Source organism: Lytechinus pictus, chromosome 2 (genome assembly GCF_037042905.1).
Source record: "Lytechinus pictus isolate F3 Inbred chromosome 2, Lp3.0, whole genome shotgun sequence".
Lineage (NCBI taxonomy): Eukaryota > Metazoa > Echinodermata > Echinoidea > Temnopleuroida > Toxopneustidae > Lytechinus > Lytechinus pictus.
Window position 1 is genome coordinate 63,929,114 of NC_087246.1, and position 60,948 is coordinate 63,990,061.

Sequence of the window (60,948 nt, forward strand, 5' to 3'; positions counted from 1 at the left end):
GGATTTTTACACCGTGCAGGTATAGGAGATTGAAGGTTACTAATTCTCATCAGGTATTGAACAAAAAATGTTTGTCAAATCGATCGTATATACACTCGGCAAAAAAAGTTTTTGGACACTTATAAAAGTTAAAATATTCAATATAGATATTTGATTAAAGGCAAATTATTGTATGTCAACATGACCAGACAATATTCCTCTTCCAGTATGACATGACATTTTCATGTGAACAGTCATGCATGGGTGGTTAAATGCTTTAAACAATAGCAATGTCAGTAAAAGAAAATTGCAAGAAATGATCAGTCAGTGCATGGCTGGTTACAGGCATTAAACAATAGCAATGTCAGTAAAAGAAAATTGCAAGAAAACGATCAGTTATTCTTTCAGTTGTGAAAGTTTGTGTGGCATAAATATCCATTAAACGATAAAAGCAAACTTTAAGTCAAATACCACTCTAAAAGTGAAGAGAAAGTTATCCACCTTGGATGCATCACTATTCCACTGGAATTTTAAGTCAAAGTTAGTCGATGAAAAAAATGTCAAATTTTAGTATCTTGGCATAAGCAAAAGAAAATTATCCTTATCCTCCTATCATCTGCAGGGGTGGTGGCCCTAGGTCGACCACTCCAAGGGCGGTCTCTAACTTCATCAGTAGCCAAATACTGCTGGTTCAAATTTGAAATAGTTGTTGGTGAAACTTGGAAATATCGAGCCACTTGTCTAAATGACTGCCAAGACTGCAACATTCCTATTGCTCTTGTACGCTCTTGGTTGGAAAGCTTCATCTTGAAAGTGAATGTCCAAATGATCCATCTCATTATGCATCTCATGATGCATCCCTAAACATTCAATTCAAATGATAACTACCTGTTGAAATTGTTGAATGTATGCCTACAGGATGGCCATGATCATTAGCATTTGAATGGTCCGTTTCTTGCAATTTTCTTTTACTGACATTGCTATTGCTTAAAGCATTTAACCACCCATGCATGACTGTTCACATGAAAATGTCATGTCATACTGGAAGAGGAATATTGTCTGGTCATGTTGACATACAATAATTTGCCTTTAATCAAATATCTATATGGAATATTTTAACTTTTATAAGTGTCCAAGGACTTTTTTTGCCGAGTGTACATCGAAACATTTATTCACATTATCATTATCACGGAATCACTATCGTCCTTATTTTTTGCAATCACTTCGTTTAAACGTGTTAATAATCATCTTTTTTTTTTCTTCAGAAAGTAAATTAGAACATCTGTCTAATCTACAAAGTCAAACTATGAATGCTCTTTATCTTTTTCTTAGATACCATTAGATTGAAAAATTAAGATGATGAAGCGATCGAGCGTCATGTGCGCGGATTGAAATTGGTTGGCTTACCTATCATAGCAATGAGACCACAGAGGAACCATACTAAGAGACTAGCGCCAAAGCTTCCGGTGTAGCTCAGGACACCTCGGGGTGCCACAAAGATTCCCGTACCGATCATTATACCAATGAGAAGGGATACAGTGCTACCAAGTCCCAATCTCCTAGACAACGTTACTTGGCCACTGTGCTTCCTCCTTAATTTGCCCGATATTACACTGAGAATCGTACCAGTCCGATGACGGTTCTTGGTGTCTCCGACCTCCATCTTCCTACCAGCTTTGCGAGACCAATAGACCTCAATAGATTTCAGACTTCAATAGACCTGATTGACTGGTCTCACTTCGGAATATTTGGATTTCACAAGGAGTTGCTACCGTTACAGGATTAATAATTCACACTCCGTACGATAAGATGTGATTTTCTGATTGAAGCATTGTGTATACAAAGCAAGGTATACGCGAACTATCAGCACCTATCACTACCAGTCAATGTTTATGAAGTGAGTGAATATCTTGAAGGTAGACCTTGTCCTTGCCGTCTTAGCCTATCCAGTCACCGTGTCCTATCTCGTTTGATATATTCCCCATATGCATGAATTTAGAATTTTCTTTTGGCAAAGATCAATGTCAGTCATTGATTCTACTGGTCATGACAAATGCTGCCACCTCTGGGGCCCTTGCAAAGACTTATCCTCACTCATGAAAGTATGGACTCATGCTTGCTTCCAACAAGACCCCCCGCTATTAACTAAAATCAACTACACATTTGATGATAATTAATCATTTGAATTTTCCCTTATCATATTCACATATGTATTTATGAATATGAATAATTATACATTGTTATACATCAGTGGATACTAAGTGAAAAATTACTCATGAACTGTTATAATAAATTCATAATTATATCATCAGTTATTAGTGAGTCCGTTAGATATCGTGCTTGAATATATAGGCTTTAGAGATAACGAGATAAATTTTTATCATCGCTGTTAACGTTGGCTATAAATAAAATTAACAATTATAGATCAAAATGCAGGGTCTTTATATTCTTGTCCTTAATAAACTATCTACGAATATTTACATACCTAAAAATTGAATTTCTCTGAAATATAAACAAATAGATAACAGAGAAGATACGTGTATATTATCATGGTATTTATGTAGAATGCAATAATAAAAAGAATAGTTGGGCTTAATAATGGGACCACTTGCAGGCAATAATAGTGAAGTTGCGATGGGTATCGTGAAAGGTCTTTAACTCAAATCTATCTTCTTCCAGTCATGATGGTGTTTATACAAATCGGGCCTTTAATTCATGTTATTATCTTCACTTTTATCAACCTCTCTGATCGACTCATATTATTATGTCGTTATACAGTGGAGTATTTGCCCGAGTATTTGCCAAATGAAAACGTGTGCGCGAGTTCCAATCTTTTAATAGTATTTATGTATTCAAACAATAACACTGCAATATCGATCGTATACATACATCGAATCATTTATCACATACATCATTATCACATAATCAATACTTTCCTTATTTTTTTTGCAATCACTTTAAACATGTTGAATAGTAACCTTTTTTTTTTGAGAAAGTGAATTAGAACATCTGTCTAATCTTCTAAGTCAAACTATGAATGCCCTTTTCCCCGGGGCGGGAGGGGGGAGGGGGGCATTTACATTGACAAGTAGATACCATGCGCGACCCCCAAAACACGTAAAAGGATGTCTTTTTCAAGATAGGGCACGTTACGTAGGTAACGTTCTAAGGGTGTCAAAAACACTAAAATAATGAAAAAATTGTATCTATTTCGCTAGGAAAGCTACGTGTTTAGGGTCAAATTTGCGAGGGTGTAAAAAATTAAGACTAAATGTTTTTAAAAGGATGTACTTTTGCCCCAAGAGTCAATACTACGTGTTTAGAGTACGATTTACGCGAGATGTGGGAGGTGGGGCTGTACTAAACCCAATGATGTAGGTGAAGGTAAAACCGACGACCGACGTCCGTGACATAACAATAAAAATATCGCTGCCTTTTTAGGGGGTCAATTCAGGGAACTTGCCAAGAGTATCGTTTTGGTTCCAATACTTGTTAAGGGGTGCATTTTCAGAAAATGGAAAATACGTGTTTAGGGTGCTTTTCGAGACCCCATGGTCGCGCATGGTATCCACTCGTCAATGGAAGTGGCCCCCCGGGCCTTTTTCTTTTTCTTAGATACCATTAGATGAAAGATCAAGATGACTAAGCGATCGAGCGTCATGTGCGTGGATTGAATATGAAATTACTTTGCTAATACCCCCTTTACACCAACGCTACGTCCATACAGTTCTCGCTACGTCAACCGACACTGACGCAGAAGGAACTTCTACAGCGTACCGTGGGCGTAGCGAGAACTGTTATTAACGTGGCATAGTCTGTATGATCTCCGGAGACCCATTTTGAACATTTTGATTTTGAACAAGTCCACGTAGCGGGAGCGCCGTCTGAACAGTGCGTAGTGATGACGCAGTGAGGACTTCATTAGGACCTACTTACAGCTACAATGACGTAGCACAGACGTGGTGGAACGGAAAGAATGTAGTAACAATTCTGTCCATGACTACCGCACGGCCGCCACGCTTACTAAGTTGTCGCTACGTCGGAGTACGTCCTGTAAACCAAATGAAGTTCCCGCTACGTTGTTGGAATTTGGAAGAAAACCTAGGACGCGGCGCCAACTTCATATGATTTCTCAAAAAATGTGACATTTTCGAGTGCATGCTACGTCCGCGCCACGTCCTTGCGAAGTTCCCATTAGGTTTATTATGAACGTTCTGCCCTAAATCCAGCGCAGCGAGAACTGCCTGGACGTGGCGTCGGTGTAACGGGGATATCAGTTGGCGCTACTCCAAATAGACGAGGTACAGCAAGTCGCGTAAGCTGCTGGATGTAGTTTAGAACGTAGCGGGAACCGTTTCGACGCGACGTAGCACGGGCCGCTTCTGCGCGCAGAATAAACTGAGTGGGCATGGTGGGCACACCCACAACACACACGCAGCATAAACTTCACAATAACGTGGCGCGGACGTAGCACGCACGTGAAATTTTCACATCTTTCGAGAAAATCAAACGAAGTTGGCGCCACGTTCTCGGATTTCTTCTGAACTTCAAGAACGCAGCGGGAACATCATCTGGTGCAAAGGGGGTATTACGGGACCACTTGCAGCCAATAAGGGCAAAGTTGTGCTGGGTATCGTGAAACTCCATTCTATCTTCTTCCAATCATGAGATATTCGTTATCTTTATGACAATGTTTATACGACTCGGGCCTTTAATTCATGTTATCTTCACTTGTGCGCAAGTTCCAATCTTTTTAATAGTAGGCATATTCATTTACACTGCAATACTGTCTTCGGGTTTACTTAGAAAAAGGCAATATTATCTGAAATCGTATTGTCATGGCCGATTTTGACCAAAGAGAAGCTAAATCTATTAACAAGCATTCGGAATCATAAAAGTTATCTTCATTCGTTGTTTATTTTAGTTAAATAATTTTGAGTTCACTTTCCTTTTTACACTGATTTTGTTTTTCATCTGAAATTATTTGTAACTTGATCAATTCTTGTCAAATTGAAGAAATATCGCAATTTGAGAGATTGGTACAGTAAACTTATAAATTGAAGAAATATTCTCGAAATTCTCACATTGGACCACACAAAGCAACCAGATTTAACTCTAGTAACTTGTTTTCAGAAGTTATTTTATTGAATATCGTATAGTACACAGTATAATCACAAAACAGAAATCTTCTCCAATGTACATACTTTCCCGTTTTACAGGAATAAAGAAATGTGTCGAGAAGCTGAAACAGATTTCTTGATTTGCAACGCCTAAACAATCTGGGACCAGTTGCATGAAACTTAGATATTGATCATTGGGCCAATTTCTATGATTGATCGCATTGATTATTGTGTGTGATCAATTGTAAAAATCAACCCGAAGATCAGTTGCTATGCTTAGTGTCACCGGGCCCTAGTCTAGCCTTCTCATATTACCTATAATTTGCCATTGCTTAATCTAGGGGCTATTTAACCCGACCTGATAAAAAAAATCGGGAACATCCAAGAGCAGGAACAGTATCTATACCTTTCTTTTATTGCCAACGTTCAGTAAAAGACACCATGTTGACTGCTCAAAACAAAGAAAGAAGAGGGTTTAGAATCTGAAAATGATCGGTTACTTTTCTCTGTTTTAGTAACAATCAATGCATACTTGGTACCAACAGAAAGACTATTATATCCTCTTTAAAATGATACCTTAAGTGTCGATTGTACCATATAAATTGGAGGTATTCCCAAATAAATGATAACGTCAATTTCGAAAAGTTTATAAAGTCGATAAAACCACATCTCGTATACTAAGCGGCTTAGCCACTGAGTGACTACACAAGCTTTTTTTGTCGTTTTGCAACTTATGAATTTTGACCACAACCCACATTTCAAAGCAATGTATCTTCCTGAAAGTCAAAGCCTTCACAAATGAAATAAAGTTATTATTTTACAGATAATGTAACAATCTTTTCAGCATGCAGCGATTCATACTAAAAACACAAAGAAATTGGTCGACCAAACCCAAACTCTTCAAACTTTTCATATCTATAAGGAAAAAAATGACATGTCACTAGGTATAATGGCGGTCATGTGATTTGACTGGAGGAAAAAATATTTGATTACCATTTAACTGACAGCTATTTACACAGGCTATCGTGCATATTTGGTGAAAAGCATGACATAAATAAAAGAACAGCAAACCTCACAAGAGTCTAATTTACAGCAAGAAAAATAAAAATCACACATTTCATTTGATTCATGCATATTAACAATACCTAACAATACCTGAAACATGTTTTATAGTTTACTAAAATTCAAGAGAGATTCAAGCATTTCATTGCAATTAGACCATAATATACATTTTGTGTCTTGCTCATTATACAATTTATGTTTCAACAGGACATATGCTAGAATGCATAGAAATTACCTTGTATGTATCTCCTTTAACAAATATTACGGAATATAGCACTGTACTAGATGGTCTACATTCTTTCTACAAAAATAAAGTGTCCCAAAATGACATTGTGCACAAAAAGGAGGAAACTTCTTTCTAAGAGATTGCAATTTGTTACATGTTTTTGTGAAAGTGCCATTTAAAGAGTGCAATCCCACTCTCTTCTACGCGTTGCTTATTTACAATATTAACAGGGCATTAAAGTAAAACTGGCAAACTGAAAAATAAAATATATACATTTTGCAAGACAGATGACTGTCATGGGGCCCATTCCAGAAAGAGATGCGTTTAAAAACAACTAAAAAAAGAATCAGTCGCAAGATCTTAATACATGGATTTCACTGGTTGAAAGAGAAGTTACGTTTGATTTTTAAATTTCAGTTGAGTTTAATCGCAACTCTTTTTGCTACAGGCTCCTAGGCTATTTACACCAAGAAATATATTTGTGCTGCTCATTTTCTAATTGAGAACAGAAAAAGAACAGTGCATTACGTCATTTAGCATATCACAAAAGAAAGAATACAGTTTCGAAACATGTCAATATACATCCTTGTACACAGCTTATCCTTCTTTTTCTTTAAAACATACAGGTATTTCTTGATCCTTTTCAAAATGCATAATGGATGATTGCAAAAAATGCATACTGACATATTTAGGAATTGCAAACTCACTTTTAAGAAAACATTCAAATAACATTTGATGTCATAATATTGCATGGTAAAAACATAAAAGTGAAAAAAAAGTCATAATTACAATTTCTTCCATATATTTCAGTAGATTTCATTCTTAGTATGTACTCCTTCATCTCACAATACCTAGACTTTAAGTGAGTAAAGAAAGAATGATTAGATTGATTTTCACTGCACATGAAATGACAACTATGCATTTCTAATACAAATTGAGGATGCTGGTAAAACTGTTTTATGATAAAGATTAAATTAAGGCATTACTCATTCCCAATTTATATTTAGATTGAGAGAGATGTAATTTTCAAGAGAATTATCTTAATTTTCAACATCTCAGATTCAAAAGCAGCAAAACTAATAATTCACTCATAGTTTGAAAATGTCTGCTGTTTGAAAACTCACAGTTCATCGGCAAGATTGTTTTAAATTAAAAATGGAAGTAAAACCCTGTTTATAACATGAAAATACTACCTAATGTTGAAACTCTATGGCCAGATAAGCAAATAATTCACTAAGTTGGTTTTGAATCCTTGGTCTAAACCATGGTTAGGGTTTATTTCCTGCATCAATTATACTTCATTCAGAATTAAATATGTTTAATAAGGGTTACAGCAAGAGCCGAATGTTTATATGTAAATTAACTGAAATAAACAGTGGACTCTCAAATACAAAACAATTAGCTCATTAATGATTTAACCTTACTTACAAACAAGTACCCTACAACAAAATTGTGAATTCATTATTGGTCCCATTCTCGATTGGTTTCTCAATTAAACATAATTAATAATAATACTGAACTAAGTATAATCAATGCATGAAATGAACACATAACATGGTTTGAAAAATGATATAACCTGCATTTTCTATGACAATTAATTTTATGCACGAGGGCCAAGACACAGAAACTGATTTCTTTGATCTTAAGTGAAACTTTAATCTTAAAATGGACTGATTCAATATATTTTATGACCATTTTTCAGTTGTACAATAAACTGCAATCATTCTTGACCATGATAACTTCTTTATCTAAAAGAAAACAAATATTACATTCAGTAATAGCACAAAAGTAACTTCATGATAAATATCGAGAGTACAAATAAATTGCATGTTTCAGAACATAAGGTGGACAAGGCACTCCAATAATACCTGACTTAACTATGGATACCAATATGTGTTCATAATATTTATCAAAGAAAATAATAGGGCAGTGGCAGGATTGGAACCCTGAACTTCCTTGATTCACAGCATGACAATGAAGGTTATCAACTTAACGGCCAGGTCCAACCCCCGAAAAAAAGAGTTGTGTTGAATAAATAGAAGCAAATCAAACATCATAATGCTGAAATTTTCATCAAAATCAGACATATTAAATAAGTTATGACATTTTCAATATTTGCGTATTTACACTGATCAGTGCTATGCACATCATGAACACTCCCACATGCTTCCCATACAGGCCAGGATGTGCATTAACCAATTAACGGTTTTGTGAAAATAAGAGAAATTGAAAAATGCCATGAATTTCTCGTTTCACATTCCATTTTGATAAAATTTTCATTGTTATGCTTATTTGATTTTTCTGTATTTATTCAGATCAACATGTTAGGGTGGACGTGGTCTTCAAGCACAGTTAGTACCTCTATCTGCATGTATCATAGATGACAGTGCATGTTCTGGTACATCATTATAAAGTTATTGACAAAATAGAAAATACAAACTCAACTATGTATAGTTTATGACCCTGTATGTATCAGACAAGTTATCAATATATATATATTTCACACATACACAGCACTACTACTAACTACTTTTTTTCCTAGTCTATTTAACAGCAATGGTGTTCATACCAGCCTAGGCCCTGTTACCAAGCGCTTAGTAATTGATCATGAGACTGATTTCTACAATTGATTGCATTGATTATTGTGTATGATCAATCATAAAAACTCTGCCCCACAATCAATATCTAAGCTTCATGTTATTGGGCTGTGGCAAAAACAGACATCGATCTTAAAATGTACTGGGGTAGCTTCAGCAAATATTATTCATTCAAAATCTTTGCCTTCTGATGAGTTGGATTTTCGGTTTCTAAATTAAAGTTTGAGTTTTATCAAAATAATATCATTTCTTATCCATTTTCCTTGTAATTTCTGTCTGTGTCATTATCTAACACGAGATATTTTGAGTTTCACAAATAGAAGTTTTGTAACTGCTCTGTTTAGCTCCTCCTTGCCCTATTTGGTCATGTCATAATCTCGATGGGAGATACGAGTCCTAAATATGGAGGTATACAATAGAGACTTCCATTGCTCTAGTCTGGCATAAACAATTATATTGACTTCCCATGAAAGATCAAGACAGAGTGAAACCAATGCAAACTTGATGCTGACATTCACAATCTTTTTATGTTTGCTCCAAATGTGCACTTGGGCAATCATACAGTGTAGTGTTAAAATCATCCTAAGTAAAAAAATCTATCCCAGTCTCCCTATAAATAGCTCCTTCTCCAACATTAAAGAGCAATCATTTTATTAGCTAGACCAGAAAAATGACCAAGGAATATTTTCTCATCTCTATTAGGCAGCAGAAAATCTTTAAACTAATAATTTATTTACATCAGCAGAATAAATAAATTGGAATGATAGAATCGCATATTACACACAGATGGTACTATCATCTGATATTTACAATGTAACATTTATATCAAATTTTTAGCTTGAAATCAAAATTTAAAGTACAAATTATCTCAGTCATTTTTTTTTCTTGCAAAGTTTTTGGAAGACTAGTGAATAACTTGAAATAAAAATGAAATATCACCATTTCAAAACAAGTCTTCAAGTCTCTCTGTGTATGATGTGAATAAAGATACATTTTTTTGTATAAGCAAGAAATATTTTATCAATGTAAACTACATAATACATATATACATAGTTAGGCATTGCTCAACAGACAACACAGCAAGTAGCTAGCATAATAATTCTAGAAGCATTTTTTTTCCTTTTATTTTTCATCCCTGAAAAAAAATGGATGTATGATATGTCTAATATCATTCACAGCAAAGTTGATATTTCTGTTGCTGTGAAATATAAAAATAGCCAATTGTTTTCCATTTATTTCTTCCGAAAGTTGACAGATTTTGCAGGTTATCGTTGTATTCGTTTTCCCACTGAAATATTGCCACTATGCCACTTTCTTACTCCTCTGTTTTCTTCTTTTTTTTTTAAGTTGTTTTTTAAATAATTTTTATAATTTGTTGGGGGAAGGAGGGGGTGGGGATAGGTGCTGTCTAGAAGAGGCAACATTAGGGCCGTCTGCACCAGCCTGAGTTTTCAAATTAGCGCGCTATTTCTGATCCAGCAAATTATCACGATGTGAACAATTTCGAGATTATTTGTAATGGAGACGCAATTATCAGGATAGTTCGCTGGATTAATCTCAAAATTGCAACCCCAAGTCAATTTAGGATTATTTGCAAAATAGCACACTTTTTATGAATTTCCATGCTAATTTGCAGATGCACTCTGGATTATTTATTCACGGCGTCACACCATAATGCATCGATGCCTTGCTCGAGCACGAATTGCTCTTCTTGCGCTGGTTTCTGGAATCTCAAGATTAATCACGAAGAGGGCTTATCGGGCTAAAATCTCAAGGTTGAGCAAACTTGGGCTGGTGCGGCACCGCCTTTTGTTATTTTTTTGGTGTGAGTGTGCTAATTATTGACAATTCAGTTCATCATAAACAATGATCCTACACATGTAAATATTATCCCAGAATATTTACGTGTGTCATTCAGCTTTCTAATAAAAATATAAACTGCAGCATGACCACACATGACATTTTATACATTTTGAGCTTGTTGTTGTGAAAGCAAGGAGTTTGACGATCCAAATCCTAGGTTTGAATGTCAAAGAAACTCTATCCTGACTGTTCACCCAATTATAGGCAATCATGGGTTCTTAATACAATGTTTATTTGGTACAATTTAACTGGAAATGATCAATAAATCAAATCAATGTAAAATTGCACAACTTTTGTGGTAACATGAATTGGATCTGGCTTCATTAGGTATGAGAAAACCATTACAAGAAAGCCAAAGTTCCCTGATCATGGTGCAATTGGAAAACCACAATTTGACTTTGCGAAAAAATTGGTGAACATGGCACAGGATAATTGACACTTCACATTGATTAGGGCCTGTCGACTCTTTCCAGGATTGCCCTCACTAGTTGTCCTTGTGAAGAAATTAGTGAACATGTCCTGATCGGAATTGATGATTGGCACAGGATGATTTGAGACTTTGCGTTGGTTAGGACCTTTTGACTATCTTGATTTCCCTCGCAAGGCAAGGTGCCCTTATGACGGAATCAGTGGACACCTCCCACCGGGAACAGCACAGGATGAACAAGCCTTTTGGTGGTTACAGAGTTTCCTTGATCTTTCCCGGATTGCCCTTGCAAAGACAATGGTGAACACATCTCGATGTGAACGGAAAAATGGCATCGAATGAGTTTAACTTAACCTCGAACTACATGTAGTTCTATGATGTCATCATTCCAATTCCTTTCCTTTATGATGAAATGAGTTGGATGAAACCAATGCCAGGGCACTACAGACTCTTTGGTAAACTAAGATTTGATGATGAAGTTACTACGGGGGAACAAAACCTCATGCTTCTTTCTCCTCACTGACAACTACAAACATCTTCTGCACAAGATGAGTGATATTCTCTGCAAAAGTAAGAAAAAAAAATTCACATCAATACATTGCTAAACCATCAAATGGGCAAAACTAAGAACTATGGGGAAAATAAATCAAATTACACAGTTAAATAAAACTAAAAAAGACCTTTCATATTTCTGCAGGAGTCTCTTCTATACCTGCTCTAGTTGACTTTAATTATATGATTAGAAGTATCTCTTCATAGAATACTGAATTTTGATTGGCTGTTGAGTACAGCATGATGCTCAACAACCAATCAAATGTCAGTCCTCCATGAGAGTTAATAGCAAAAGTTACTATGGTTAGGTTTATGCAAAGGGCCACTGGAGTCTAGTCTAAAGGCAAGTTACACTTTTGTCACTCACAGAACATGATTTCTGGAATAGTTTTTATTGCAAAAGCGAGGGGAATTGTTTTTTTTATAAAGGATTTACAGTGGCAAATTGGGTTTGCTGAATGGGTTATTTCTGAGAATGCACTAGAGCAATATTTGCCCAATATACTTACGATTAATCTTCATGATGAAGGCTGGTTTCTTCTTGTACCAAATGCACAGGAAATAAACTGGGAAACCCGTCAGGGTGATTGCAATACCAATCAGGGTGTCCATAGGTGCTGCCACTGTTCCCATGACAACCAAGAAGATACACGCTAACACAAACGTGATTGGGAGCAGGATATTAAACTGAAAAAAAAAGAAAGAAAGAAAATAGATCAAAATAAAGAGACTGAACAGGATTCCAACATTTATATATTAGGGATATACAACTAAATGAAATCAAACAAAAAAAGTCTCAAATATGTGATTAATTGCATTTTTCCCCCAACTTATTCTGACACAGGTACAAGATGGTTCCATTCCTTACAATTGGGACCCCTTAACACAAAAACATATAAATTGATAATACAGTTGATTTGTAGTTTGTATAATTGATTACAAATGGTATTACACATGCAATTACTTGTAAATATCAGCCATATAATGAATATCTATGCTATGGGTTTCAGGACCATCTTGATGGAGTTTATCAATGTAAGTCACTTTGTTTCCGAGCCAATAAAATACCAAAGATTTCAAAGAATATGCCAGTGAGTGACAATGCATAATAAACAGATGACGACCTTGGTAAAAGATAACCTTCATGATAGTGCCAAAGGGATCACTTTGAGGAGAAACATGTCAGTGAGCTCTCAACAACTGGTGCACACTTTTAATCTCTTTGCATTTTATTGGCTGAAATCAAATTTGTCATTACAAACCACCAACAAATCACTTCCTCCTGAAAGCTCTCCAGGGGGGGTGTTTCACAAAGATCTAAGTATGACTTAAAGTAGCACTTGAATGCCTACGTGTATGCGAGATGTGCAACGCGCAATCTTATTGATCAATACGCAGTAGTGCACATACTCTTGGCATGATCTGACCAATTCGGTCATGCCTTTTATAATGCACGCAATTTAAATCTTTGTGAAACACCCCCCAGGAATTATTTCCAAGTACATAACTCAGTTGCTGAAAACAAGGTTACTTGCTATTACCATGGAGCTATTAAGAGATAGCTCTATGCTATTACAATTACAATATTACCATGTCTATGAACAAATACAGAAATATTTTTTTGTTTACTTTTAATTCCACCACTGCTGTTCATTTTTTTTTTAATTTCCCTTTCATTTTCATGCTGTTATTGTATTGTGCTTATTGATCTACATAATGTATGAAGGCAAACTGATTAAATCTGATGAACATGTTGTTATAATTTGAAAGCACTGTGCCTATCTGGATTATCAATATCATTGGCATTATCATTATACTTAATATTAATATTACCATTACCCATCAAACAACATACCTTTATAGGCCTTTCTAGATTAGGTTGTGTAATCCGGAGATAGATGAGACCTGCTACAGCAGCTCCAATTGATAACCAGGTCATAAAACTAAAGTAGTTGATTAGCGAATCGATGGAAGGCACAAATACATACAGGATAGACATAAGACACTAGTCAAGTAAGAGAGAGAGAGAAAAAAAAATAATGGTGATAAGTTAATATAAACTAAAAAAATAAATCAACTCACATCATATCAATCTAGCATTTTCATTTGTAAGCTGAATAAAAGGAAAGGCTCTGCCTCTGGTAATAAAACAGAAAATGATATATCTATGCATTTCTTTAAGCTTAGAGAAATATCAGACAATGCAATACAAGTGGAACACCTCTGGCAATCTCAACTACATTTAGCGACTCATAATATAGCAGCAGCCATTCATTTGATGATAAAGTTCATTGACCCTAAATGACCTTTGACCTTGATCTGAAACTTGTGCAAAATGATTGGTGATACTTGATAATTGATTACCTTTATTTCCAAGTTTCATGCAAGACATCCATTTCCTTTCAAAAATATGCTAACATTTCAAACAAGAGTGTTGCTAAGGCGAGCATGTAATTCGCCCGCCTGTGACGTGGAAAATGGAGTTATTGGTCAAGCAAGAAAAGTGGAAGGTGGCGACTTCACCTTTGATCTTCTGACCTCATCAAAATCAATAGAATTGCTGAGATCTATGCTAGTATCATACACACCAAATCATATGAACCTAGGTTAACTTAAAGGGGAATCCAACCCAAATAAAAACTTGTTTTTATAAGAAAAAGAAAAATCAGACAAGTTGATAGGTGAAAGTTTGAACAATATTGGACAAACAACAAGAAAGTATTGAATTTTTAAAAGTTGTAAATATTGGTAATCACTATACCCATGGAGACTTCAAATTGGCCACATATGGGATGTCATAGTGATGTAAGGCAAGGACCACTCTTCCATGTACTCCAATACATATTATGGCTAAAATGTAATTTTTTCCAAAAGTTTTATTTCAAATTATATTTTCTTTCATGAGGGCATAAAACAATATACTACCTGGGTTATATTTAGATTACTGCCCCAGGGGAATGGGTACTTAGGAGAAAACCACAAATCCCTGATAATAAAGTACATGGCCTATGGGAAAGTTCTCCTTGCCCCTTGTCATGATTTACTTACCCAGTTGCCAATTTGAAATCTACATAGTATTAGTGATCTAAATTTTAAAGCAGCTATAACTTTCTTATTGCTTGTCCGATTTCTTTCAAACTTTCACCACTCTGTTTAATTTATTTTTCTTCTTCCCAACACAACATCTAATGGCCAAGGTTGGATTCCCCTTTAAACTGAAGTTATCGCGTTTACAAAGACTGCAGAAGGGTAAGATAAAAATATGTCACTGTGAACTTGACCTTTGACCTTAAAATCAGTAGGCTTCCTGGGATCCATGTTAGTATCATACACACCAAATTATATGAGTCTAAATTAAGTTAAACTAAAGTCATCGCGTTTACAAGGACTGTAGAAGGGTATTGATTTAAACATGTCATTGTGACCTTGACCTTTGACCTCAAAATCAATCGGCTTCCTGGAATTCATGTTAGTATCATACACACCAAATCATATGAGCCTAGGTTAACTTAAACTGAAGTTATCGCGTTTACAAAGACTGCAGAAGGGTAAGATGAAAACATGGTAGTGTGACCTTGACCTTTGACCTAAAAATCAATAGGCTTCCTGGGATCCGTGCTTGTATCATACACATCAAATTATATGAGCCTAGATTAAGTTAAACTGAAGTCATCGCGTTTACAAGGACTGCAGAAGGGTATTGATTTAAACATGTCATTGTGACCTTGACCTTTGACCTCAAAATCAATCGGCTTCCTGGAATTCATGTTAGTATGATTCACACAATATTATATGAGCCTAGGTTAAGTCAAACTAAAGTTATCCCGTTTACAAGGACTGCAGAAGGGCAAGATGAAAAAATAAAAATCAACCTTGAGATTTCAATGTTGATATACCCAACAAGGTCAAACTTCATTGACCCTAAATGACCTTTGACCGTGGTCATGTGACTGAAACTCATGCAAGGTGATCAGTGATACTTGTTAAACCTTATGGTTTCATAGGTCCATATTCTTTCTAATTTATGACATTTCAAAAACTTAAACTTGGTTAAGAAGATGGCGCCACTGCCGTCTTAAAAGTCGCGCCTTTAGTTTCGCTCTGCTATGAAGGCGAGACAAATAAATTACTAACAAATAATTTTCCAGAAAATCTAAGTAATTTTCATAATTCTGTGCTCAGCTCCAATACTTCTCAACCAATGCAATAATCGCACTTTCACCATCAAATTTGATTGTTTTTTCTAGAAATCTAGTGAATCAAAAGATTTTTTTTCTAATCAAATTCATCCAAATATCCAATTGAAAAGCAAACGAATAATGAAAACATTTGTAGTCATTGACAGTGTAACTTCAACTTTAATATATTCATGATATCCACACAATTTTTGCGAATATTGCTTTGGTTCCATTCTCTAGCCCAATTAACTTTCACACTTATTATTTTTTTTTTTAATCAATCTAACTTTTACAGAATCAGAACAATTTTTTTTTCTTTTGAATAAAATATGAATATGTAAATTAAAGTGAATTGAAATATATTCTAAAAACATGAAATTAAATTTCAATAATGGGTATAAGCAATGTTTTTCAAGTCTTTGAGAAGACATTAATTGTCCCCCCCCCCCCCCCCCCCCCGACTTGACAAGGTGGCTGACCTGTGCGACCTTTTATCAGACAGCGCAAATAATCTTCCTGAAAGCGAACGTGTCAAATGATTTTACCGAGCAAGCAACTTCACCCCAATCAATCTCTGACAGACTGAGGGGTATTTGTTGTAAACACAAATCTTTAATGATATTAGTTAAGGGCATCGCGTAATACTAGAAGCGGGAATTAAATCCGTGGATGTCATAATAAAGGAGAGGGTGAAACCTTAAAGAGCGTTGGTCGCACGAGACTCGTCTGATCGCCAGCATTTTCTCCCCCCGGCATTCCCACGAAAACCCGGTCAAATTCATTGCAGCGACCATGTTCGTCCGTGATATTTATTCATCGCGCGTCTTTTAAGTTTTGGTAAAATAACACAATCGATGATTCCGAGTTATCTTCGGAAACAGATCGTGCTGAGGCAGCGATGATCGCCCTTACTACGCAAACTGCGATCAATGTACTGACGTCCGCATCAGCTAAAATAAACAATTTACAGGGGGATTAAAAACACACAAGCCCTTTAGGTCCTGTCAGATCAATGTATAATTCCTTCTACAAGGTGTATTGCAAAAACATTTTCATTCCTTGATATCCCCTGTCCCAATATGCGGGTTAAATCGTCTTCAGCAATCATGAACATGATTGCATTTCAAGTTGAAATGCAATAATCAATATCCAATCCAACTAGAGAATTCAGAGCGCTACTTAACGACACCGATTAGCATAAAAAGAAAATATCGTAAATTAAGTTTTGAGAGGAGTTCAGTTCATAGCCGAAGATATCACTTTGGATTAATCAAGAATCGAAAGGGACTGTGAACCTGGAACCATTATATATCATGGGCCAAAAAAAAAATAATAATCAACAAAATTATCAAGAATTCAAATTTTAAAGTTGTGTACATCTAGCTGCTTTATCAAGGGAACGGCATCTAACTTATATGTTGAAACAATCGAAGAATTTAAAGACAGGTGAAATAATAATTTTGAGATACAAATACACCTCAAAGTCAATGACAAATTAATCACTGCGAACTAACACTTGTGTACATAGACCTACATGTATATCAGCATTTCTCACACTCCAAACATTCGTTATTTCGTCAAAACAAAAGACTAGGCTTTACACTACATATATTTCGTGAATCGAAATGTGAGTTATATTAAACCATAGAGCTATTACTGTAATATCTCTATGATTAAACATACCGAACGCTTCCACATTGCACAATATCAAGTATCGTTTAAATTGATCGTAAAGCAATGAAATGACACGACAGCTGGCGCTCTAATATAAACCCCCTCACACCCACCACCTACGCAGGATCGACGGCGAGGGCAGAAATACTGATCATCTTCATTTTTATGAAAATAAATCACATCGTAAAGAAACGATTATAGGCATACAGGCATGAAATTAATGGATCAAATAACATATTCACTGTTTCCAATAAATTATGGGCAATATATAGCTGACTTTCTGGACAGAAAAAAAAACAATTTGATGTATGTTCATATCAAAGATAATGGTATCGCACTTTATATTAATAGATAGTTCGGTGGAATAAATTTGTCTCACAAACGTTACGCGTCATGATGACGCTGGTAGTACATCTGGAAAGACTGTACTACGATCATCCGGAATCACCCGACTTTTCATGGCTATGAAAAGTCCATGATTTAATATATGGCAACGGGTCGGGCAGGATCGGAGGAAATACATTTCTTCCACTACCACTAACCCAAACAGGACAGTTCGCTTCGTGAGCATTGCGGTAACGATGCGAGAACGTAAAGAAATGGGAGCACGTAATTATAAGCGACATTGTGGGGATGAGTGAAATAATGTTTTTTTAAAACCAAGTCAAATCTTGGGTTAAGCAGGAAGAGCGTAAACGGCATGGCGAGCAGTCGTAGGATGATCGCTATCAAGTTTTTTTCTAGACGTACTAACAACGGCATGAGGACATAAAAGTAATTGGGCCATACTGATCTTCCTACGATTTGGCACAACCACAGTGCGGGCAGGACCGGGGTCTTATCAGGAACAACAATTTTCAAGTTGAGCGGGGGCTTAATTAAAGTGATTGGTTAACATTGGTTTGACTTTTAAAAAATCTGAGCTAGAAGGTCACACTTGTCACCTGTGTGTGTGATATGTTACAAAAATGAAGCCCAGAAAAAAATTGCGTTTGAAAATAATTATTTAGTGCTTCAAAAATTGAAATATAAAGTGACCGAAAACACCATCATAATTTCATCCCATACACTTATGTGTACTATTTAGGCGTCTATAAGACACCTATTTACAAAATCGGGGTTTGCCTTGTAGTTTTAGCTTTTCATTCTCAACAATGGTTGTTTTCAGGGTTAATTAGTTCTAATACATGCACTTGTACACATGTTTCATCTTGGTTTGAGAATTTTTGAAATCGGCTGCTCACAAAGTTAAACAATACCTTTAAGTCCAAGTGCCGCTAATAGTACGTCTAGAAAGACATATTGCGCTCATCCTAGACTTAGCGCCGTGCCGTTTGCGCTCTTTCTACTCTATCCATGATTTAAAAAAATAGGCGTTTTCTGATCAGGAAGAACGGACTGAAATAATGAGCATATTCAAAATTTCACGTCGGTCACGCCGATCTGCATAAATGCCCGCTTTCCCCCGTCCCCATAACGTTGTTGCTACACTGCTTCCGAATTCAACAGATTCCTATCCCGCCCTCTGCCGATGTTATGATCGGGATGAATCGAAGTTTCAGATTATGATAGTGGAACGGCCCCTCAACATCCGTTCCACTTCAAAATTTTATTCCAAAGCGGGCAAAATAATCCACTCACGCAACGTGAATCTGCATTTTTTTTAATCAGTCTTTGAGTAATTGCAATACTTATGGCTCTGAACGAAAGAGTCTTTAAAGAACAAAAAAACAAAGATATTTACCGTGAATACAAGTGAAGGCATTGGAGTTTTCCGGCTAACTTGAATCATCGCTAACCATTCAGGAAGTTGACCTTCACGAGCACCAACGAAAAACAACCTATATAGACAAAGAAAAAAGTCAGTCAGGATTTATAAACATGAAATCGTTTTTTTTTTTTTTTCAATCAAGACAGCATATTCTGCCCTATAATATCAAGCAAGAAAGAGATAACGCTACACCACTTAAAGCCTTTTATATAAGTTGAACTTGAAAACTTCCCCACCCATAAATAAAGCTTACTGAAATCACTGAATAACGCCACAAATATAACAAGTGTAACAAATTAAACGGTTAAATCTGGGGAGTGTTTCATCAACATTTTCATCCGACAAGTTGTCAGATCTGACATCTTTCTCTGATTTTGATTGGCTGAGAGGTACTGTTACTATGGTAACTGTCGGATAAAATGGGACTTGTCGGATAAAACGTCCGACAAGTCCTTTCATGAAACGCTCCCCTGGACAGTAACATCTGAACAAACCCGATTCCGAAACGAATTTGAAAAACGCAATCGATTTAGCAGGTGTAACTGCGGCATAATGATAGATAACTTACCGAGACAACGATAGGAAACCACCATTGACACCACCAAACGTTGACATGGCAACAGAGACTGGCATTATCCAAGCCATTCGACCAAACACCTTCTGACCAAACGTCTGCAAATGATATCGAAATTCAATAAGAAAAACTTAACACATTTTCACCTGCCAAAATAATAATAATTAGTGATAAATATACAAATTACTTCGCGATTTGGAGAACGAATATAAAGTGGGAAATTATGTATCCATTTCCTTCTTTGAATCTGATGCTGAAAGTAGGCTATATGAAGTACTTCTTTGAGTTTTGTGGAGCAAATATAGACGCATGAAAAACGATGTAAGCCCTATTTATTACATTCTTTTAATCGAAGAGGAAAGAAAATAACATAAACTTAAACATTCGCAATTGCCCTACCAATAGTACTGTGCACTGCGTATCCGAATGTTTAAAAAAAAAAAAAATTGAAGAGATTAAAAGAATCCGGATGACATCAGACATACAATATAAAAAGATAATAAAAACTAAAATCATACCACTGCAACAGCGTTTGATGCTCGCAATTCCTCTGGAGATAAAACAGCGAAGTAGGCGACGTTTGCCAATACATAAATCACGGTGACCATCGGTAAAGAAATCATTATTCCACGTGGAAGATTTCTGAATTAAAAACGATCAAAAGAACCAAATAAATGTAGAAATACTTTAAGCACAATTTCATAAATAACGATTTACTTATTCGAGTTGATGGGGGTCTTGTGAAATATTGTACAAATGTGAATCAATTATGACGCATATGCCAGGGGGGGGCCATTTCATAAAGCTCTTCGTAATTTAAGAGCGACTTAAAAAACGACTGGGGATCCTTTATTGTGGTAAATGATATTCACCATTTAATGTTCATTGGTGATTATTCAGAGCGTAGGAAAGGTTTACCAGTCGTTCTTAAAGTCAAACTAACTTACAAGCAGCTTTATGAAACATCCACTAGGACCAGTCGCATGCTGTTATGTGACCTGGCAACATTAGCACTGTGTAATGTTTAAAAATGGAACCTACACAAGAATGGAATTCGTATACAATAGCACACTTCCTCTATGTCGATCGAGGCTCATGGTGAAAGAGCTATATACGGGGTGGACGGTGTGATATATTTCCATGCATTTTACGCAAGAGGGGGTTATTAAAAGTGACGCTGAAATTAGAGTGTGTAATAATTAATATTTAAACAATGACGGTCTACTCGCGACTCCGATATTAATGGAGCACTGTAAACAAACAAAACTTCTTAACAAAAAATAAAAAAAATATGTAAAGATGCCCCCTTCAGTTCTGCAGCATTATTACATAGAACAGAATATATCAAATAAAAAAAAAACATTTTTTCCGTTTTGTGACAGGGCATACAAATCAAATTTCGGTCGCCTTTGTTCTTCCTTTTTCTTGTTGGGGGTACTTGCACTGTTATCACATTCATGATAATAAATATTTTTTTCCGTTTTGTGACAGGGCATTCCAATCAAATTTCGGTCGCCTTTGTTCTTCCTTTTTCTTTTTTTGTTGGGGTACTTGCAGTGTTATTACGGCATACCGGTAATTTAGTGTTTTCGCTGTGGAGTTTGATAAATATATTTAACCATACATACCCTCATAAACACAGGTGAAGGTGGCACAATCCATAATATATATTTGTTATAAATCTTTTTAAAGGCTATCGGTATTTAAATCCTGAACTTGAGTATGAATAAGCAGAATTCTCAATAAAATACCATGTAATTTATGATAAGAGCTTTCCAAATTAAGTGTACTTCTATATGATACAATTCATCATGGTGAGATGTAGTACACGCATCTAAATCGTGTAGAAGTGTATGTTTCTTTGCGACAAACCAAGACAATAGGGTTACACAATAAAATTTGGAACAGCCAACAATTTTGTTTCCCAAAAAAAGTTTGGCGTAAAAGTTCATAGGTTGTCGTTCACACTGCAAGATATATATTTTTTAATTTTACGTTTCGTTTTTTTTTTTTTTTTTTGGGGGGGGGAGGGGTGGATGAGAGGTATGGCTACCAGCAAACATCGTTAAAAAAATCGCAATCCGCCCAGCAATTCCGCTCCCAGACACTACACAGCAGTCAATGTGCTTGAGGACTGTCTTGTACCCCCCCCCCCCCAGGTCGTGACGAAAATCTCCACAAATTACCACACCTGCACAGAAAATTTGTACAAGTATCATCAAAACTTGACATACATGTATCTGGCATAAATTCACAGGATAGATCACATATTCGCATTTTATTTTTCTGTTTTTACACCCAATACACACAAACATAGCATCAAACAAACTATTGATCATTCATACAAATTTATTGTTCCAATCCCAACCCTATTCATATAAAAGTTTCAGAAAAAAAAACACAATTACTTTGTTGGTTCTTTGATTTCCTCCGTCAAATAGTTCAAGTAATTCCTGGAGAGAGAGAAGAAAGAGGATACAGTTACACACTCAATTATAAATATCATCTCCATCTGATGGAACACGGAAGGAATATTCCATATTTTGATTTCATTTCATGATAATTCCTTTTAACATGTTTTTAAGTATTTTAATTTACAAATGGAGAAGAAAAAGATATGTATCGCCTAAAGAGCTGATATTAAATAGTTTTACGGAATAATGAGCACATCATAATTATAGCCTATTGTAAAGGGATGATCTGGCGACGAATAGTGCCGTCGCATTAGTCGATTTTAAAGAGTATAAAATTTTGAATCCCCCCACAAAAAAAAGGCTGCAATTCAGCAACAAGTTTTTATTTGTGCGTTTTTATGCGCGTCATTAATATCTCATTTTGTTTTGACGTTAAAATCCTGATCGAATGTCAATAAAATAATATCACTTCGTTTCCATCTGACAATACATGGTCATTTGATACCATCACATGATCTTAAGACCAAACACAGGATATTTTAATGACGGTGATGAATAAAATAAACTGGCTTCAACCATCATACTTTAAAAAATTATCTTGGAATACTTACCAAGCAGCATAAGCGAATAGACCACTGTAGAATGCCAGGGCAATGCTCTCGCCATTCTTACTTCCTTCGAAAGGTTGCTGGAAATTCTCGGTGTTTCCTGGAAAAATTAAAATCAAATAACATTGTTTTCAATCATTACATATTAAATGGGTAAGGATCTCGAGCACTTGAAAGTATATTCATTATCATTTTATTTCCGTCTTAATCCATTCATTCTACACACAAGTTATGTGCTGGATGTTTATCCCGCTTCAGTTGTTTTTTGCAGGATTTTCTGCATTTATTGGAATATATACAAAACAAATTTACAATGCTTGAGACATAATCATAATATAGCATAAAGTACATAACCAAGTGACAATCTTATATGTAGTGACTGGAGAAAGACATAAATAAAATATATGAAAAATATATATAATAAGTAAAATGCAGAGGCAAACTATATATAAGCAAATATATGCTTGAAGCATAGCAGCCAAAAAAGTCATAAGCTATTCTTTATTATCGTGCGAAATAATTACATGGATGACATAATCATTAATCATAAATACAAGCTCAATCATAAAGATAAGAAGCTGCGGTCATCAAAGAAATGTAATGAAATCAACAATTCCACAGAGAGCTAAAAAAAAATGAATGAAACGACTGTTTGATTAAGACTAGGTAGGAAAAACGACGGGGCACCCTGTCTGACACGACAAGTTACATTCCAAGCCAAAATATAAGCTGATGAACAGATGTCTAGAAAATGGAGTTCACCATTACTTCATTGGCTGAAACCCAATTTAAAGAGAGAATCCAAGATTTAAAAAAAATAACAAAACGGATATGAAAGCGAATTGCTGAAGGCATTAGCAAATCATCACAGCTCAAAATTGATTTTCAAAAACATGTTGACGCGAAATAAAACATATTTCAATTTTAAATGATGCTACCGAAATTAAGTAAAAGGCGATTTTGCAGCGTCGAACTTTATTTATTCAGACCAGACACACACAAAATCAAAAGAATGTCACCTAGGCCGAGAGCGCTGTTTAAAAAAAAAGCACAATCGCTATTTAATCCCTGGAAGTACGTGGTTCTATTATTCTAGATTTCGAGTTTACAAGTGGGTAATCAGAAGAAAAAAAATAATAAGAGGGCCAGATATGGCGGATGAAGCAACATCTCTAAAACTATATCAGCGAGCAAAATATATTGGGATAGATTTTTATATAATAACAGTTCACTCTGTCCTTTTCCTTTTGTTTTTTTTTCTTGGCCGTTAAACTTTTTTGGGGGGCGCTACGGCCTTATACACCCCCCTGGGGGGGTGGCCCCCGGTACGCCAGTGTTTTCAACAATATGACATGGATCGCTAACGTCCATTCAATTTCAGTCATATAAATCCACACCTAAGGCTAAACTCATTCAATTATCCGTCATAAAAAAAAGAATATTCATGAAGATTGGATTGACAAAAATAATTATGCAGCACAACCTGCATGAATCTCGAAAATGTACAATAGTATACACATGGATCCTACTAGAACGTGTCGACGTCATGATTCCCTCAACGCCAAACAAAATACAAAACAATAAATAGATGAAAGGTGAGGCATTTGAGCACAGATAAAGATAACCTGTGTTGGTATCGTCTTGCTCTCCATGTCCGAGTATCCAATGATCATGACATCTTGTGACTATCTACCCTATCCTTGGCTAGATCACAAACCCCTTCATGGGAGCCACTCCCAATCTACGCATATCGTGTAGTCAAACCAGATTCATATTAAAACAAGTTATTTTTCATATTTGATGCAAAGTCTTGCAATCATGAGTATGTAAAATATAGATCCCCATACATTTGGGTCGATTCTGCATAAGCTCGCTGCCATGTCTTGCAGGCTGTCACGAACAGCTCGAGTTTGGCTAACATAGCGCGTTTGCGTTACGTTTGTATCGGGGGAACCAGTTGTCATGCGAAATGTATAAGCAATTGAGACTTGCCAGGCATAGCAGTAAAAATGTATACAGTCGTATGCAGCTTTGGCTGGATGTGATGTTTGTTCGAGGGCACATGCCGCCCTTCTCTTGATAAGAAAAATCAAATTCGTCTACCCCGTTTGAAGTGATAACTTTAAGCTAGATTTTTTTTGGGGGGGTGGGGAATATCGTGTTTTTTTAAGGATTATAACCGTAAATATTCATTTTCATTGTTTGGCATGTTTATATGTGATATTTGTTGTAGGAAATTGCGTCTTTATCGGGTGGAGCGGTGGATTTTTTTTTGGTGGGGGCAGGGGGTCAGAAATTCTTAAGAAACGAACCTACATACCATACTCCTTTTTTCAACAGCCCCTTGATGTTACCGTAATGCACGAAGAACCTTTTGACAAGGTAAACTGGTGAACTGGAATATTTTCACGATTGGACGTGTCGTCATGTGATTAAAAAAAGAAATCACATTATCATTTTTTTCTGAACCAGTGTAATCACTCTCCTAACGACTCCACATATCCGATATGGTAGCAATCGTCTTCAAGATAAGCCAAATAGGAAACCTAAAACAACGCGACTTTTTCTATGATTACCGTTATATTCATTTAGAGCAAAGACTCGAGTGTAGGCCTGGTAGTAAAAAGGTTATTCAAGAATACAAAGGTGAAAAGGACAGTCTATATAGAAAATAAAGCGATAATTTCCACCCTTTTAATAGAAAACATAATAAATTCAGGCAATACAGCAGCAGCCATCTCATGTATATTATGTAGGACACTGATTCCTTCTGTCATACCAAAAGTTCCTCTATGTCATACCAAAAGTTCAAACCATGTTTCAATAATTGCTCGTTAAAAATATTCGCCATTGTTGAAAGGGAACTCGACATAACACTGAAATTGACTGAATACAGGGCCTATACTACAGCAAAAGTGATTGTGAAGTAAGAAAGTTGACATTTAATTCAAATAATGTCTAGACATGATTGATATCGACTGCTTAAATCACATAACTTATCATTATCACACATGGTGGGCAGACCTGTTCTCTCTTCTTTTTTTCGGGGGGGGGTAGCGAAAATACTTAATAACTCTCTAAATCCACATTCGATTTCGATGACATTTTCATTGTCATGCTTGTTTTATAAGATTTTTTATATCAAATCGCATTATAATCCATGTCTTACTTGCTGGGATATACCTGTACTTGAACCATGGATTTACTTCTAGAACTCTGAAACTATACGATGTACATCTTTCTCTACAGTGTATTTCGTTTTCTTTCTTTTTTCTCGGGATGAAATATCAAAAGTGACTGAATCAGACCGATCGAACCTATTGTCATTGAGAATACAGAAACCCGAATCTAACATTGTAATGATATCCCGCTGTTTAAAATAGTTTTGTTTTGTATAGGTTATACCTGGGCCAAGACCCGGTCAGGGCGCCTGTTATCCTTGGGAGTTCGACTAAACATAACTTTCCCATCGATGTGAAAAAACATCATGTAAAAACAATGGACAGGAATAGCTGGAGAACAATCAAACTCGACCACCAATTTGTATATAATACTATCGCAAACTTGATAAAGTAACTTTATCCATATGCTAACATGCTAAAGGGGTTGGTTTATAATTTTTCAACTGCAAGACATTGAGACAGTGTGTCATCTTCATTGCGTTGCACGGGTTGCTGGCATGTACTGAAGAGAAAAGTGCACTTGACCTTAAAGGGGAAGTTCACCCTGACAAAAAGTTTATTGTAAAAATAGCAGAAAAAATAATAAAAAATATTGCCGAAGGTTTGAGAAAAATTCATCAAATAATTAAAAAGTTATTAGAATTTCAATTATTTGATTTGTGACGTCATGTGCGAGCAGCATTCCTACATAGCGAATGGTAAAAAATCAATGAAATGTCATTTTCTCAGAAAATTGAAAATGGTTTTCACTGTACCTATTGTATATCAATAGACAAATCATTTCACACCCGATCATGAATAGAAAAAAATTAAGTCATCAGGAACCATAATAAATTTGAAATTCATGCATTTTATATTACATAACACATGGGGCAGCTGCTCGTTTATGACGTCACAAATCCAAAACTTTGAACTCTAATAACTTTCTTACTCTTTAACGGATTTTCATCAAACCTTCACCAATATTTTTTACTATTTTTTCTGCTATTTTTACAACAAAGTTTTCTTCAGGGTGAACTTCCCCTTTAATGCGACACATCAAAATATTAAAAATCAAAGAATATGTGATGACTGGAAATGTTTTGAATCAAGCAGGCCTGTAGGGAGTTCAGGTTATAAATATGAAATTATGTGGAGCATGGGACCCTAAAATGACAATTTTGACAATTAAGTTTGACATGGAAACTTCATAAACTTACATGTCATAGCGTTGAATGTCCCTACACGAACTCATTTTCACAAGAATAAACTTGTACATAGGGGCGGTGTTTGACGGGAGGGGGATCGAAATGTGACGTAATAATGTCTTCTTAATCATAGTGTTTATTAATAAAGTTACTTGGCCCCTTAAAAAATGTTATACTCTACTTTATTTGTACCCGATTATTTATTTTCTTTTCTACTTTAGTTTTAACATCTAAATGAAATAGAGGGCCCTTTCATGTGGCACCGCCCCTTTTAAGTGCTGACATTTTTTTTTCTTTATTCAAATCATGTACCTGTAGGTCTCTCTGTGGGTAATACTGTGACTAGGCTAGTTCTGTTTCATCCAGATATGATTGGACATGTGTTAACATATTTGGATTAGATTATTCTTTAAATCCACTCAACATCACAGTACGAATTCACTTATGATTTATAATTTATATAATCTGATACGAGCACTGTTATTTGATATGGAAGCCCGATGTTTCTTTGGTAATGTGCATAAAATTTAATTGCGCGTTTATCTCCTGGTATAAATAAAAGCATCGATTACGTTATTTTATCTGACGTAATTTCCCATCTGTGTTATCAAATTAATCTTCCCAGTATTTCATTCATGCTAATACTGTATCCAATAGCCAATCAATTCACGAAATTTAACAAACAAAATGATATCGTGGGCACTGAAATGTGAAGCGCATGTGACTGAATACAGGTAGGACATGCTCTCTTTTTTTGGGGGGGGGCAATTGTTTTTTTTTAGGTCAAACACTAAAAAAATCACTCAAGACGATTATACGCCACTCGGTCACGACGCGACATACGTTAAGAAAAATAATCAAACAAATACCATTACCATTATCATGGCAACAGTACACAAATAAAGTATCTTGCACTCCTCATTCCAAGAACATTGCGCGTACCCCAAAGTCTCATTAATAAGAGTATTGGGTAAAATGTGAGGAAGTAGTCTGCTCCCAAGACGAGTATGTGTGCCACGGCTCATGAGCAATTGGGCCAAAACTTAAGTAGTTCGCTCCGAAATGGCAACGCAGTACCCGAAACATTTGAAGAACAAACATCCAATCCAACGATTGCAAATATGACTACTTCAAATGTTTAATGAATATTTATGAATGTTTCCTGTATTATTGTCAAATATAGAAGGGGTGGGTTGATTATAAATTAGCCTAGAAACGAGGAGACAGCATATTCTCTTTTCGGCTGAATTCGGTTTCACCAAACTACAATATAACCAAAAATTAACCACTGTGAAATCGCGTCATTTGATTGGCTGACATCAAGTTCTTACAAAAAAAAGTACAAGGCCAAGTCTAGAAACACGATTTAAAGTCGTTTCAGCTGCAATTGTCGAGGGAATGGTTGGATGTTGTGAATAGTACACTCACTTTTGTAAAAGACAAAGAAAACCCCTATCAATTTTAACAAAATTGTACGGGTTTGAAAAAAAATTATACAGACGGTCCCACTTACGTTTTCTGCAATCTATTACTTCATTTATATGAACTGCCCAGTTCACTTAAGTCTGATCCCATGTGGTGCCTCAGTGACATGATTTGTATCTGTTTCTTACAAATGTAGTTTATTATAGTAAAGCTCAATGATTGTATACTTACCCATACAGATCCAAACAAGACCCGTGCCAATGATGACAATAAGTGCCAAGATTTTAGCCACGGTGAAGACATCCTGTACTCTGGTAGCCCAAGGAACGCTCCAGGAATTCACAAATGTAAGTAGAGCTGTAAGATAAAAATATTTTAAAAAATATATTGAATACAAACTAATTCTTAGGCAGTGATTTACAGGAATCATATTTATGAATGAATGAAAAAAAATGAATAAAAACTTGAAAAATTTGGATGGGCAACGTTAGCGTACAATGTACCTGTACTGTACACAAAGTCCGTTTTAATTGGTTGCTCGTGAAAAAAAGTTTGCCCCTCCTGACAAGGTTTTCCAGTTACGACATTAATCATGGTGATGAAAAACCTCATTTATTTTGAAAATGGAATAGAAATAGACCAATAGCATGACCGTAAATAAATATTAACGAATGAATGAATTGTGGTGGTAAGAAAATGAACTTTTGAAATACAGTAATATTGAAGTATTAATACATGAATCTATAAACGAAGCGTAAATATCTCATTTTACTAAAGTAAAATGGATTAAATGAGTCATTTTGCAGGTAGAGAGACAAGTTATTATAAGGGTCATAGTACTATCAACTCCTGTCTATTGAGACTAGTTGCCTTATTTGCATGGATAGTCTCCCGCGTGAAAACATTTCCGGGTGTGTCCCATCCACATCGTGGGTTCCAGAGTTATAACCATAGAGATGTATTATTAGTATACATCTCTATGCATATAACCCGTGCAGAGCGTATTCACCACATGGGGGGGGGGGGGTGGTTCTTCTTTTTATTTGGCAACCAGTCAATTTGACTATTTTCGCCATCATAAATATTACAATATCTTTCAAGTTTGTTTTCTTTAAAAAAATTATATATATATATATATATAATATATAAAGATAAAGTAAAATTCAAATATTTATTTCTCTCTTTTTTTTTCTCTCTTCTTTTTTATTTCTTTCTCCTTGTTTGTTAAGGTACCTAATATGATTTAAAGTCGAGTAAGTGTGTCTCAGAAATTAAAACCAGGGCTTTTTACTGAAAGTATACTTAGACATATACTAGTATGCAATTAAATAAACCTCGGATGGAGATGACAGAGAAAGAAATGAGGAAAATCACAGCTCCAATCCTACACCCGTACCGGAGTATGGGGATACGTCTGTCCCGTTTATGTGAACTTCAATGTCAGTTAAGTCTAGATTTTTTTCCCGGAGACAAGACGCCTTTAAATCCTACCTACTTTGGGAGACAAGCCCTTTGGATGGAGTGTGATTTGGGCGTGTCCACTTTTAGTCTCTGATCAAATTGTTATTATTTATATATCAACAAGCGATGGGTATCGATCTTTATATTCACGTAAAAGTAATTAAAAAAACAGGTGATATCTTGAAAAAGGCCACAGATTGATAAGTGTCGCTAGACATGAAGTGTTTCAATAACAAGATAACACTCATTATGCGTCAGAGCTCGTCACACACGTTCACGTAAATGGACAGTCCTACACAGAATATAGTAACACTTCATACATATACGCAGCCATATTCTAATAATTGAATAGGCCTATATATTTTATGAGTACAGCATGGACATACTACAATAAACATCAGCAGAACAAAAGAACCTACTAACACACGTGTGACAAACACAAATCGGTTAAGTCACCCTCGGTCTGATTGTTCAAAATTTAATTTAACTCTTGCATCAATATTTGCAGGAATAACTAATAATTACCATTCACGCGAATTTGAAAACGAACAATTTAATAGGCCTATTCAAAATATAACTTGCAAAGTAAAGGAATTACGGGTTAGTCGACATGTGGGTATAGCATAACGATTTTAAGTGATTTTTTCTTTTACGTTCTAGTACTATACCCCCAAGCATCGATTGTCTTTCATGTTAAATGTACATTACTTTGTGTTGTCATGTTCCATGAAATCAAATATAAATAAACATAGAATGAATTATGATGCTGGTATATCAGTAATTCCATAAAATCAATTATGATAATAATAATAATAATAATAATAGCTGTATTTATAAAGCGCCTTTTGCCTGAGGATACAAAGTGCTGATATTATTACCCCGGCTTTAGCTCGAGCTACCATCACCGGCGCTCAGTGCATACAAGGAATTAATCCTGCCGGGTACCCATGCATCTCACCTGGGTCGAGTGCAGCACAGTGTGGATACATTTCTTGCTGAAGGAAAACACGCCATGGTTAGGATTCGAACCCACGACCCTCTGTTTGAAAGGCGAGAGTCAGAACCACTATACCACGACGCGCCCATGATGCTGGTATGTCAGTAATTCCAAACCGATTTTCACCATCGGTAAAAAAAAAAGCTTTCACATTTATTCAAGAAATACTAGTACCAAATAGGCCTACATCTCTCTATTATCCTATTAAAAGGGGTCCTTAGCTTGAATGCATACTGATTTTTTTTTGTTAAGAATTAGTATGCCTAAATATAGTGGACGCCATCGTGGACTTATTTCACTTAATAATAGTCGCCGTCAAAAGTAAACACGATTTCAATTCGTCTCAATGTGTGGAAGAGTTTGTATATTTCCCGCCATACTTTGTAGTTGAACATCAAGGTTATGATCACGTGATATGCCAGCTCGAAGCCTCTGCCTTTCATCATCAAATAAAAAATATTAATTGGCATTTTCCCTTTTGTCTCTTTGCATGTAAACAGGCACGCTCATATCGCATCGTCTGCTCTACAAAATGAGGAGTATAAAAACCTTCGTTATTCCCGCCATAATTGAAATTGAACGTCAAGGTTATTGTCATGCAAACAAGCAGAACTAAGCATCCATATTTCGTCACCTTGAATGTGAAACAATTGTCAGTCTTGGTATCTGTTCTTTGCATACAGGAATTTTATATTCATCATTAAATTCCAGTGGGGCGGATCCAGGCTTTTCATATACATGTACGTAGGTGGGTAACCGGAGTCTATAAAAAGGAATAGTAGTACTACCCCCCCCCCCCCTTCTCTATATATTTATTATCCACTCTCCATTGATTAAACTTCTCAGCAGCTTTTACAGGGCGCTTCTTTATAAGCTCAATTTTTCCCCCAATAAATTGTAAGTGATCAGATTTTCGCGCTGCTTCGGTTCAAAGATAAAAAATAAAACAATAATTTCTGCTTAAATGACGGCTTCTCTCACTTCTAACTTCTCATTTTTTCTCTCTCAATCTCTACCTTTTCTTTTTCCTTTTTCTTTTTTATTTTCCAAGACTATTCCTCATGGAATAACTTTGATTCACTAGACTGTATGACCACGGATGACTGGCAGTAGCAAAATTAAATCTTGAGCTTAAATCCAAGTCAAATTTGAATGAAATAAAACATCAGTCACTTTATCAGAAAAGCTTACTCAATTATAATTACTTTAAGTAGGATCTACATAGAATTGTCCTTCAAAATGGTACAATAATTATTCAATTTCTCTAGATCATAATTTTTTGAGCATGTTTAGTGTAGCAAATAATCTAAAATTCTAAACCAATATCATTCTGTGAAAATGGTAGCTTGACCTTGGATTGAATAACTCGGTCGTTTTGATTTCTGCTGGTATTGCAAAATTGTATGACTTCTATTCAGAAAAAAAATCCTGTAAGCACGAGTCTAGACGTCTACAAATAATATGATGCAATTGCCAAAACTCATGCGTGCAGAAAGCGGCCTGTCTGGTATTCGGTCCCATGAACTTGGTGATGGGATTTCATCAGAGAAGGCGGGTAGTTTTAATTCACAAAAATAATTATGTTCTTCAGACTTCCGCATTGTTCAAATACGATGTAAGTTACATGGTTTTGAATATAATTATGTACTACATTGTAAAATATATTGTAAAACGTGGCAAGGAAAAAAAGAACGTTGATTGTTGTTGAATTAATATGATAAACATTTGCAAAATAATATTCCCTGAGAATGTCTTGATTTGTTTTTTAATATGAACCGAGATCACCAGTCAATATCGATATCATACAGTGGCATTTTACTTTTCATCTTCCTAGAAATTATGATTTGGTTATGAGTTAACTGTTTTTCTCTTCAATATACCGTGCCTCGATATAAGCTCTTTAATTATTTAGGTCCTAAACTTTTTGGTAATTAAATAACTCTGATAAAAAATAACTACTCAATCAAAGAAAGGGGCATAGTACTTTCAGGACCATACAGCCAGTTACAATACTAATAAAAAAAATTGTACACAGTTCAGCACTTGAGGGTTATCATTTTTCACTAATCAATAAAATTGTATCGATCTCCTTGTAATAATTTCTGCTTGGTGTGAAACACATTTGGCACAAGTACAACACTCATGCTTATAAGCCTGACTTAATTAACGTGAGAGCAATTTATTGTAGGCATAAAAGTACACTGTAGGTCTATTCTTGACGACAAAAGGGGGAATTGATATCCATTTTCATGTCCGCTGCATTAAAGACTCTTAATCAGAACATCTTTGAAAAAGACATGTTTACCAACATATCAAATACCATAGACCGACATAATTTTGTAATCCAGTCTGGGGTTCTTGACAACATGAAGGCGTGTCCACAGAGATTTACAAGATATGGCAACACCTACATGTAGCAAACTTGATAACAAGTATGGCAATAACTGTTAAGCGTAAATTTGGAGGGGAAAAACAAAGGGAAACATACAAACATACCTAAATTTGAGCCATTTTGTAGGACGAAACAGACAAGCACTTAGTAATCATTTCATTTACAATACACGCAATGAGAAACTATAAATGAAGTTATGGTGAAAAGGGGTATGTTGAGGTATACTACATGTATATACGCTTTATACCAGTACCACACGTTTACTACAATTTTTGTACGCTCTTTGTTAAACGCTAGCAACCGGCGCGGCGCGCCAAATTTCCAAATTTCCCGCCCTTGTGTTTGCATGGATATGACGTGTGATTCGAAATGTAAACACTGCGCCGAGCTTGTAGTTGTCAACGACAAAGAATTCACACATTAAACATGGACATAATACTAAACTTCTGGTAACAATGGAGGTTCTTTCAACATATTGTTATAACTAAACGTATTGGGGAGAGATTCCAGAGAAAGAAGCTCATGGTTTATTATCATGTCAATCACCTCACTCACACGGCAGAGGGTTTACAACGCAAGGAAGTTGAAGACAAAAAATCGAACAAGCACTAGTCACAACATTTTCGTATGAAATGACGAAAATAAAGGAAATCAAACGAGAATCAATGTCACCCATTTTCAAAAATGAAATTCCAAGTTACACTCATGTATTAGGGTTCTAAAAAGGTCAAAATAATGGTCGGGTATTCTATTTTGGGGGGGGGGAGGGCAAAATATTTGAAATTCAATTTTAAAGGATATTTAGTGTGAAATATTAAGGTTTTCATTCGTTTATAAATTATCATCTGTACTGTGCACATCACTATTTTGTGAACATGGCATACCCTTAACTGTATAACTGCCTCATCTTACTTCAAATTTTCATGAAATTTCATGTGATGTGCTTCTCATTCTATTCCACTCAACTTGACGTTGGTGTTAATTCAGTCCTTAAGCACGTATTTAGTTCCTCCTTCATAGTATATTCGAACTCAAAGCTTGTAGTCGATATTTCCAGACCATACAAAATTCCATACATGACCACGCCTAATTGACCATTCACAATCACCCTCTACTCTCAACTTATAGTATTAGTCAAGGAGTGATGTGGTCGATTGATTTTTTTTTCTCACTGCATCAGACTATAGTGGTACACACGTCTGTCTAATGGCATTGCTTATTGTGCCTAAAAAAAAAAGAAAACAAATCAAAGAAACGATTTAGTGCTATCATTGCAAGTTTTCTTTCAGAAGTCATAGTTATTTTATTATTGATTTGAAAATGAATATAATCGCAATGCAAGATCACGGTTGCTTAAGGTTGACATGCAGGTCTTGGCACTCCTAGTAGTACTGTAGATTACTGTTGAATTCGAGTTTGATCATGACCCCGAGGTAAAGGAATTTTTATTGTTATATCCGGTCACAGCTTGACCCCAGACTGGGATTCTGTGTGTTGTATTCCTCCAATGCGAATATTACCTAAAAGTTATGGCGGATAAACTCATAAACAGACCTCCACTCCAAAGTGATTTGGGGATTTTTATTTGTATTTATACGTTTTCCATGAAATAAAATCGAGATTACCATTCCTGGATTCGTTCTTACTTCATTATTGAAAGTATTCAGCAGACCATGAGCAGACTAAATTGACAGAGATTTCATTATAGATGTGTGACAGGGGTGAGAGAATGAGAGACAGTAGTTACAAACGAAAAAAAAGTCTGGTAAAGATCAGGAGGAAATTCATCCAGTCTCTGAGAATGAATAATTTTCTTCATTCATGGTTTCATTCAAACTTTCACGGGCCCGACATCATATTCTTGACTTAAGAATGCTAGTTGGCATCTCGTGTAGAACAAAATTACGAGCTCGCATCAGTCCAAAGTTCTTGTAAGTACCACATGTTTCTGAGCAGGATGTTGAATTATAATATCAAGAGATGATGCAATCATAAACGCACTTGATACATTCTCATTTACGATGCAAAATATTACTAGAGTCTAGAACTCTATATCGTTCTCCATGACGATCTATATACCATGGCAGTTTGGAAAATAAACATCAATTTCCATACATTCTTTGTCAATAAAAGCCATGTTTAAATTGGCTAGTATTGTAAAACTAGTTTCATTCAAACATGTAGAAAGACGTTTCTGACTGAGCATGTATCCTCTACATCAATGATTTTGCTGGATAATGAATATTTTAACATGCTTGAGGATGAGAAAGCTACATGTAACGTATGTGATCACATCATGACATTATGTCACTGACAAACCATGACCATCATCAACACCACTACGACTATCACCACCAACAACTTCAGTTCCTTCATCTTTAGAGTCAACACCACCACAAACATCATCATCACAGCTATCAACAGTCATCATCACCACCACCACCACCAACACCATCATCAACGGCAACAACAAAACCACCATCTTCTCAATAAACAAACCAAACACTATCATATTTGCCAGCATCAGTAACCCACGGCCACCAACATCTCCAACACAGCACTGTCACAACATTGCAGAAGATAATTTATTGATCTAATTTTTAGATTTTATCAATATCAATAAATCATCACAAACCAAATAGATCAAGACCTATATATAAGCCTGGCTTAGCTTAGGGTCTAACTAATAAATGAAATGTGATAGATGTACGTTAAATGTTGATTCAATTTAAAATCTCTTCAACTTTTAAACCTAGCTTACCTAGGCAGATAATAGCCATCAATCTCACAAAGATATCGGGTGGAGGACAATCTTCTATCTGGTAGAAAGGTTGTATCACATAGTAGGCAAAGGTGAGAGCCACAATTGTTTGTCCAGTCGGGTTGATGATGATCAATGTCACCCACAACAACAAAAAAGCTGGAAGCTCTCCAAAGCAGGCCATGATGTAGGCATATTCCCCACCACTTCGGGGAATAGTGGTACCCAATTCGGCGAAACACAACGCACCGATCAAAGAAAATATACCAGATATCACCCAGACTAACATGGACATCCCAACAGATCCAGCACTGTCGAGGACGCCCCTGGGTGATAGGAAGATTCCAGATCCGACAATGCAGCCGACGATGATTGTACTGCTGCTGAAAAGACCTATCTCGGCTTTCAAAGCAACACGGCTGTCGTCGGACGAGTTGCCGAGGCTTTCGGGGCGAGCAGGCTTGTCGTCGGGTCCTCCATCAGAGGCAGAGATAGCAGCAGCTGTTTGCGAAGCATCGCCTCCACCACTTTGATCACTTTCCAGGACCATATTTCGTTGAATGTTACTCGAGCAAGTTAGTACAAATACTGGAGATAAAACTACAATTTAATGTGACTGCAATTGGACTTTTTATCGGTTTATCAACGCTTATCTGATGTTAGTGTTTACTCTGAGTATCTCAAAAGCACAAGACCGGCACAAGAGCCAAAGTAAAGACGGTCGCCACGTGGATATGGCGCGTTCAAAATACTATGTCAACAAATCTCCGTATATGCATATCATACACACTCAGCACAAAGAATGAATGGATGCATACATATACTATACTACAGTGGAATTCCATGCAGCTCGTTTTGCTCCGTGTGTCTTATCCTCATAGCCTTGGTAACCAGTCGTTTTCCTAAACACACATTTCTTTTAAACTGCGAGTTGACGTGCGATGGCAAATTAGTCTGCTATGCAGACTCTGAATGGCTCGTATGGTGGGATCTCAGCGCGCGCAGCGCGCTGATGCTGGTTTGCGAACCAGCCTGAAAGGAAGCGAGCCATTTGCCATAGTAAACCTAAGTACACACACAACAGATGTGAGTCTACATTTGTAGACTAATGGCAAATCGGGTATCTCGGCAAATTATGTAATACCAAGAAGTTTGGTAGTACCAAGGAGTAAAGTGAAACCTCATAGGTAAATGTAATAAATAGGCCTAAAATCCTAAAGTCATAGTGGAAGAGACATGGGCAGGTGCAAACTTTTTTTACTCACACGCTCGGGAAGCAACCCCTTCCAATAAACAGCATGTTGAATGGATCTCAGTGGGCTCAGTTACTGTTTGTATATAAAATACCTCGTGGGTGGGGTCGCCATCCTAAAGACCATCGATGCTGTCCAATAAGACCTTCGAGTATAAAGTCAAACGTCATGAGTAGGTGGTTTATTATACGTCTAGCGGGTTTGCCCCCCCCCCCCCCAATGTCCCGTCATTTTTACTGAGTTATATTAATAAAATGGGACATAAACGAAGATGGGGCGGATGGGCAAGAACAGGGGAGATCTTTTCTGATTTTCTTTTTTTATTACGTACTCACACAGTAAAACCACTGTTTTATGCAACGCTGTTTTCTATATATGAACTTTACAGAAGTTGTTGAAAAATAAACAACCATGATGCTTAAAGGGATGGTCCGGGCTGAAAATATCTATATCTCAATAAATAGAGTAAAATTCACATAGCAAAATGCTGAAAATTTCATCAAAATCGGATAACAAATAACGAAGTCATTGAATTTAAAGTTTATCAATATTTTGTGAAAACAGTTATATGCACATCGTCATGAATATTCATTAGGTGGGCGATGTCACATCCCCACTTTCCTTTTTGTTATGTTATTACATGAAATCATAAATGTTTCATTTTTCATACATGTGTAAATGATGTGCCTTCATTATGATGAAATAAGTTGCAGCAATAAATAACAAAATGCACTAAATCAGTTGGTAGAAAAATATTATTTTGAATAAACATAATTTCATATAATAAAATACAAAAGAATAAGTGGGGATAAGACATCTAATGAATATTCATGAAGACATGCCTAGAACTGTTTCAGCGGAATAATGCAAATCTTTAAAATTCAATAACTTTGTTAATTTTGTGTTCCGATTTTGATCAAATTTTCAACATTTTGCTCTGTGAATTTTACTATATTTATAGAGATATAAATATTTCCAGCTTGGACCATCCCTTTAATAATTTATTGAACAAGATATATAAAATGAAACTTTGTTGTTTACGATTTTAAACATCATCTTATTTAAACTGTGAAACTTCTGTAAAATTCATAGTAAACAGCGATGTATAAATAATTTAAACAGTTTTTATTCCGTGCAGAGAAAAGCAGCACCCCCCCCCCGCAACTGCCTTCAGTGTTTTAAACAATAAACACGCGTTTTCCATATTTTTTTGCAGCTCGGCCATATAAACATGGAATAAAAACAGGATTTTTCGGCCTATTTCCTCACTTTCTTGATAACTCTAGACTTCCCTACACCTGTTAAAGCTCCATGAGCACAACGATTATGACATAATAATGATACAGTCACCACTCCCACCAGTACTTAGATTTCCAAAAATCCTTTACAGGGACTGCAGAATCGAGGGAAGCCCCCCCCCCCCCCGCCTCTTCAGTAACTTTTTACTTTAGTGACACTTACCATCAAATCTTGATTTTCTGTATGTACAGCCCCCCCCCCCTTCCATATCAACTGCCCTATCTGTAATATAACGCCACACGAGTCACACGGTTTAGTAGTCGATTTGACATTTTCCGAACCTAGAAATGTTTTTTCCGATGAAGTTTTTTTCTTGATTCATGTTCCTATGGGGTCCTAGAACAAATTCAGCTTGGTTGCCCAAAGTTGCCGTTTGGGCAATTTTGCTAATTTGCATAAATCCAAAATGGCCGCCACATGCCGTCTTAAAAACCTAAGTGTTGAACCACTAGCCCAAAATGACGAGGAATAACTCATTTTAAGGGTTTAGGGTTGTGTAGAATCCATTTCTGTTATTATTTTTGCAATATAAGGTCATCTTCATGTCAAATCTAAGAAGGCCGCCATCAGATGCCATCTTGAAAAAAAATTGAACCCCTTGCCCCAGAATTATGAGTAATACCTTTGTTTCGGGGTTTTTGGGTGTGTAGAATCTATTTCTGCTATCTATTTTGCAATATAATGTCATCTTTAGGTCAAATGCAAGATGGCCGCCAGATGACGCCATCTTGAAATATTAACTTTTGAACCCTTTGCCCCAGAATCATGAAAAGTAACTCTATTCGGGAGTCATTTGGTATGTTGATTCACTTTATGATGTGATTTGCCTAAAGGAAAATCTTCAGATCAAATCCAAGATGGCCGCCAAACGCCATCTTGAAAGAATACATTTCGAGGCTTATACGTGTAAGAGCTAATGTAAAGGGATTTCAGTAAGAATACTCATTTGTTTTGTTAATTCTCAAGTCTTAGGTCAAGGTGGAGTCACATCTGAGATGTCAGATTTCGGCATTAACTGCTCACCTTAGAATGAACCCTCTTTAGTTTTGGGCTATGATCCATTTCACGTGTATTTTATATGTTTTAATGTCCATCCATACTTTTGTACTGAAGAGGCTTTTAGAGTCTTATTTGAATTTGAAAGTGTTTTCTCAATATTTTTCCGAAATCAATGTGTCCAATGATTGGTAGGCATCAGTTCGTCTTAAAAGACGATGGTTAGTGCTAGGTCTTATATTTTCGAGAGTGGCTGTAAGTGGCAGTCTCTAGAGTAAATTTGTGCAGATGAAGGAGAATGACGCTGAGACAGGTTTAGATATAGAGATGCTGTCCTATCCTTCCTCCTAGGTCTTTGGTCTGTCAATTTAGCATTCCGATTATTTTCTGACGTCTTGACCCTGTACTTAGTAGCTCTTCATAGAATGGCGACTATCATCTACATCTTCATAAGTGTTAGTGTCTATGCCGGCAAGTTTTATGTCACGTTTGCAGGTGTCTGGGATGAGACTGGGATGAGACTGATCAAATCGCTTTTGGGATTCGCCAAGGTTTCATGCGGCGAACATGCCCCAACCACTTGAGGCGCCTTTGACTAGAGAGCGAGAATAAACTGAGGATGCCAGCACGTACGCTGAAGGGCCTCTGTATTTTTCACTTTTTCCTGCCATTCAATGTGCATGATACGTCTGAGGCAGCTGACATGAAAGGTGTTTTGCCGCTTTTCTTGGTCGGCGTACGTTTTCCAGGACTTACTTCCGTACAGGAGCTTTGCCATGACTGTGGCAGATTATCCTATTCTGGCGCTAATCTCATTGTCCAGGGAAAAGAAGCTAGAGACAGATAATCGATCCAAGGTAGGTGAAGAGTCCTCCACAACCAAACGATCGTGCATGCTGTTGATAGAGATATCTGGAGGACAGTCAGTGTCTTGAGTCGATCAGGATTTCTGTCTCACAGGCTGATGGGTGATCCAAACTCCTTATATGCACGGGACAGGCGGCTGTATGACTATTTCTTGTACTCCCGCTTCTCGAGAGGCAAGGGCGACATCGTTTCCGTACAACATCTTACGAATGAGAACCATCCTGACCATTGTTTTGGCACGTAGTCGGTCTCTGGTACGGATATAGAAGCCTTCTGTGCATTCGCCAAATGCATACTGGTGAAGCATGGAGAAGAAGATCCCAAAGAGCGTCAGGGCCAGGCGCAGCCTTGGCTTCACGCCACTGCTCACATGAACTGAGGGAAGCTACCAGATGTTCTAGCGTTGTGGCAAACTGTTGTCATGGAATGATACGACCATGGAACAGTCTTGGGGGAGCCTATCTTCTGCAGGAGGCTAAATAGTGCACTCCTGCTGACCAAGTCAATGGCTCTTGTCAGGACGAAAAGTCCGATAATTATAAAGGAAGGTAATAAGTTAACTAATCTTTCTGAAATATCACTTTTTAATTCAAATAACACTTCGAAGTCCTTTCACCAGAAAAGTATAGTTGGACGTAAAAAATGATATGGACTCCCGAGATAGATCATAGCCCGAACCTTGAATTGTTTCAATCTAAAGTGAGCTGTTAATGACGAAATCTATCAACCTTCTGACCATCTATAAGACATGACTTAACCTCGAACTAAAATGGAGTGATTAAAAGAAATGAATAATTCTTACTGAAATCCTCTTAAATGAGCTCCTACACAGAATAGTAACCTCTTCAGGAAAGCGTGTACGCTTTTAGGGAGAGTACTTCTTTACGGTTCAATAGTCTCGGGAAGTATTTTTTTAAATATGGCGTTTAACGGCCATCTTGAACATGTTGGATTTGATCTGAAGATAATCCAATATTGCAAAATTATTAACAGGAATTGAATCAACATACCAAATAACTCACGAAAAGAGGTATTATTCATGATTCTGGGACAAAGGAATCGTAAGTAAATTTTTCAAAATGGCATCATCTGGCGGCCATCTTGGATTTGACCTGAAGATGACATTATATTGCAAAATAGCAGAAAGAGATTCTACACATCCCAAAACCCATAAACAGAGGTATTAATCGTCATTCTGGGGCAAGGGGATCAAAAGTAAATTTTTCAAGATGGCATCTGGCGGCCATCTTAAATTTGACCTGAAGATGACCTTATATTGCAAAAATGATGATAGAAATCGGTTCTACACACCCCTAAACCCCTAAAAAGAGTCATTACTCATAATTTTGGGGCAAGGGGTTGAAAAGTTAGGTTTTCAAGATGGCATCTGGCGGCCATTTTGGATTTATGCAAATTAGCAAAATTGCCCAAACGGCAACTTTGGGCAACCAAGCTGAATTTGTTCTAGGACCCCATAGGAACACGAATCAAGAAAAAAACTTCATCGGAAAGAACAGTTCTAGGTTGGTGTATTGAGCCTATGGGACTGTCAAATCGACTATAGTTGAAGAGTACTACATTCTGAAACAAATGAATAGTTGCAGTGAGCCCTCTACGGAGAAAAACCACTTAGTTCGAGAGTTCAATGCTATATCCATAGAGCTATTAATAGCTCCATGCTATATCTGCCTGCGAATGTCGAGTCCAGATGAATGGACAATTTCATGACATCAGAGTACGTCACATTCATTTCTGAGAATCGGGTCACTCCGATCGCCGTTATTATATGGCTGTACAAAACATTCATCCATGGAGTTACTGTACAAAACAGAAACTACATTTGCACCATTCATCGCTATGCTCTGTGCATTTACCGATGAGGAAATACTAATACATGCGTCGACATGCGTAGGCCTATACAGTCATGTACAATGTACACGGTGGAAATATTCTGGTCAAGCCCAAAACTGTACAGTAAATGAGTAAATGAAAGAGCCTTGTTATACATCATGTTGTATATATAAATAGACACCCAATTCGAAACTAATATTGAAACTGAAATCAATTTCCCAGATTTTTTTAATTTACTTATCTTTTTTCCCCGTTATTTCTACCGGGCATTTCAAAGCCTAAAAGGCCATAAATGAGATTTACCAGCTCGACCCCCAATTGATATCAATTTCATATTGAGATTAATATAAAGATTATTGATTTTATTATAATTATAAAAGCTATATAGGCCTACCTGATATTAATTTCCTCTGTGTTTTTGTTTTATGTGTGTTGGTTTGGTTTTTTTCTATAAATATTTTTATTGTAACAGCTCGCTTCGCTCGCTCCAAAGTGTTTTTGAGGTGCACGCACACAATAAAATCATGCTCAAAGGATTTTGCCTATCACGTTTTACGTTGATATTTGCATTCTGGGGATATACTATTAGGTTTGCAGTCAGAAAATATTGCCATTAATTTATTACCAATAAACCATCTTGAATTGACATTCAATAAAATTTACTGGTTCTAAATGACATACTGCCTTTCCACCTTTGCTTTAAGTAAGAATAAACCATCTGTGCTATTATGACGTTGATCAGATTTTACACCACTACTACTACTAGTACTACTAAACCATATTTATATCTGTATTTGTAGTTGTTATAATAATGATAATATATACCTGTATAAAATTGTTGTATCCAAAGGAAATGTTGATGCGCTAGCGCCATGAGCGTCTCTGCACAGTGTGTGCGCTCAATAAGATATCACTATTATTATTTATTATTACTAGTATTACTACATGTACTACCACTTCTACTACTACTACTACTACTACAATATACGAGATATAGAAGGAGTAGTAGTAGTAGTAGTAGTAGTAGTAGTAGTAGTAGTAGTAGTAGTAGTAGTAGTAGTAGTATAGTTATAAGAGTAGTAGTATAGTAGTAGTAGTAGTAGTAGTAGTAGTAGTAATAGTAGTACTGTGAAATATTCATAAAGAGAAAGACGAGGCTTGTAAAGAGAAAATTTTATTTTAAAAATGGCTTGTTTTCATTTAATATTAAGTGAGAAAGGTTTACATTTCGTATAGCATTTACAAATCAGACAAATAACTCGAGGCCCATCACCTTCGCGCCCTTTTGACTCATCGATCTTGTATTATGAATTATAATTGTTTTCCAAATAAGGAGAGAAGCTTATTATTTTCCACACACCCACCATAATTATAACTTCCTGTGGGAAGGTCATACACTTGACTCACCTTTATTCCATCATTTTTGGTGTGATATTATTTTAATGAGTGCGTTTATACATCCTGATTTTGGAGGTAAAAAAGTAACAAATGAAAACCTTACGTCCATCTTTAAAAACACCCCCCCCCCCTCCTTCAGAGCTTTCCACCTCGAGATACGAACGGGCAAACGTCTTGGGGGTCGCATATCCACAAGATGGGTACAGAAAATTTAGTTTAATTTCAATTATAAAATACCTGTTATCAACATGTTCAAACGACACATACATAGTCATAAAAAAACATGATTGGGGAAAACATATACGAATAATTATTATGTACAAACATATCCCAAAGTATGAAAGCCATTATAAGTAATAAAGTAGAAAAAGTAAGGTTGGATTCGAGTGAAAGGGCGATTAGGGGCCGATGGATGTTGACATTAAAAAATGAAACCTTTGAATGAAAATGAGATAAGCAGTAACAAAATCGTTTTTATTGGTGGAATAGGTTGCAATTGGATTGCGATCCCCTTGATTAAAAATCCAATTCATATCAAAACTGTTTGCACAAAACGTCCATTAATGTGGTCAATGCATGTATGTATTTGCCTGAAGTCAAACAAGCTTTAGCTGTACAGACGAACTCATAATTATCTTTCACAGTCACTATAGTACCTATGCCTAGATCAGCAGTGCCTACGTGCAGGCTAACATGACGCAGTATTATAGTATAGTCAAAGCAAGGGGAAACCCTTTTGAAATATAATATATCCGACTGAATAATGTCGAAATGTAGGAAGCTTCAAAGTCTCTGATAAAAATGGTGCCTGCATAATACACAAATAAATAATAATAATAATTATAATAATTATAATAATTATAACAATAATGATAATAATATAATTATTAATGATAATAATACTAATATGAAAAGTGAATTGTCATTATTATCATTCATTTCAGTATCATTAATTTTAGTATCATTTTTATTATTATCATTGGTAGTAGTAGTAGTAGTAGTAGTAGTAGTAGTAGTAGTAGTAGTAGAAGTAGTAGTAGTAGTATCATTATTTTTATCATCATCATTATTGTTATTAAGTAAAATTCACGACACTTGAGCTGAATAGGAGAGAAACGCAGAAAATATATATTGTTTTTCTTTTTTTTACGATACATGTACTCGAATAATGAGAAGCGAGGAAAATGTAATTTCTGTTTTATGTTTAAATAATGTCACGAAACTGTCAAGGTCTTTATCATAAAACATCAAGTGCTTAAGCCAACATTATGAAGATTTTGTATACGCCTATAACATGTAGTGAAAACGCTGTTCAAAATGTGATGCAACCCTTGTTTATGGGAACTTTACAGTACTTGGTACTTGTTTAAAAGTTTAAACGACTTTTTTTAATCCATTAAAGATTAGATTATATAGGAATAGATAGATATAGATAGATAGACAGATATATAAATTATGTATATATATATATATATATACACACTCGGCAAAAAAAGTTCTTGGACACTTATAAATCAGCTAGGAAAATCGGTCAATCAAAGAATTCAACCAAGAGACACTCTTCAAGATGTCCGGCGTTATCTCCTGGAAGAATGGGACAACATCACCCCAGAGCAAATTCGCCGACTTGTGACAAGCATTCGACGTCGATGTGCTGCACTCATTCAGAGCCAGGGTGGACAAACGAGATATTTGTAGTGAATTTTCTTTTCCTTATGCCTAGATACTGAAATTTGACATTCTTTTCATCGACTAACTTTGACTTAAAATTCCAGTGGAATAGTGATGCATCCAAGGTGGATAACTTTCTCTTCTATTTTAGAGTGGTATTTGACTTAAAGTTTGCTTTTATCGTTTAATGGATATTTATGCCACATAAACTTTCACAACTGAAAGAATGACTGATCGTTTTCTTGCCATTTTCTTTTACTGACATTGCTATTGTTTAATGCCTGTAACCAGCCATGCACTGACTGATCCAATCCTTGCAATTTTCTTTTACTGACATTGCTATTGTTTAAAGAATTTAACCACCAATGCATGACTGTTCACATGAAAATTTCATGTCAAACAGGAAGAGGAATATTGTCTGGTCATGTTGACATACAAAAATTTGCCTTTAATCAAAGATCTATATGGAATATTTTGACTTTTATAAGTGTCCAAGAACTTTTTTTGCCGAGTGTATATATATATATATATATATATATATATATATATATATATATATATATATATATATATATAAATATATATATATATATAAATATATATATATATCAATGTTGAAGAATTTTAACACTTGTGATAAGTTGTAACTGCTGTAAAAGTTCATATCATAAACTGCGAGAATTAACATCGGTTTTGCTATGTATATACTGATAGCTTATAGTTTGGGTTTTTTGGGGGTCTGATATAAATTATTAGAGTATTACGAACTCAGGGTGACCTACTCATTAAAAATGAATTACATTGGTGGTCAATTTGACCATGGATTATATGACAAAGGATACGTTTTTTGTTATACCACAATAAAGCAATGAGAGCGTGGCTAGCTCGTGACGAAAGATCAATAAAAACTGGCGGGATAAATGGGTCACTCAACGTTTGTTTTCTTTTCCCCTCGAGAGCAATATCTTACATAATATTTCTAACACAACTGCTACTACTATACTATTCTCTCACAATGTTGGTCATAATGACAATGCCAAAAATAATTCCTTTTTTATACAGTGTCATCGCCTTGACTTTGTGCTTTGCTTTGTAAGAAAATTTCAAACAAATTCTATATACACAGGGAAATTTCCATTTCCCGATCTATACATATCTTTCGATTTTATTGATAAAAATATATCATAATATGGACAAGTGCACTATCTTCAATGTTTCTACTTTATTGCAAATATTTGTGTGACGCAAATTCAAAATACATGACACAATACTTTACATGGAACATCGGCTTTGCAATAAAAAAAGGCGCGATAGTGACACCTGGTAATGAACAAAAGCGATTCTGGATCTGAACCGCATCAGCCGCGACAGAACGAACTTCATCTCTCATAATACAAATTCGTGTTTTGAAAAATTATGCTAACTTGCAAAAGGCAGTTTCTATAGAATTCTCTTTTTATACCGATATGGATAAATGGATTGCATATTTCGAATACATACTGAAAAAACAACATTAAGGGCGGTTCAAAGCGCACTATATTTTTCGACAAATATATGGGTTAATGATTTTCAAAAAAAAAGAAAAAACGCCATCAACATCCAAAGGAATGGCCGACAGTGAATCACGCCATCAAAAGTCGTTTAATGCAATTAAACGGTTGGAAATCCTGAACGGCAGAGCAGCCTCTTCACATCAGGAACTTCAGCGACCAAAATCATGAACATGAAAGCAACAAGAGACTGACGTTTGGTATAATTCTTGTAAAAAAAAATCATAATTTTACTTGAAATTAATAATGAAGGTTCAACGATTAAGGAGGAAGTTCACCACAATCTTACTTCACAAATAATCACATTTTTTTTTTAATCTCTAGGATACGATTTATGGGAATCGCTGCCAATTCCTTCCATTTCATTTGCATTGAGGCCTTAAATATTAATTTGTTCTACACTGCGTCCAAGAAAAGGGAAATCGAGTCTTCTTAACATCGATCTCTTTCAACCGGATTTTTTTGTTTTCTAATATAGATCACACTCTATCAGCCCACAGTTTGTCAGTCTGCTTTACGATAGAACGCCGTGCAAAATGACTTGATGATGTCTTCTAATTCAACTATCAGTTGTTTCATACCTAAAAATAATTTGGGACCCCCCAACAAAAATTTGGGAATTTGATCATGATGGATTAACAATGAGTGAGTTACGACGAAATCCAGCATGGTGATACAAAAATAACGTTTTCTGCTCGCGTTCGATACAAAAAAAGAAAACATCGTATTTTCTGAAATGTCTCTTTTCGTGCCTTTTCAGACGTGAATCTTGAATCATCATTGTAATGATGATTGCTATTGTAATCGTGACTGTGATTAGCATTCGTGATTCTAATCATGTTCTAGTTTGGTTTCACACGCGCTAATTCGCCATTAGCCTTATTTTTCACTGGAATCATCATTCAAATTACGATTTTTTTTACCGTGTGAAAGGGCGGTACTTTTCATAGCTTCATTAGTCATGTTATAGTTTGATCTTAAAAGTTTCACAGGTGACCCAGAAAGCCAGATTCTAGCTCGGTGAAGATCCTTAGTTCGTACACGACAACGTGGTCTCGAACGCCATTCACCTCGCCTATAGCATGTATCGATACCTTGGAGGGGGATGTTACATAATAATCATCGATCGAGCGCGGGTATCTTTTGTCACAAAACCACGGAGTAACTCATCAACCTCAACTAAACAATGAAGTTACTTCTGTTTGTGTTCAGGAATGCATGTTGTAAAAGAACCATAGAGGTTATACTCCATGAAAAGAAAGGTGTAAGTTTGCTTTTTCCACTTTGCCTTTCAATGAAAATTATTCGAATGGTAAATAAAAGTCCTTGAGAATACTATACTCTACTTTATCATGTTTATTGTATCAACCATCGGATCAACGCCGAACCTCTCGGTGACCCGAGTAAAAAATGACCACGATGACACGGTTTTGATATACGAGCAGACGGTCTGTTGTCTAACATTACCGTGGCTTTAAAAAGGGGAGAAGTTCACCCTGATGATAAGTTTGCTGTAAAAATAGGAGAAGGAAAATCCATTAAGGATTAAAAAAGTTACCAGTATTTGAAGTTTTGGATTCGTGATGCCTCATGTGTTATGTAATAAAAATAGCATAAATTTCATTTTTTCATGGTTCGTGATGACTTATTTTTGTTTATGACTTATTTTTGTTTTCCTTGTAAGAACGGGTGTGAAATGATTTGTCTATTGATATACTGAAGGCACAGCAAAAACCATTTTCAATTTTCTGAGAAAATGACATTTGATTTTTTTTTACCGTATATGTAGAAAAGTTGCTCGGCTATGACGTCACAAATCACATAATTAAAATTCTTATAACTTTTTATTCTTAAATGGATTTTTCTCAAACCATCGGCAATATTTTTAAATCATTTTTTATGTTATTTTTACAATAAACTTTTTGTCAGGGTGAACTTTTCCTATGATTTACTTGGTCTACTCTCAATTTATCATTTGGCCCTACCGTCGCTTGGTTTAACACTCACTTGGTCTAAGGTCTATTTCACCTCGTCAAGTTAGGCCTATCATTTTGCACGGTGTCAGGTTTGGTAGATAAAAAGTTCATTTTTAAAGGTCAAGTCCACCCCAGAAAAGGTTGATTTGAATAAATAGAGAAAAATCAAACATGAATAACGCTGAAAACTTCATCAAAATCGGATGTAAAATAAGAAAGTTATGATATTTTAAAGTTTCGCTTATTTTTCACAAAACAGTTCTATGCTCAACTCAGTGATATGCAAATGAGAGAGTCGATGATGTCACTCACTATTTCTTTAGTTTTTTATTGTTTGAATAATACAATATTTCAATTTTTATGAATTCGACAATTAGGACCCCTTGCTTGAAACACAAAATGTTAAAATAATTGAATTACATATGTTCAGGGAGGAATGAAACTTTGTTTCACATGACAATGACGAGAAAATCAAAATATTTCATATTTCATATAATAAAATACAAAAGAAATAGTGAGTGGAGGATGTCATCGGTCCCCTAATTTGCATGCCGACCAGGATGTGCATATAAATGTTTTGAAAAATTAAGCAAAACTTTAAAATGTTATAACTTTCTTATTTTACATCAGATTTTGATGAAATTTTCAGTGTTATGTTTGTTTGATTTTTCTCTTTCTATTCAAAGCAGCTTTTTGTTGGGGTGGACTTGTCCTTTAATAATCATACAGACAAGTATACAGACAATGTTGATATTACATAAAATATATGTTACCTTATACTGTAAGTATAAAAAAAAGGGTGTTTTCAATGTTGGTTTCCAAAATCAAACGGGAACATGAATCATTATTGAAAACGTGATTACAAAACAAGGATGTCATAAAAAATAAATAAATAAATAAGACTGCAGGGCTCAAGGGCTATTAGACCAAATGATTAGAAGACAACTGGAGCATGATGAATAGCCAAGACCAAACGGAAAGTAGATACTCATATCCATATTTCGTTTAATGTCGCTCTCAGGCCTAATCGATGGCAGATATTTTATATAATATTCTGTTTAACAATCAATGGGACTGAATTATTAACCAATAACTAAATAAAATATCGCTTGTCCGTACAGGTTTCTTTTTTAAGGGGATTCATTGTGCATGGTCAATGTCAAATGTGGGTTCTTTTTTACGGAACTGGTCGACCATGGAGGATGGGTTGCCATTTTCATCCCGAAAGTCTAACGAGGAAAATATAAGACCCTGCATGGTGAAATACCAATTGTAATAAAAAGAGGATATAATTTTTTTTTATCACAATTGAATTCGAGATAAATATTTAAAAAAGTTCTGAAACTTTAGAAAGTCTCAATTCACTTTCTATCCTCAAATTGGTAATTTTGCTTTAAAAATGTTGGTTTAAGTGTTCAGACTAGAACACTGATCTGAATATTCAGATCAGTGGTCAAGAACCATCAAGTTTTGTACACATAATTTCGTATTTTTCCCATTATATCTCCAAAAAAGCTTCTAGCATTTTTGTCAGCTCAACATTATGCTACATGTATGTGAAATATACTTTCCCATGATATTGAACTAAGGAGGCAAGCAGTACCTTGCAGAGATAAAGAGGAAAATATAAACTTTTGGGGAATACAAAACATAATATTACGGAGGGTTCACTGTACTAAAAAGTAAGATTGACAATTTGGGGATCATAAAGTAAAATGAGACTTTTCAAACTTTCGTAATTTTCTCAGTTCGTGTACCGATTTTGATTTACTTCGTAAATTTCTACTATGTCTACACACACTTTTTTGTTGTGATTTTCCATGGGATTCCATTCACCTTTTACAAAATGTTTATCAGCAGAAATTATCGTTCATTTTCTCTCAAAAATTCTGACAAGTAAGAAGGGGGCCGATAATGGGATTTCGCTCCAAAATTCGGCATTATTCGAAAATAAGTTTAGGGCGTTCACACAAAGGTATCTTGAAATAAACATGAACAGTAAGTAATGTGTCCGTCAGTTAGATTATATGTGGATTAAAATGATCAAATATGAAAAATGTGTGATACTTGTGATAATTAAGAATTCATCATTGTGATGTAAGAAAAAAAAACAATACAGGAGAGAAACGCAAATGGAGTCGACTGCTGTCTGATTCGTTCATTACAATAATCTAAATTAGCTGACTCACATACATTAATGTTTACTTGACATGCATGTACTTACAAGAGAACTATAAAATTATATTATAGTCATTTTGTTATGAAATAATTTGTAATAAATTTCTTGCTGGTCAGTATTATTGCCATGATCGGAGCGCATGTTTAAAACATGCACCATGGTCATGATGTCTTTATCTTTGAGGCAAGTTCCGGTCATTTGAGGCTGGAAAATGGACAAGGCAAATGGAAAGGGAAACATTGAGGGATGAACATGATGAATGGAAGGACAAGATAGGTAGCAAAATGCGATAATATCGGAAGCTGACCGCCCCCAGTCCATGCACAGACTCCCAACTCCTTGGTCCATTCAGGACAAGAAACGGTTTATACCATCAATTTATACACTAACCTACTCTACTATAAAAAAAAAAGTTTACAAGAAATAAAAGTTGGAAAGGAAGGCCTAAGACACAGGAGAGAGAGAGAGAGGGGGGAAGACCCTATCATGAACAGAGAATATAGAGAGGAAAGTTCCGGGATATTATCTTCCTTATACTGTACGTCTCGTTCTAATCGACTGAACGATATATATCTGCTCTTACCATGCTAACGAAGTATTTGGACCAAACATCCATATTCGTTTCTCCTTCGTTTCTTCATCATCCATTTTATCCAGCTTCTCGCTCTGAAACACCACGCAGCATTTCATGAAACAAGTACACACAGTAAAAAAAATTATACAACGCTGTTTACTATATGAACCTTACAGTATTTGTTTAAACAGTTTAAACAAGTGTTTAAATCATAAGCAACAAAGTTTAATTTTCAATTAATTAAACATGATTGTTTAAACAGTTAAACAAATACTGTAAGGTTCATATAGTAAACAGCGTTGTATAAAATCTTAAACAGCGTTTTTACTGTGTAGCCAATGATTTTCAATAAAACCGTTATACTAAAAATCCTTGTATCTGGTTGGCTGAAGGCAAAATTAGTATTGAATTGACAAATCTTCTCATGAAAAGCTCTCCTGGTCACATCGGTGCACTGGAGAGAGCAGCTGCTGCTGATGAGTATAATCATATCAGAGAAATCCCTGGTTACAAATAAAAATTAAGTAGATATAGTCGAGGTCACGGCAAGTATCCATCGAATACGAAGATCTGATCAACTGTGTTGTGCATTTTTAAAGATTGTTTATAATTTCTTGGACTCTTGTTTAGAAATAAGATTAAACACCCTAGCTCCTATTTCTAACGATTTCAAATTTTCTCTGCATTATTGGGCGATCAATAATTATCTGCAATAGACGAGGTTATGTTTTGCATGAATGGATCTCTTTAATCAGATCAACTAACTGCCGAAACAATATGTCTAGTCGCCTACAGTGTACAACCAGGAAGGCACCAAGTATTTTTTTTTATTTATCACTGCATTGTGAAGAATTATTTTGGTGATGGGGGGAAAAGAAAAAGAAAGAAGGGTGAAATTCGATATCATTCTCAAATCACAACATTTGATTTTTGTAATAAAATGTCGAAATTTTCGCTCACAACTTTTCATTAATTTTACGCGAGCCTATCTAACCCCCTTAAAATTTTTGGCTCATTACGCCACTGGTATCAAGGAATAAATAGATTTTTGGGTGGTTCGAGGTGTCGTGTCACATTACACGCTGACGCCACTGGTGTGTAAACGTACACGACTTTGGGAGGCGGAGGCTGTAAAATTACCATGACCAAAAAAACGTACAGTTGTACAACTTTCACAATCCAAGTTTTATAGACAATAACGATAACACACGATTGAGATACTAAATTACATTTTAATTAACGTTACCACGTGATGTGAATTTATATTTTCTCAAATAGGACATTTACTCAAACAAAATAATAATTCGATATCGAGTCTCATACGGATATAAGAAAAGTACAAGTGCCACTAAATATTATTTACACAATGAATTGGTATTGATGCTTTCTGTATCAGTGAAGCTTCACAGCCCAACAATAATAAATCTAGAAGAAAAAATATATATTTGAAAATATGAACGAATACTCTCTGATGGCTTTCTTCAAATGACCCTTACTATCATTATGTCCAGGATATCTGTCATATCTTGCAATGGTCATTTCTTGCAGGCCATACTCTACGTCATTCATTCTCGGAATATTTTCCGCACCGCTCTGCCATCAACACCAAGGGGTCAGAAACATTCCTTCTTCAGTTTTATCATGGTTTCATGATGCTCATTTTCATGTAGGTAATAATAATAGGCCTACATGATAGGAGATACATGCATAAGTCTCTAGAAATCAATGGTTTCCTGTAAGACGATTTCCCAATAATTACATATACAAAATAAAAATAAAACAAATAATGTAGATTTAAAAACAAGGAATGCTATCTATAGGTCCATGATACAATCAAGTAAATTAATCAAATTGACAGAAAATGCATTTTGATATTAAAATTTGATATAAATGATTTACGGGAAAAATTTGCTCCTTAGTTAAATCATGACATGGACCTACCAATTCTACATTGGGTCAATATACACACTATCTGACAGTGGAGGAATGGGAAAAAATGAGGGGCATATGGCGTGCACAAATTTTTTGAAAAGTCCCGAAAGAGCGAACCGAGCAAGCAAAAGTTGCGACCTTTTTAAAGTGAAAATCTAATTTTGTGATAGATTTTGACATGAAATTCAGAAATTTTCATATCTCATATTTTCCCCATTCATTTGTTTTGTTTTGCGAGTGCCTAATTGCCTACATATTTCATATTCAAATTCAATATGCGATAAGCAACCTTTGTTATTTACACTCTATAAATCAAGGATTTATTGAGCATTATATTTTTAATGGATTTGGCGCCTTATAAATTGCATCTATTATAATAATTATTTCAAATAAATCCAGATCGGCTGTGAATAGTGACCAGCCGAATATTAGATTTAGTTTTAAACCTTGTAGATTTAAGTATAAATCTAAAAGATTTTAATTTAAATCTTTTGAGATTTGAATGTTAATCCTAAATATTTAAATAAATCCAAAATTCGGCTGGTCACTATCCACAGCCGATCTGGATTTATTTTAAATCCTTGATTTTTAGAGTGTACACATTGCAATATCGTATGGTAATTTCTTTTTGAAAGAGCAGTTTGTTATGATAAGAAACGGGTAATCTGGAAACAAAAACAACTTTTGCGAGAATTGCATGAGGTTATCGTAGGTAATTTGTACCGACATGTATATGTATACCACCAACGATAATTAATAATAGGTCAATGCTTTGGGGGAAACGGGGAGGCGGTGGGGGGGGGGGCTTCAAAGCACGTTCCCATATTATGTTCCCACATAAACTTGCAATGCACATAACGGAGTTCCTTCTTATACAATTTTACTATATTTTTATTTTCATCGACCTGTAAGTCTGGACCAGCTGAGCAGTAAAAATCGGGTGAGTGGCGCTGAACATACCATCCCTTCATCATCGATGTCCCGATATAATGTTGTTACAAGGTGACAATCAACGCGGCTGATCTTGATTGGAATGGGGATGTAAAACATGGTGAAGGACGTAGACAACTACAGTACGCCTTCAATTCATTTTGTAATTTTCATTTATGGGATTCGACATTCGACATTTGAACACGTATACTACTGCTGCTGCTGCTACATGTACTATAAAATGTAATCAATTTTCATTTCCAATTCTAAAAAGTGGGAGCTGCATGCCATGACAATGTACAATTTTGGTCAAGGGGAGGGGGGTAACGCGCCCCAGGCCGGTCCCTGTACCCATCCCCCCCCCAAAAAAAAAAAAAAAAAAAAAAAAAAAATCATGAACTATACAATACAAAACAAAATATTGTTCGATATTGGTCAAAATCTTCTTGGTAAATTGTGTACGAGAGGAGTCCATGTACATGTACAAGATTTCGAGTTGTTGGAGAGAGGGGTGTTTTATCCACAGGGGTGAGGGGTTAATGACTTATATGGATCTACCATGTCCAATATGACATCAAGTTCACTGTGTATCAACATGGTGGGTTAGGTCTATGGTTCCAAAACAAAAATGCTAACATACAGATCCCGACGTGGACAAAAATGCATGCACAGTATATATTTTACATGCATTTTATGTACATAGAAAAATGGGCTTGCAACTTTGGAAGTTCCTCGACCAAGAAAGGAAAAGGAAAAAGAGAGAAAAAGAAGGGAAAGGAGGAATGGTGAATATGATGGGGTTTTTTCAGTATTGTACCAAAACTCAAAAGAGTCAACAATTTCTGTCATTTATTCCTGTCCTAATTGATTAAGTATAATTAAGTATTAATAGTAATTATAATTGTTTGTAATTGTGGTAGATTTATATTCTTACCTTTACTTAATAATTAATTCTTATCATGGTATGAAATGTTGGCCTACGTATTACAATTTTTTGTCATTTCTTATGTAAAGCGCTTAGAAACACTTGTTAAAAGCGCTATATAAATTGCAACGTATACTATATACTATTATTTATTTGTATTATCATTTTCGCTCGCTCGCGACATTTTATAAATTTGTCCCATATGCCAGATATTACTTCATGCCGCAATGCGCCACTGTGCAACGAGCCTTATTGTTATTCATCAAAATCATAAACCCTTATCGAAAAGGTGTATTATAGAAATAATTTACATAGTTACATTTTGATATATCATAATTGGGCAATCTGCCCACGGATATAGGCCGACTATAACCATATTCATTCCATGGTTAAATGGTTAACACTGGATCGGCATTGATAATTCAGGTACCGGATAAAAAATTCAAAAAAAAACCTTCATGGTGGTGAGTCAAAATGAACAGAACAGGAACAAAAATAAGATTTACCAACACAGATGTAAACACTAGAGCATGAACCTACATGATCAGACGAACAATGACAAAAAGGTGTAACAAAAGATTATTTTTATCTATTTGACTTAGCCTAGGAAACAACATTCATTCCATGGTTAAAAAGTCAATTTTAAAAAAATGCTCATGATGACTAAAATTGTCAAACAGGAAGAGAAATAAGATTTTTACCACCAAATCATAAAAAGGTGAAACAATATTGAAAAATATATAAAAAGACAGCCATGTTCCGGCAGGTTTATGCCCCATTTAATATTATTAGTTTCGAATCGCATAATATAGATAAAATAGATATTTTGTTTAAAATCTTTCTTAATATCTGTCTTAATCGTAATTGATATTGATAATATATTGATCTGTGGAAAGAGACCACTTTAGTAAAGCATATACCTGCATGGGCGTTGTGGCGTGCGCCTGTAATCCAAGCTATGTGGGGAAGTTACAAATTGATGCAGAGGTTCGAGCCCTGGTCACGTCTTTCGGATGGTGACGTTAAAGGTCGGTCCCAGACGTAAATAATCATATCTGATTGATACTCGTCTGAAAAAACTCAAATACACACACACACATACCTAGGTCCCTCTCCAGGACAGTATACGCTTGTTGGAGAGTACTTCTTCAAGGTTCAAGGTCTATTAAATTATTTCAATCAATGATGGTATTTTGAAATTTCATTTATTGTACTTTCATCCAGTTATGCTTGACATAGTGTCGAAAATCTCTCTTTGTTTCTGTCAGTTTCAGTTACAGTTTCAGTAAATAGAAGTTAGATTTTCAGCTCGGTTAACGACCATTAACCCAAATGTATCCCTAAACAACAGGAAAATCAGAGTGACCTTCTGGCATGTTTCTCCAATTAAGAATAAATAGACTAATTGTGAGAAAACCTGAAAATCTAAATAATATTATCAAACTGGGAAGGAAATGCATGGGGTCAGCTTGCCCAGACTCTCGTGGAAATTTTTCACGTCGCCAACTGCGGTTGTTTTCCATTAAAATGAGATTGTCGATCGATGAATTCAAGGTAGTCCTATAATCGGGAAGCAAGAGTGACTTTTGCATGGTAACCATGGAGATACTTATCTTCATGATGCGATCCCTCATCCAAACCTCATCTCATGAAAGTTCTACTCCATCTCATTTGACTTCATCTCATGTGTACTAATGAGCAGGAAGATAGAGAGTGGGGAGAGGACTCAGAGGATAGAGTATTCTTCTTCATTTAAACCTCTATAACTTGACCTTTCCATCCTTTCTTTCTCCATGATCTCTATCCATAATTCTCCATCTTCTCCTCATTCATATCACACTCCAGCCAAAACCCGCACGCGTGCAAACCGGGTGAATCCGGTTTTGGGTATCGACATGTCGAGTTTTTAGCTACATGTATACATAAAGGCAACAGAATGACAGTACTGACTAATGTAGAAGATTACTACAGAATTGTTACACCATGTATAATCATATTAGTTATCTTAAAATTATGAATCTTTCCCCAAAGTTTTTGAAAATTTTGGAACCTTTTGGAATATTTTGTATATACATGTAATCACCGATCAATGTTTTCCCACAATAATAGTCTACACATTAGTCATTATGTAGGTAAATGTATTCTTCATCACACCAATATCAACATCCCGGATCAACATTAAACATGACAATGTGGGTATTTCCTTATAAAGAATAAATCAAAACATTACTTACTTATACACATTACAGCAAGAAGACGAACGAAAATATCTGGGGGTCCACAGTCGGACTCGATGTAGAAGGGCTGAACGACATAATTTGCGAAAGTGAGCGCTGTGATGCTCTGCCCAGTTGGGTTGATGATAAGGAGTGTCATCCATAGTAATATAAAGGCAGGTAACTCTCCAAAGGCCTTGAGGATATAGGCATATTCCCCACCAGATTTAGTAATGGTTGTACCAAGTTCAGCGAAACAGAGGGCTCCTATTAATGAAAACAGACCTGAGACTGTCCAGACAACAAGGGACATACCCACCGATCCCGAGTATTCCAAGACGGATCGGGGTGAGAGGAATATACCCGAGCCCACGATACAGCCGACGATCACAGTTACACAGTTTAAGATTCCGACTTCGCGTCGAAGTCGGACTGGTTCGACGTCGCCCATCTGTTTACCTTTGGTGTAATATCCGTTTATTTCGTGAAGACACGGCTCCTGTGAGGTATTCAACACGGCTGCTGACATCTTTTCTTTAGACGGCGGCATAGTAGAAGGTACTCGTCGCCGGCTTGTACAGTTACCTTCACAAACCCTTCGTCTTCCTAAATAGTAATAAGGAACACACAATCTTGATATATCCCGAAGACGAAGAGAGAAAGTCACCTTATGGAGACAGAAAACCGTTCCTTGGTAATAATACTGAAAACTTATCAAAAACAATGTCACTATGACGTAAACAGTGAGATCAAGTGAGACATGTGCTTGCTCCAGAATTGCCGGTATAATTTACGCACGAATTTACAAGCATTCTCCTTCCCGCGCTAGTTCTACTGTCGCGCCTTTTGATATGCATGGAAGCTTGAGTGAGCACTCAATGTTTACGATCTCGTCAAAGGGATGACGTAGTTGTGTGTGGGTGCCGGTGAATGAGCTTTTGTAAGCTTTGTGTGTGTATATGGGGAAGATGTGTATTCGTACCGTGCTGGGAGGTTTCAGTGGTACTGGTGTATGTGTGTCCTTGGTGTAATCCATGCACCCCTTTCTGAGATGACTTACCCCCGAAAGCGGTAGGCTTCGCCAAATCGACCCCAAGAGGGAGATTCGTTGCCAAGTAGCGCGACGCTTTGACCGTAGTCGGATCAACAATTCAAGGGTGTAAGAAATCCACTCCATGAAAAAGATTATTCTACTGGCAATGCATCATTTATGTTTTCCAGTACAGTCTGCTGACCAACATTATTGTTCTTTTAGCTTGTGATGGTGATGGTATTGCGAATATTTCCATGGCAAAATAGAAACAATGTTGCATAATGTAATGAAAACCACTATCAGGAATACCTGACTCATAGTTATATCCACACCAAATGCACAAACGAAGGTTGTATACGGAAACAAATTTAATTTAGCAACCGTTTGAGGAAATATATGTTGAATTATTTTAAAATGCATATGACCTCGACAAAATATTGATACTGGACACCCAGAAATCAAAGTACCATCACTTGCCATATTTATTTTCCCATTAACACAGTTTATGACATAGCCAGCGTGAGAATTATTGATAGCCTGCATAAATATAAACGATTCATCCAGTAATCTTGAAATATCAGTCAGTCATTAATAATTTACTGGAAATAATGGAAATTGTAAAGTACATAGAAACACATAATTCTCTGTGGTATGGGAGTAGTATAGTAGTAGTATTAATAGTAGTAGTAGTAGTAGTAGCAGTAGTAGTAGTAGTAGTAGTAGTAGTAGTAGTAGTAGTAGTAGTAGTAATAGTAGTAGTAAAAGTAGTAGTAGTAGTAGTAATAGTAATAGTAGTAGTAGTAGTAGTAGTAGTAGTGGCAGTATAGTAGAAGTAATAGTAGTAGTAGTAGTGGCAGTAGTAGTAGTAGTAGTAGTAGTAGTAGTAGTATAGTAGTAGTAGTAGTAGTAGTAGTAGTAGTAGTAGTAGTAGTAGTAGTAGTAGTAGTAGTAGTAGTAGTAGTAGTTATAGTAGAAGTAATAGTAGTAGTAGTAGTGGCAGTAGTAGTAGTAGTAGTATAGTAGTAGTAGTAGTAGTAGTAGTAGTAGTAGAAGTAGAAGTAGTAGTGGCAGTAGTAGTAGTAGTAGTAAACAAAGTAGTAGTAGTAGTAGTAGTAGTAGTAGTAGTAGTAGTAGTAGTAGTAGTAGTAGTAGTAGTAGTTGCAGTAGTAGTAGTAGTAGTAGTAGTAGTAGTAGTAGTAGTAGTAATAGTAGTAGTAATAGTAGTAGTAGTAGTAGTAGTAGTAGTAGTAGTAGTAGTAGTAGTAGTAGTAGTAGTAGTAGTAGTAGTAGTAGTAGTTGCAGTAGTAGTAGTAGTAGTAGTAGTAGTAGTAGTAGTAGTAGTAGTAGTAGTAGTAGTAGTAGTAGTAGTAGTAGTAATAGTAGTAGTAATAGTAGTAGTAGTAGTAGTAGTAGTAGTAGTAGTAGTAGTAGTAGTAGTAGTTGATTCATTTTGACCAGAATTCAATTTCATTCCTAAAGTATTAGTTTTTGGGAAAGGGGATCTTTTAAGCATTCCCTCCCTTTCTTACAAGTGCCCCTTGTTGGATTCATCCCAACATCAGCAGAATGAGAGGAGGGGTAAGCACCCTTTCATCCTTTATTCTAAGAACTGAAAAGCACCATCAACGGTGATTTGAAGATTAAAGTCGATTTTAATCTTTTGACGTTTTAAACCCTTCAGAATCTTGACATTTAGGAATCGAATTTTTACTCTTTCCGTTAATCTTCCCTTTCAATATCCAATGAATTGAAACCCCACTTTCCTTTTCTTGAATTATTTTGATTTACACGTAATGTGCATGGAACATCTGCTTGGAAAAAAAAAAACAACATATGGACATAATTTAT

The 60,948-nt window shown here is 35.8% G+C and overlaps 2 protein-coding genes across 3 annotated transcripts in view; both read right to left on the minus strand.

Annotated features, from left to right (window-relative positions):
* Positions 1-1,642, minus strand: part of LOC129268916 (b(0,+)-type amino acid transporter 1-like) — a 20,270-nt gene extending 18,628 nt beyond the window's left edge. The window contains exon 1 of the mRNA XM_064095715.1: positions 1,387-1,642. Within this exon, the coding sequence (XP_063951785.1) occupies positions 1,387-1,642 (256 nt within the window). The remainder of the gene's footprint in view (positions 1-1,386) is intronic.
* A 7,931-nt stretch (positions 1,643-9,573) lies between these two features.
* LOC129253809 (Y+L amino acid transporter 2-like) lies at positions 9,574-59,416 on the minus strand. 2 transcript variants are annotated; one of them, XM_064095379.1, is made up of 10 exons: positions 58,086-59,416; positions 29,071-29,196; positions 23,049-23,145; positions 22,432-22,476; positions 20,542-20,665; positions 20,018-20,121; positions 19,423-19,519; positions 13,682-13,831; positions 12,336-12,513; positions 9,574-11,836 (listed from the first exon to the last, which is right to left on the minus strand). In XM_064095379.1, exons 1-10 carry the CDS (start codon positions 58,615-58,617, stop codon positions 11,775-11,777), a joined length of 1,515 nt encoding a protein of 504 aa, XP_063951449.1. In that variant the 5' UTR covers positions 58,618-59,416; the 3' UTR covers positions 9,574-11,774. The 2 variants fall into 2 exon arrangements, with proteins under 2 accessions (XP_063951449.1, XP_054748210.2); XM_054892235.2 differs by lacking the exon at positions 58,086-59,416 and adding an exon at positions 36,451-37,433.
* Between the last annotated feature and the right edge of the window lie 1,532 nt (positions 59,417-60,948).

Bases quoted from the DNA above. Each gene is read 5' to 3' on its own strand.
- LOC129253809 (XM_054892235.2), bottom strand. From the start codon at position 37,000: ATGGTCCTGGAAAGTGATCAAAGTGGTGGAGGCGATGCTTCGCAAACA. The intron at 23,146-29,070 runs GTAAGTATACAA...TAATTTTTCCAG, and splicing joins TCTTGTTTGGATCTGTATGG to GAAACACCGAGAATTTCCAG. The intron at 11,837-12,335 runs GTAAGTATATTG...TTACTTTTGCAG, and splicing joins CTTCATCATGAAGATTAATC to AGAATATCACTCATCTTGTG.